Below are 62,437 nucleotides of genomic sequence, written 5' to 3' on the forward strand. Positions count from 1 at the left end.
ACTCTGCCACTGCCGTGTGTATAGATTAAAGTTATTGTTTATACTCACTAATGTATGTAGAAAAGTAAAGTTATTTTAACCATGCTATTCAAAATATTATTCAGAACTTAACTATTGCTTTCCGATCATTATTTTTATTTTATTTATTTTCCAAGGAAACTGTTTTCCTGAAAACTGGAAAGAATAAAACACTTGAACAAGGAGGATTAATGTCATTTTTTTTTGTAAAGGAGAAGATATATTTACAAATCATAAGGTGTTTTATAAAGAAGTTAGTTAAGTAATAATACAAATGGTGTCAAGTGCAAATAAAAACCCCTGTTATTAACCGTATGATGTAACGCTAATTTTATGATAACGTCAAAAATATGCATTTTTATTTCGATGTTCATTGACAGACTTTAATTTTCTTTATTATGCCACATTGCTAATTGTGTTAAATAGTGTATGTAATATAATATTTTTGTTCACACAATAATTGATTTAATTTGTAAAATAAAAAATAGCAATATACAAGAAAATGTACATGCGACATCAGAATAAACAAATCATATACGAAGGCTGCGGAGCCCAGTCCGACGAGGCTAGAATTAAAATGACGTCATAAATAAGGATATCCTCTTTTCATCAAATAACAGTAGTTTTCCACTTCTTGTAGTATCCCAAAATTGTAAACACCGTCGAAAAATCGTGTACACCAATTTAAAATCAACAAAATAAATATACCACATTATTTCAAGTTGCTTTACTAAATATTTTGTGTCTGACTTCGTTTAAACCATGTTAAACCATAATTATATGTTGGAAATTTTTCCTTCGGGGAGGCGACGTCGATTTTTCTGTCCATATTTGAAACATACTTCTGCGGTTTTCGGTTTATATTCTTACTTCCCATCTAGTAAGCGGTATTAAGGTGTCAGTGAATGATTTTAACCGCTTTGTTTGTGAAATATTTAATTTCTGTTACGCTTTGACTCGCTTTATTGAAAAAAAAATAATTACAAGACCTTATTTTTAAGTTCATGACCTTTGTTTATGCCCGCTATGTTTAATAACTGAGATTTTTACCAAGATATTAAGTTCATACAATAAAATCGAAGTTATATTATCAAGACTTACATATTGGTATTTGATATATATTTCTTAAACCATTGCTTTTGCAAAAAACGCCATTGTCGACTTTTGGACAAACCCTCATAATCTGTCTTCAGACGTAGTGTGTTGAAAAAGATGAAACCCTCCTACCCCAATCGTCCCCAAAGTGAGGGAAAATAAAGAAAATATCTTTTTTAGGGCTTCTAATTATGGGGTTGATTTGATCGTAAGATTTTCTGTACCCTTTCCTGAATGGAAATTTTTCAACACCATACCACATCAAAACTATTCCTTCCTCTTTCTTCAAACCTGATAAGAATAGTTTACATGAAAAATAAACATAAAAAAAAATTCTCCCAATGCAGAAAATAGTTGTCAAATAAAGAATTTTGAAATAAACTTGAGAAAATTACTCTCAAAAAAAGAAATCAAATCAGTGTTCATTTAATTTTGCCTAAAATATCTGGGTAAAATTTACATTTATGAAGGATTAATCAGCAGAAAGAAAAAGAGGTCAGTGACCTAAATATTCCTTAAAAATCTAAGCTCAATGTTAGTTTAAAGGAGTGTGGAATGATAGAGCGTAGTGTCCTTCTTTTTGGGGGAAATTCATTAAATGTTTTGACGTAATGATGATAATTAGCTTCATTTTATAATCAAGTTAAATATTCATACCAAATATGTGGAGATGACAAACAGTATTCAAGACCAAAAGTCCATTAAACAATTCAACACCTGAACAGAGCAATTTAAGAAGCTTCAGAAATCAGATTAGGAATCGGGGAGTTATCAGAGGTGGGGGGATTCAGTGTGTAAAAAATGACATAACAAGAAGTATAAAAAAATCAGTCAGCATTTGACTCAATGATTAATTGTATTTGCTGACAAGGTCATTGTATCGACCATAGAACTTACGAAATGATGACTTTAAACAGAACTGCTGATATTCTTGTTTCATCAACTTCTTGTTTCATACACAATTAATGGCTTTTTCTAGAAAATATCCAAGTATGAAACTCACCGATAACAAGACGACAGTAATTATCAGTATTTATCTTTATCAGGCGACACTACCGATCAGTAATTATCAGACTCAACAGTAAAGACAACAAAAAGTTTCATTATTTATGAGACTCAACAGTAAATACTACAGTAATTATCATTATTTATCCATATTTTAAAATTCCTTGACGCTTAAGCTTCAATGTCAATGGTATATAGAGTTGTGACCCTTTTGCATTACAAACAAATATGAAATATACAGTAATGTACTAACTCCCCCCTAAATGTACACAAAGTTTTAAACCAACATTGCCGGTGTAACGTTGAATTTTGACCCGGGTTGAAAATTGACCCGGGGGTCATTTTTCAACGTTGAATACTGAGACCAAAGGTGTTGAATTTAGACCCTAACCCGTTGAAAACTGAGCCGGGTCGTGGAATTTTGATCATGAAACCGGTTCAAAATTCAACAGCTTAAAAACACATATTTATGATTGGGTTTTCACTACTGTGACTTAATTCATAGGTATGAGGCCCCGTTTTGGTATTTACTGGAAAAAGTAATATCCCCTATATGAATAAGTGATATCACCTGTTCCAATAGATGATATCACCTATTTGATTTGAATTTGTGATATCACTAATTCGAAAAGTGATATCACTTATTCGAATTGGTGATATCGCCTATTCGATTGGGTGATATCACCTTTTCCCGTCGAACAGCTGTAGTTTTTTTTGCCTACTAATTAATTTATTTCACTTATATATCATGCAAACAACAAGAAAATCGTAGAAAACGCATGAAAACTGGGTAGTCCTAATTTTCTTGGTTCAAGTGGTAATCTATATATTATAGGGATCATTCATTAATGACTGTTGTAAGAAACTCAAATAGGTAATATCACCTTTTCGAATAGGTGATACTACCTATTTGAAATAGGTGATAGCACCTATTTAGCACGAAAAGGTGATATCACCTTTTATTCTAAGCTCTCTGACTTAATCACATGATTAAGTATATAACAGCATAAAGACTTGAGTTACTATTTATAGAATCTGAAATGCATATTGACTTCATGTGTTTTTTTTTTCAAGTGATCATATGCTATATTGCAGGAGTCCATTTAGAAAATTTCATTAAAGTGAGTGACATCTCCTCCCCCCTCCCCCCCCCCCCCAACTGCGTGGTTTTCTCATAGAACAAGTGTTAAAATGGAGATAATTTTTTGTAAAAACAGAAATAGTATTGATTTCTCAATTAAAGATAATATAGAATATGACTTGATGTTTCTGAAAAAAAAATTGCTACAACTTGTATTAATACTTTTTAATGTTCCGTAATTGATGAGACATAACAATGCCTTGAAGTCTTTAATTAGGATCTACACGTACTTTATATTAAAACATATTGGATATCTTTGTCAAAAATTGATACGAGACATAATCAAATAATTAAACTAGCATTCTGAATAACTAAATCCTCTATAATTACACCACCAATGTATAAAACGAAACACGTTTATGTAACAGCAACAGCTTAATTGATGCTGACCCCTAGTCTCTAAGTCTTGAAGAGAGAAAACTAGTGCCTTTTTCCCAAAATTTTCAATATTTTTTTTGTCAATCTATGTGATATAATGATTTATATTCGATAACAATGTGAAACTTTACATTCCTATTTAATTGAGTTTACAACCAATTCTAGTTTAATTTGTCATATTTCCCAGAATGCAATCATGGCAATTATTGAAAAAGAAAAAAATAACACCGCATAGGAGATCATAGAGATAAAACAAGATGTGTTTGTGAAACACTGATGCCCCCGTATGGCAACATAGCAAAGATTAAGATTTTCTTAAATGCAAATTTAACTAAATAGTACCAAAAGTAGGGTATTCTCACTGGAAAACAATTGTGAAATTTAAAAGTAACCAAATGTTAAAGTTTTTTTAAATAAGTACAAAAATCTCCAAGGTCAAGGTCAAATGGTCGATGTAATTAGTATCAAATGAAATGTCTTGCCACATAGAATACTTATGTTGAGCATGAAAGCCCTAGTCCTAACCATTCAGAAGTTATGGCCAACGTTCATTTTTTTTTAAAAGTAGGTCAAACTCCAAGGTCAAGGTCAACGTTCTTGTTATCAAATGAAAGGTCTTGTCATAAGAATCAAATGTGTTAAGTATGAAAGCACTAGCCCTAACTCTTTAAAAGTTATGGTCAAGGTTTGCTTTTTTAAAGTAGGTCAATCTCAAACAAAAGATATGGCCAAAGTAAAAGTTTAAAATTTTCATGTAAAAGTGGGTCAAACTCCAAGGTCAAGGTCAAAAGGTCAAATTTGGTGGTACACCAACGAAGGGTCTTCTCACAAGGATAATATATATGAAGTATTAAAGTCCTATTACTTATAGTTCAAAAGTTATGGCCAAGGTTAAAGTTTTTTCACAAGTACGGAAATCTACAAGGTCAAGGTCAAAGGGTCAAGGTTGTTGGTATCCAATGAAAGGTCTTTCAACAAACATTAGATATGTGAAGTATAAATGTCCTGGTATCTACTTTTCAAAAGATATGACCAAAGAAAAAGTTAAAAATTTTCATGTAAAAGTGGGTCAAACTCCAAGGTCAAGGTCAAAAGGTCAAATTTGGTGGTACACCAACGAAGGGTCTTCTCACAAGGATAATATATATGAAGTATTAAAGTCCTATTACTTATAGTTCAAAAGTTATGGCCAAGGTTAAAGTTTTTTCACAAGTACGGAAATCTACAAGGTCAAGGTCAAAGGGTCAAGGTTGTTGGTATCCAATGAAAGGTCTTTCAACAAACATTAGATATGTGAAGTATAAATGTCCTGGTATCTACTTTTCAAAAGATATGACCAAAGAAAAAGTTTAAAATTTTCATGTAAAAGTGGGTCAAACTCCAAGGTCAAGGTCAAAAGGTCAAATTTGGTGGTACCCTAAGAAAGGTCTTGTCACAAGGAATATACATATGAAATATGAAAGTCATAGCTCCGCCAAATCAAAAGTAATGGACAAGGTTAAAGTTTTTGCGGACAAACAGACAGACAAGGAGACAGACAGAGAGACAGACAGACAGACAGACAGACGGACACGACAAAAACTATATACCCCCGAAACTTCGTTACGGGGGCATAATTATGTAATAAGAGGAGAAGTTTATTGAATAGGAATCGTATTTTTTCGAATAGAAATGGATGCTAGTATGTTTTCGAACAACAACTTTATTGCATTTAAACCAAATAATTATCGAATAAAAAAAAATTATCGAATAGGAATTACAAAATTAGCGACTAGCAGCCGATTGTTTTAAATATTAATGGCATCGAATAGGAAAAGCGTGTTTTCGAGAAAAAAAAAATATGTAAATTTTATGATATATGAATCATATTGTCACATTTCCTGTAATTGGAATAGCAATTTATCGAATACAAATTACAAATAATGGAATAGAAATAACAAGTAATCAAATAGGAATCACATTCTATAGAATAAGAATGTTTAAGAATAAGAATAATCTCATTCTCAAAGTTATGGTCCGAAAGCAATCAAACCGAGACAGTCTACTGACAAATAAGTTAATTGTTGCAGGGATTTCAACAATTTATTTAAAGTCAGCATTACTTACATGCTATGGGCGCTATATTGCTCTTTTCACAAATATAACCTATCCTTGGAATCATTTTGGTCGATGTGTTTCATTCTAAGTTTTAGGCTATAAATTTTGTTATTTTTATACTGAATTTGACTAGATGGGATGTTCCACCCATCTGATCAATATATGTAGGGCTACTTTCTAAATTGCAGATTTTTAAGATTTTTGTTTTATGCCCTATTCGTCGTTTTGTAGTTATTTATGGATGCCATGGATTTTGGAAAGTATTGTCAAAAATAAAGGTGTCATGCTTGAAGATAACTAAAACCGTGCACTGTTCAAAATGTACATGTATACACGGGGTGATACTGTATGTTTATTTCTATTATTCTTGTAAAGGGAAAAAAATTGAAACCGAAATATAAATAAAGTGATACTGATAAATCCCGTAAAACAACTTCCCAGCTAAAAAAAATGTTCAAACTTTGAGGTGGGGTCAATATTCAACAGGGTCAATTTTCAACTTGTTGACGTCATCAGGTGTCAGAAAAAAAAATATCAAGCTGTTGAAAAATGACCCCGGGTATAAATTCAACGACTTTTGGTCTCAATATTCAACGTTGAAAAATGACCCCGGTTCAATATTCAACGTTGAAAAATGACCCCCGGGTCAATTTTCAACTCGGGTCAATATTCAACGTTACACCGGTTGGTGTGTGGGGTGGTATTTCTGATGAGATAAAGAAACTAACATACACGAATTATAAAACTGATGTATTTCATCAACAACAATAAGTCATGTTAATATGTCGTTCAAATAAAATGTTTTATACAGTTGAGTATTTTAATCAAAATTTAGTGTTTTTAATCCATGACAATATGTATTTGGTGGCCACGGTAACTATTTACTCAAGCAAATAATTTACGAGGATTTTTTATTTCCACGTGCCAAGATTCATAAAAACACTAGCCTAGGGCTTTTCGCTCTTTATATCAGAATTTAAATGCTTTAAGACAATGGCTATCATTTACTTTATTTATTTAGTTAAAATAATCAATGGCTTAAAAGCACAGTTTTCATTCTTAAAGAAAAACATATTACCAATAATAGGAAATAAGTTGATTTTGATGCTGTTCATGTAAAAGTAAATGACCTTGTCTTCATACCCATGAATAGATACAAAAGAATAAATCAACCAAATGTTCATTTAATGTTTATTCTAATAATGCAGCTAGGAACAAGTGTTTTTAAATCAGATATTTAAGTCAGTGTATTTGTGGTTAACAAAAGATAATTATTGATACTGCGTATTAAAGCAATGCATCAGAAACGGAATTTTATACGTTTGACACTTTTCTATATTAATTTGAGGCCATAATTAGCAGGTGCCTGCACTTTGAATGAGAATATAATGCCCCTATTAAGTTTAGTGTTAGTTCACAGGAGCAGTAGTCTTTATTTGAACCACGAGGAAAGATTTGTTGGTCCGGTAATTCTAGTGATGAAGACAAATGGTCAGAAGCAATGCGTTACAGAATGTCAAGCCCGATCCTTTCTGTGTAAAGGAATCAGTTACAAGAGGGAAAAACAAATGTGTAAAATGGTCTCTTCTACTAAGAGAAAGGAACCTATTTCAATGTATATCATACCATACTCGTTGAAGTAAGTAAAAGAAATTATGAAACATAAAAATAAGGATTTCATTCCCTATGACTCTAAAAGTAACATTGCACATGCCAGGTTTCTACGATTAGATTTCTTAAAATCACAAGTGTTCGTCGTTGACATTTAACTTTGAAAACTAGAATGTATTCGATGACTCATTTTAGACAAATTACCCTTAAACTTACACCCTTCTACACTTAATTCTAGAGCTTTGAAATTTATCAATATTCCGTTTCTCTGGGTTTTTTTTTATTTGCGTGAAATTGAGAGGTCTACAAAGTACTTGTTGATTTTAAAGAGTGTAATATTCAACGAAAAAATATCTTTTTACCTGCTTGCTTGTTGGCAGAAAAAAAAAACTATTACGAAATCACATTTTCTGGAGTCAAAGTTTCATATTGCTGATGAAGAATTGCTGCGTAGTAATAAAGTAAAGTTTTAGTTTTTCGTATATAACATGAATTCCCTTCTCTATAACCTAGAACAAATCAAAAAGAAAACCCTTACAATTGTGTTTCATTCATAGTTATAAAGTGTAGAGCCACACTTAATAAGACTGTTCTGGTTACTTTTTAAACAGGAAATCTTAAACCTGAACACTATGGAATGGCTAAAAGTCTGTTCGATATCCTTTTATGTATGTCCACAAAACAAAAAGGTGAATTCATATTAAAGATAAATAGAATAAACTTAATCAATCCAAGATATACAATTGCTTAAAGCCAACATTACAATTCAGAATTATTGCATTAACTACCAAAACAGTAGTTAATAAAACCCTGATATAATTAAATCAATCAAGTTTAAAAAAGCTTACAAGCACTATTGATAGAATAATATTTTGGTTTGTATTTGTACTTACGTTTTCAATTTTTTTTTTTTTGCTTTCTTATTTACAATGATGCTTGCTTATTTCCCTCGACAAAGATAAAATGTCCATTTTATTATGAGAAAGTGGATTAACTAAAAACTTTAATATAATGAGCTTGATAAGATGAAATGGACAGGGATATTGCATTTTTAAAAAATAACACAGATTTATGGAGTGAGAGATGTGGAAAAGATATAATATGCTATTTCCTGTAGATCTAGATCCTGTGGATCTATAATTTCATTGTATACTTTAGGTACAGAGAGACTTTTGTCACCTTATCTGACAGTTACTGGATCTTTGATGATGTACATACAGGTATTTAGGTGACTTACAAATTTCAACAGTGCATTCTATCATGGGAACATTTTAATTTACTTATCTTTATTTTTTCGTGAGTTTTTTTTTTTGACATCAACCATGACAGGGACATCTGCTCCCACCTCTAAAGTTTTGTAGGTCAATGTTTGCTCTGCTTCTACTTCGTAATGTTTAATTGACTTTTAATCTTGAATACTGTTCGTTATCTTCAGGAATTTTATTCAACGTGATAGTTGAATATTTATAGGACATATTGTCAATAGACATTTATTACTTCTATTTATATGGGGACTCGATTAAAATCAATGAGTTTAAAATAAAATTACCCACATAGTACTCCTCCTAAGCATATACTTCCATGATCATCTTTATATATATACATTTGTGGTATCTCTCCATTATATAAACATACAGAGAGAAAATATCTTCAATTCTGAAAGAAGTTTGTCAGAGGTCAGAGGTCAATACTTGGCCTAATCACACGGCGCAATAATATCTACCGGTACATGAATTATAAAATAACCTACTCTACTTGCTTTTCATGTATAAAAATGAACGAAATAAGCAAGTAAAATGATAATTATTTTATTTAAAATGTAAACAACTTTTTTATGCAGTTTTTAGGCTATCGATTCAACCTGTGTACATAGAGAAAACTAGTACCCTAGCGTTTGTTTACACTTTTCTTCACTTTTGTCAGCTGCACAGTCTCTAACGTTCATCCTTATTTTTTGGGTAGACCTTTTGTTAAATTTTCATTATAAACTTTTATTTTATCTTTAAATTTTACTCACGATAAATGTGTAAATCTGTTGGAAAATATCTTTGCAATCATGCCAGAAACAGCTGCCAAACAACTTGGCGTTTTCGTAGGTCAATGTAAAGCTGTCGCTAGTGTCTCAGTGTTTATCAATGTTTTACGATAAGTATGCCTTTAGTTACTGAAACCGTAGAATGTTTTAGATCAAATTGCAAATTCAGGATGTATTCTTATGATACACGGAAAAAAACGTGCATTAAACTTTCCAAATGTTAATATTTTTCTGAAAGTGTAATATCCAAGGAATAATTTAAAGGCAAGAAAAGTGTACGTTAGTGATCATCTAAGAGAGGTTCAACCCTTTGAACATAGGCCAAAATAGAGCATGGGAAATTTCCTTAAAAATGCTATTAGACCAAAAAATACCTCATAAAACTTATAAATACAGTGAATTAAAACTTAATTTGGCTTAAATGTACTTGAAAGTATTGCAAAGTTATTTTTTAAAGCAAAATATGAGCAAATAAATACTAATTAGATAACTTGTACCCAAAAATGTTGTTCACCCATGTCAAAATTAGGCACATTTTTCCCTATAAAATTGCTCGAAAAACCAAAGAAAAACATATTTCTACAATTAAACTTTTTAAAAAAATTATTGTACAGTTTCTTTAGGTATTATGGCTTCTTTTCATAGAATGAAAAGTAGGGGTTAGTGCACATATAAGAAAGTTTGATTTTTTTTTTATATACCCACCCTCTGTTTTTTTTTTAGTATTTAGTGAAAATAAATTAAGCATTTAGGCGTCAAAGTATGTGTTTTATTCACCAAATATTCAAAATTAGTGTGATAATTTCAGGTAATAATTGCAATTTTGTTAAGAAAAGATTTCAAAGAACAAAAAGTAATCAATCAACACATAAAACTTCATTATAGTCTGTTGGATGTCCTAGCTCTCTTTCTCTTGCTCTGGGGGTTCCAGATTGGGTCCTGGTTTGTGGTGTAGGATGGTGGCTTCAGAGGGATTAGTCAAATCCAGTCCCACTTTTTCAATCTGATATTCATGATTTGCTCCGTCTAATTTAAGTGGTTCTTAAACCCTGCTCTCTTCTAAAGGCCTCCATTAGTGATTCTTGTGAAAACAAGACATACCTGTAAAAATTAATTTTAGAAAAAAATTAGATTATAATTTACTGGTAATATCATTGTTCAAAAAATGTAAAATCATTATTTTGTCTATCTGACTTTGTTTTTATGAACCCAGGCCTGTAGTTTAAACTAAAATAATTTCTACATGGTCCATGATATTTCAGAAATATTCCATTTTTTTAACCCGCAAAGGCCGCCATAGAATGAAGCGACCGAGTTTCTTACCGAATGTAAACAGCTAAAAATTATAGAAGTTGTCTCATTATTTTCTTACGGTATGTCTATAAATTTGAGATAGAAGAGATTCTACATTTACAATATCCAAGGTAATTTATCATATACTAAAAGCTTAAGTTGCAATAAAAATGATAATACGAATGTTGTCGTCTGCACGCCTCTGGAGACCTTAGGCCTAACGTTTATGCTATGTTTGAGTTTGCAATGTGACAGTATAATATGTACTTTGAAATCTTTGTATCTATAACGCATAAACATTGCTATTTTCAATAAGTTTGAAATCATTGTAAACCTACACATTCGCTTTTCCACTGCCACTGGAACGTAGTCAAGACACACCGGCGTTCTTGGCTGGCATGTTTGGGTACCGCTTTCGAGAATGTTCCTGTACGCTTAATTGCGATCTCGACAATTTTTTTAATGTTTTAAAATTTCTGCCGGTTGGCTCTTTGAATGGAGAGCCATTCGACATTCCTTTCGCTTTGAAACGGGCGATCCCGTTTTCTTGAGTCTTCCCCTATCGATCATGTCGATTTCACTTGTCGACTTTTTTGGGCCTATGTCGTAAATTTATATCGTAATTTTGCACACGTGTTGGTCATTAATACACCATAGAAAAATTTTTTTATTTAAAAATAAATATAGTTAAATATATAAATCATAAAAACTTTAAAAACTTGTTTGTAAATTGTTATCGGTTTGTATTTTACGATATGTCAAAGTACGAAGACCCACTTGGGGTAAATTAATCAGAAGAATTCATCCTGAACTGGCTCGGCCAAGTGTCTCAATCCATCGGATCCATCCATCCCTTTCCGGTGACCGAAATTCCTCCAACTTTTAGCATTAAACTTCGGACGTGTTTCTTGTGTCTTTTCAGCATCGATTAACACTTTTCACGAATAAAAATATTCCCAAACAACAATCTGTTCACTATTACTGATCACAAGTAACCTTTCATAAAACATTCCCTTCGAAATAGATTCCTTAGCCTAATGAATTCGAAGCGTAACCGCCATGCAAGCCGATTTACACTTTGCGTGATTTTTCAAAATCAACGACGGACGGTTAGCGCAATAATTTAAATTCGAAAATTTTCAATTCTCTGTCTCAAATGTATATATAAGTAATAAATAACAAGTTTATAAACTTCAATGGGAATTGAAGTGGGTCGGTACGTGACCAAATCTTCTAAGAAGGCCTTCGGCCTTCACAGGATTTGATCACGTGACCGACCCACTTCAATTCCCAATGAAGTTTATAAACTTGTTATTTATTTCTAAAATAAGATAATATTTTATTGCTGTCCGCTTCACTGGGTATGCCATTATACGTTTGCAAAACAATTTCTCAATGAAAACTGCACAGTAATTTAAAGTGATTTTATTCAAAAATAAATTTTATTTTTTAAGTGTTTTACAAAAAAATAATAATAATAATAATACAATTATTACCAGATTGATTAATTCTTAATGAATATGAGTAAGGATTTAGTGTTTAACATTAAAGTTACGATTAAACTGCAAAAGATAAAGTTAAATGTATCTTTCACAAGTAAAATGAGTACTTAGTTCTTATTTTTTAAGTAAGGCTATATGAGTAGATTTTTTTCATTTCTCAAAAACAGCATAGCTATAAACCGTGTCAGGAATGGCATACTTTGAAGGTGGTTACAGTAATATCTTTTTTAGAGTGCAAAAATTTGTCACAATATTTTATTTTGCCAAAGAAAACAACGTTTGACAGTCTCTGAGATAAGAGATAAACGTTTTACTATCTGATTGATAGAAATAGTTTTGCAATGACTTTAGAATCATCATACTTGATTTTTGTGACGCAATTCTGTTTCAGGATCAGATCATATTTAAAAATTCATTTTAATTCTCATGCACGTGCCCTTTTATCTTTTATCTCAAGCTCAACAGGATATATCGTATCGTATTGTATCGACGTAGTAATGGAAATTACCGTTATTAATTGACAATACGTCGCTCATATATCTTAATATTTTGTTGAAGGCCACATCATTTTTTATTATAAGATTTCATATGAGTACAGGAAATAAGCCTGCATTTAACGGAAAACAATTGGTATCAATTGGAATTCTAATAGATTGCTGTAAGATGGACTTTGCGATTGAATACTGTTCGTTATCTCCATATCCATCTGTCTAAAAAATAACTACATAGATATTTTCAATCAGACACTCATTCAATTTCAGAGTACTTTTGTCTTCAATCAGAATGTTTTTTTAAAAAATAAATTTGGAAATGTCCAATGGCAATTTAAGTAATTTTCCATTTTTATTAAAAATTTTCACTTTCACTTCACGGCATCTGATTCATTTAAATAATCTGTACTACATACATGCATATTTTCCTTGATATTATAGGAAATAATACACAAAGACGCAATATCATTTTCCTACATTTTTTTTTTATCACAGACAGATTATATTCTATTCTTTTGTACGCGGAAAAGATATTAGATGTCAGGCGCGGGACAAGGTAATTTTTTTACAGGTAGGAGGGGGTCCAACCCAGTGAAAAAAAAATCCACCCCAGAAATTTGTTGACAAGCTATAAAAATCAACTCGTTTAAACGTGAAAATTCAATTTTGTGTGTAAGGTTGTGTGTGTAGCCCCATTGACTTCCAAATCTTTATATCTATGATTTTTTTTATACCCCTAACGTAACAGGCTATCCAAGGATGGTCCGTGCTTTTTAAAGGGAACCAAGTTCAAGACCCTCTACCCCCTCTCCCCGATCTGCGCATGAATATGTAAAAGAATAAATTCCCTTCTTCTGTTTTTTAAATTATTATGATTCTTTTAAGGAGGAAACCTTTTATGTCTTCTTCCCGGTTATATATGTATTTTCCTTGGTGTCTTTGAGTCAATTTAAAAAAATATATGCACCCTTTTGCGTCTGTGTCAGTTTGAAGGGAAACATGTTTGGGGAAAATCAAGCAGTATCATAGGGTTGTAGAAAACGAAAACCCTGTCTCAGAACAGATACATTTTATTGCTTAAAGTAATAAAAACAAATAATATTTTGTAACAAGATACCAGTGACTCCATGCTGTCAACGGATTTCGTCAATTGTGTTTAGCTTACAACAACTTAAAAATAACATGTTCAAATTCCTTCATCAGACCAGAAAAATGTAATTAAAATATGTCTTTCCACAATTGTTTCAGCAGTATTTTTTTTTTCATTTCTCTCTGCAACCCTTTTTCACGCTGATTCACAGAAGGCCCAACTTTATTACTAGGAGTTATGTGACTTTTCTCAATCAGAATAGAAATAAAATAAATTTTAATGTAAAGTTTGTAAATATTCAGGCTCTTTATTTGTTTTTTTCTTGGGAGGAAGGGCATTACATATTTTTAAGATGATTATCCCTTATCGACACGATATATCCTGCTGAGCTTGAGATTAAAGATACCACGGAGTCCGACACTTCTGCTTCATACTTGGATATTTTACTTGAAAAAGACACTAATGGTAATCTAACAACCAAGCTATATGATAAACGTGATGACTTTAACTTTTCTATCGTCAACTTCCCTTACTTATGCAGCAATATACCTTCATCACCTGCATACGGAGTATTTATATCTCAGTTGATTCGATACGCAAGAGCATGCTCTACGTTTGAACAATTTCTAAAGCGAGGTAAATTATTGACAAGCAAGTTGATGAAACAAGAATATCAACAGTCTCGTTTAAAGTCATCATTTCGTAAATTTTATGGTCGATACAATGACCTTGTCAGCTAATACAATTTATCATAGAATGAAATGCTGACTGACGTTTTTCATACCAATTGTTAGTCCATTATTTATACACTGAATTGACCACGGATTTTTTTCCGTTATTTCCTGATTATGACAACGAGCACACGGCGGGTGTGACCGGTCGAAAATGAAAAACTTTTTTTTATAATTTGATATATCCTATCCCCGGAGGTCATGATTTGAACAATATTGAATTTACACTATCTGAGGATGATTTCACATGAGTTTCATCTTTCTTGCCTCAATGGTTCTTGAGAAGAATATTTTTAAAGACTTTTCCTATATATTCCTATGTAAAAATTTGATATGCCATTTTTGCCTCCCCCTAACCCTGGTGGTTATGATTTGAAGAAATTTGAATCTACACTACCTGAGGATAATTTCACATGCATTTTATCATTCCTGTCTCAATGATTCTTGAGAAGAAGATTTAAACGCGCTAACACTCAAAAATTGTATTTTCTATTTGAATAAAGCTTATTTTTCATTCATTTCCTGGTTTATACAGATTTTTGTTAAGTTTGTTAAAGAAGTTACCCGAATGCAAAGCAAAAATTTTATTTGTACTCGCTGCTCCGTTTCGTCCTCCTCCGCCATGATTGTTTGCCCTTTAAATCAAGTCCATATGTATTAAAGCTGACATGAATTCTTAAAAACGCAACATTTTCATCAATGTACGACTTGTTTCATACCAACGATAGCCGTATTCCGCCATATTTCTCTCAGATACCTTGTCTCATTGTAACGATGTATACCCAATGCGCTCGCTACACTTAAATGATTTTTTGGTTTGGGTATCGACTTGTGCACATCTCCGATGGTAAAGCATACATGAGAACACATAAGGAAATCAAGACAGTTCAAAACCACAATAAACAAAATAATAATAATATTTCTGAATAATTATTGATTTGAATCAAAAGAAAAAATGCAAGTTTGGTGAGAAATTTAGATGCACGAGTACGTATTTTTACAGTGCGCCAATTTATGCAGAATAAACTTGAAATAAAAATCAGTAAAATATGCAACACATTTTGAAATTATTATCATTTGAATGGCGCAAAACAACCAACGTCTTTGATTTGCAGACCCTATGCAATTGGTGCATATCGAGAAAACGCCTCGAACGCTGTTAACATACCCATACCTGGTAATAAGGTTACTGCATCGGTTCGAAGATGTGCACAAGTCAAGTGATATACACCCTGAATTCCATTTATTGAAATATGCATCACAAAAAAGAGATAAACTCCGTAAAAGCTCAATAGTAAACACACTGTCATTACTCCGTACAGACAAGCACGTCAATACACCTAGTCCGTGCTAATCAGATTTTGGTCAGGGAAAATATCACAAGTGGAAAGAGAAGTTATTTGGTATTTGCGCGGCTGAAGGGGGGGGTTATAACTGCTGTTCAAAAGCTATAATTGTGAATTGTCTATCTACACGTAGTTCTAATATACATTATAGACAAATTCATATATATAGTCTGCAGTTGGTTTGCGTCGCAAAATTCATTTGTCAATTATAACTGATAATTGTAGTACTAATCTCAAATCTAGTAATTTGATGTACGGCAATTATTTACTTCAAATCTTAAAAGCAATTAACCAGAATAAAAATGTTTTTATGTGTACATAGATCTATACGTTCTTTAACACACAAACACACGAAGAAATGCCATCCCTCTGTTCAGATGACATTTAGGCATTTGATTTTTTTAGGCAGTGGGGGGGGGGGGTGAAAAATAATTGACATGACCGTTATCTAAATATTCTTGGAAGACGGACATCTCTGCCGAATTCAATTTTGAAAATTTTATTTTAAATGTGTCACTCCGACCACAATGTATGTGCATTTTGAAGTATGTATAAATGTTTTATAATTATGGTGTTATAGAAAGGCTTTCGAGATTTCAATATCCCTATCTGATAGTCTAGCCTAGCTACTTTTTTTTTATATTTAAAAATAATTTCTGTAGGAGTATTTGGGAGATATTTCTAAAAGCTATAAGGTAGGGAGTCTTGACACTGGTTGAATACGGATAATTTTTATTTACTAATTGTATATTGAACTAACGCTCTCTCTTTCTCTTTCTCTCTCTCTCTCACTTTGTAACCATCTGTAACCATCTCTTAGGGCAATAATAGGTATAAGATCCTACGCACTTTGTGCTGTCCATTTATTAAGCCTTAGGACAGATCAAGGTTTTTTTTTCAGTTGGGATGTCGAAACTTCATAAATTGAAAAATAATTTTAATTTGGAAGAGAAGTTAATCCGAACGGACAAATTGAAAGAGAAACTAGAGGTATTGTGAGCAATGAGCTCACTAAATGATACCCTCGCCGCCCATATGGTTATATATAATGGCAAAGTACATACGTGGGTATGTTAAGGAAGCATATAAGTTATTTCTTGGGAAATTTAGACTTTTTAAAGAAAATTAGTATGATTAATTACCGAAACCGCTGATAAACGTCAACTGTTATTAACTTTTGCAAACAGATAAAAGATTGTATAACGCAAAGACGTACATCACCGCCACGGCATCACGTGACTTCTATTAATAGAGAAATTTTCCTTAATAAAAAAGCCGACAGAACAACAATACCCCGGATTTTAATACTTTCTTTGAGTAAATAATATAGTTGAAAAACATTTAATTTGCCTAAAAAGTGCTGCTAGAATCCCACTGTCCTGTCAATAAAATAATTATTCCATATATTCACAGGAAACCTTACCCCATGTTTTGAATTTTATACATATGAACCGAGATTTTCATAAAATCATGTTTAACTCGGGATTCTAGCAGCACTTTCCAAGTTTGTCAGAGGACAAACTTTCCATTTGTACAAATTTTTTGTTTTGAAATATCCAGCTTATTGTTGTTCTATCGCATTTTTTTGTCACGAATAACAGAGTGAAATGGTTGGAGGAGTTACCTCCCGGTAGTTGTTTGTATAATAGTAGATAATTAATGTAAATATTATAATTAATTGGTCAATTGACATAAGGAAATTACAAGAAATATTAATAAATGATGTTGTGTTAGAAAATAGTAGTTATGATGCCAAAAGAAAGGCAGTTTGTTGTATTTTGTTAATACAGTATCTGAAAACTTGTGAATATTGATCAAGTTGGAGTACAAAGGGTCGTAAGACCGACTGGTCCGTGTCTGCATTCTGGAACATATACCATTTGGCATTAGCAACTTGGAAGAAAAATCTTACAGTGTGCTGTCGACTTTGCTGTTTGCTAATCAGTGTTAGCAACTTGTACCATTTACTTAATAAGTAAGTTAATAGTCGTTGACTGTGTAATAGAGGGTAAAAGTGAACCCTGTAGCAAGTTGCATTGTATGAGAGTCATTTGGCTGTATAAGTGTACTTACCAACTGGCTTGCAGAAGACACCAGGCAGGTGTCAACATTGAAGACCAGTTGTCAGCAGACGCCAGGCAGGTGCCTGTTGGTTTGTTTAATTAGTGGTTCATTCAGGCAACTGTCACAAGGCACCAGGTAGGTGCCAGTATCATTGTTTATATTACAAAAAGGCAGTTAGGTCATTTGATTTAAGGACACTAGGCAAGTGTCATATTATCTGTATATATTGCATTAATCATACCCCCAGTAAAACTCGGTAATCCGAACACGGACCTACTGACCGCTCAGGTCCGACACGTTACAAAAGTGGTGGCAGCGTCGGGATTTTACTGGAGGTATGGCTGAACGTAATAAGTCAGTTGAAGATAGTCTAAGGGAATCCTTAGATAGGATGGAAGAAAAGCTAAAGAGGTATCGCCTTGACCAGTCTACACCCATTACTAAGGAACATGACCAAGTGTCAAGCCGTGACAGTGGGCTTGCAAATCATCGGTCAAAGGACTCATTTGATTATGACAGAACATTGAGAGACATTCCTGAAAATAGATCACAAGGAAAGAAAAGTACAATGAGTCACTGGGATGAACAAACAGACATGATAAGGGACACACCATCCAGGCGTCCATATGACGGAACAAAACCAAAAATCCGATTTGCCAATGACCGCCATGTTGCAGAGAAACAGTATGATAGCTGGTCATCAAACAACTTGGCGAAAGGGACACACATGCGACAGTCATCCCCTGATCCATATGTCCCTGACACATATCGTCAAACGGAAAGAGACAATAGAGAGAGAAAGCTCACAGTCAAGCCAGCTACATACGATGGTTCAAGCTCTTGGCTGGACTACAAGTGTCACTTTGAGGCTTGTGCCAATGTGAATGGTTGGAATGAAGAAAAGAAGGGATTGTTTCTAGCCCTGTCACTACGTGGCCAAGCTCAGGCTGTCCTTGGCGATTTACCAACTGACAGAGGCCAACATTATGAGACACTTGTAAGGTCTCTGCGAGAAAGGTTTTCTCCTCCAAACCAAACAGACCTATACCGGGTACAACTTAAAGAGAGGAGACAAAAATCAACAGAGACACTCTCTGAATTAGGCCAGAGCATCAGACGATTGACCAATTTGGCTTATCCAACTGCGCCAGGTGAAGTTCGTGAGACACTGACAAAGGATCAATTCATCGATGCGTTGATTGATTCTGATATCCGCATAAGAATCAAGCAGTCACGCCCTGCCAATTTGAATGAAGCAATTAGCCTTGCTGTGGAACTGGAGGCATACAACAGAGTAGAAAAGAGGGACAGAGAACTCAAAGGTCATTTGAGAACAGCCTTTGTTGAAGAACAACCTGGTACTGACAAATGTAATAGTGGCCAACTTGCTAGTTGGATGAAATCTGTTGAAGAGAACATGAAAAACATACTGTAAATGTATTATATTTGGCGTGTACGATATTTGGCGGAAATCGAATTTTCAACAAGTTGGCGTAGATTTGATTTAGCGCTTTTTGAATGTGCATTGCATAAACCTTTATACACAAAGCATTTAGCGATGTACCTGATTTAGCGGAGGCTGCTTTCCGCGAAAGGCGCTAAAAAGAATACACAGCCAAATGTAATACGTTTACAGTAACTGAAAAGCTCAGGGAGCTTAAGGTCTCTAACCAGAGAGCACCTTACGACAACAGGTACAAAGACACAGGGGCAAGTGGCAGAAAGCAGGAGATAAGATGCTATGAATGCAAAAAGCCAGGACACATCCGGTGTAACGACGAAAAGTGACCCCCGTAGAATATTGACCGGGGGTCATTTTTCTACGTAGAAATTTGACCCCCTGGTCAATATTCTACGTAGAAAAATGACCCCTTTTTCTGTAGAAATCATGGCCTTGGGGTCATATTTCTCCGTGTGCATTGTAGAAAATTGACCCCGTAGAATAATGACCCCCTGTCATTTTTGATGCCAAAACAATTCATTTTAGAAGGAATATTCTTATTAGGCATATGCAAGCGGGTAATATCAAGCTGACTTATGCTTTAAAGTGTTAATTTCTGAAAGCTTTTAAGCTAAGATAACGAAATCAAAGCAATAAAATACATTGCATTAATGATACAAACTGTTTATCTCCAATAGAGGAAAACGGTATCAAAATGTTCTAACCTAAAGGCTATAAGAGCAAAGATACGAGAATTCATAGAAACTTTTATTAAATTTTATACCAGTTATTTTATACCAGTAAATAAGTTTCCACAGTTGCCATTTTAATTCTAAAAAAGGGTTATTTCCAAACTACAGCCAGAGTTCATTTGTACCAAACCAAATCTCAAATCTCTGTGTGCGGAGAAGCAGAAGACTATGGGTAGTATGGGTCATTTCTAGCTGACAGTATGGTGTCAGAAAGAAAAGTTACTGTTATTAATCAATAATGAGTCTTTTTGATTTTACCCTGGATACATAATTTTTCAAAAGTTTAAAGTTTTTAATCCATATTTTTTAAAAAGGGCACGAAAAAGTGTTCCAACATAGAAAAATCGTATAAAAATATTTGATTTTCTATGAATGAAGTTTCAAACTTGTTTAAAAAAAATAGGGATAATTAAATTTGTAAAAATAAGTACTAAATTAAATTGTCTCTGACCTTTATGTATGATACAAGGAAAACAAAAAGTGGTTAGCTCAAAACCTATAAAATGTCTTTTGTCGTTTGCTAGTGTTAACAAAATAGGGATTGTAGCATAAAACATGATTAACTAAAAAAAAATTAATAATAAGTTTCCATCTTTCCAAAAAAAAAGCACATGTAGTATCGTTTTCCCCGTTCTATCATTTACATAAAAATACATATGGTGATTTAAGGAGTTTTTTACCAATAGAAAAAAAAAATTAGATGATGAAAAAGTTGTTACTTTACATGATATACTTATGCCTCCGTAAACGAAATTTCCGGGGTTTTGCCCCTGTAAACGAAGTTTCTGGGGTATATAGCATTTTACCTGTCCGCTTGTCTGTTTGTATCTTTTTCCGCAAAACATGAACCTTGCCCATCCCCATGACTGGGTAAGACTACGGCTTTCATATTTCACAAGTGTATTTTTGTGACAAGACCTTTTTGTGTACAATCAATTTTGACCTTTTAATATTGACCTTGGTGTTTGACACACTTTTACACAAGGAGAATATGGAGATATTAACTTACAGTATTCAATATAAAAGTCCATAAAACAATACAAAATATAAAGGGGCAGAGCAAACACGAACCTCCGAAACATCAGAGATGGAATCAGGTGCCATAGAGGAATGAGCATCCCCTGCTGACCGGTAACATTTGCCATGTTCTCCTTGTCACGACAGGGAAATAACAGGAAAATCCTCCGCAAACTCGACGCACAAATAACGGACCAACAAAAAGCACGAAAAACATTAGTAAGCATTTGTTTCAATTTGATAAATTGCATTTGCTGACCATAGAATTAACGAAATGTTGACTTCAAATGAGACTGCCGATATTCTTGTTATTTATTTCATTTACTTGTTTGTCAATAATTTACTTCGTTTTAGAAATTGTTCATATGTAGAGCATGCTCTTGCGTATAGAATCAACCGAGATATATACACTCCGTTTGCAGGTGGTGAAGGTAAATTGCTGCAAAACCAAGGAAATTTGACGATAGAAAAGTTTGTCATCACATTTATCATTAAGCCTAGTTGTTAGATTACCATTAACGTCTTTTTTCAAGTAAATTTTTTTCAAGTAAAATATCCATGGGTGAGACAGATGTGTCAGACTCTGTGGTTTCTTTCATCTCAAGCTAGCTCACAAGGACATGTCTTATCGACGTAGGAATGAAAATTACCATTGTTAATTGACAATACGTCGTCGATATATATATCTAAATGTTGAGTTGAAGGCCACAGAAAGTATTTTCTTCTTTTCACGCATTAGACTTCGCACAAATTCTGTTTCAAGGGAATATAAAAATAGATTTACATATAACGGAGCGCAATTGGTACCCATGGGAATTCCAATTTATTGTCGGAATATCCTGGTCTTCAAAAAAAAAAAACCAGATATTGTCGATCAGTAACTCAAGCATCTCTTTCACGTCAACTTCAGAGTACGTGTGTGTGCAATGTGTTTTAACAAAATAATTTTGCAAATGACCAATGACCATTGTAAATTTACAAGTTCCGTCTTATTAAAAAAGCAGCTGTCATTGAAATAAAAAAAATCCTGGTTCACACCACTTTTTGAATATATTGTTGCGCAATACACTAAGAGTTTTTCCTTCTCTACTGTCAATACTTTAGTGCGGAGTACAAAAGAGATTTGAATGAACATTTACTGGAACCCGCAGTGTGTCTTTATATGGAATCCAATATATATCGGGTATTTCAAATTTATTTTTGTTCTGTGTAATATTAAAAATATTTAAAACTGACCTAAAATTTTGAAGAATTTCTTCCTTAGAAAGGGAAGTATGAGTATAAGTAGGATTACCACTTGTAGAATTAAATCTTAAAAGTTCTTCTAAAATACAATTAATGAGCCTTACAAACGAAGACAATGTTGTTACCTGCTTTGTCGACAAGGACCAGTACGTACTGATCATATAATCTATCTATTTTTTTAACTTCTGGATTATTGAACACAATATGAATGAGGGTTTTCATATTACCCCTCAATCTTTGAATACGCGGCGTTTACATGGATCTGATACATTTAATCCATTGTGGAAAAAATCAACAATTCCACACTTTTACTTTAACATTAACTTTTGGACGGTATGGGCTAGAAATTTATTTTGAAGTAAGGGCATGACAACTAAGAGTTCATTAATTTGCAAAGGTTACCAGTGTCTATAAAATTCCAGAAGAAAGTGGATGTAACAGCAACCATTGGTCACGTATCTGTGGGATAGAAAGTGTTGAATAGAGATTTTTAAGTTTTTATTTTAATTTATAGATATCTCTGAAGGTTGAACTATTTTTCACTCAGGTGTAAATTTTTGCCAGTTTTGGAGAAATTTGTAATATCATCATAAGAACTTCTTGATGTGTATTGTATTTCCTGTATATAAAGTAAAAAGTATAGTAATATATAAGGTAGTTAAAAAGTATGTATTTTAAAGCAGAATAAATGCATACAGATGTATATGTAAGTTTAAAGGTAAGAGCCAATGGAATTGAATTTATATAGTTAAACAATGTTGCTATCGATGTTCGGAGGTCCGTGTTTGCTCTGCTCCTATTTTGTATTGTTTTATGGACTTTGATATTGAATACTGTTCGGTATCTCCATATCCCTTTTTCTTGCTTCTGTGCTATTTTTTTCTTGCAAGAATTTTCAAAGATTATAGTAATTAGAAACGTATCATGCCATTTTCGGAATAAAACCTTTGAATGAAAAAAAAAAAACCAAAATATATAATCATAAATTATGTTCTCGATGAATAAATATTCATTGGGATTCTGCAAGCAAAAAATATACCCATACCAGATACATGCATTGGTTGTGATGCTACGTTTAAGATATGCAATTGAATATAAGTTGGAAAGGATAAGATTGCATAAAAAAATCCCCCCTACTTGGATTTGAAAGTATGAAAAAATCAGGAGACACATATACAAGGTTTTATTGTATAAAATACAGGGGGGTCAAATTTCTATGAGGGTCATTTTTCAACGTGTGTGAAGTCATAGAATTAATGGTTTGGAATGTTTTTCTACAGTCGAAAAATGACCCTACTTGTCGTAGAATATTGACCGGGGGGTCATTTTTCTACGTAGAAAAATGACCCCCCGGTCAATATTCTACGGGGGTCACTTTTCGTCGTTACACCGGCGTAACTGCCCTCAGTTGAAGAGAAGGCAAAAGCAGTCAAATGACAGGTCTGGTAAAGAACCTATGAAACGGGACAACGGAGATGAGAAAAGAGCATCAGGACCACAGGTGTCCGTAGGCCTCGGTTCATCTATAGAGGAGTGTGGGTTGTACATTGATGTAAATGTTCAAGGGGTAAAAGCTAAGTTTCTAGTAGACACTGGTGCTACTGTTACCCTTGTGTCTGAGACACTGTACAGAAAGTTACCTGCATCAGTGAGACCGAAGCTTTATGAGGTACAGCAGACCATCATGTCGGCCAATGGCACTGCTCTGTCTGTTCATGGGAAGTCGGAATTCAATATTGGCATTGACCAGTTGACATACCACAATGAGGCAGTAGTTGCTAACTTAAAGGCAGATGGCATATTGGGCCTAGACTTTATGAAAAGAAACCACTGCAAAGTCGATATTAGCAACGAAGTTCTGAATGTCAATGGTCGTGATAAGAGAATGACAATTGAAGGTTCACTTGGATGTTTTAGAATTACAGCAGCTAAGACAGTTAGCATTCCGCCAAGGAGTGAGATAATTGTTGCCGGTAAAGTGTGCGTTCCAGAGGGTTTAAGTCTGCCATACTGTGAGAGTATCATTGAACCAGTTGACAATTACAACAATCAGCAGAGCACACTAACTGCGAGAACAGTGGTAAATCCTCAAGAAACTGTGCCAGTTAGACTAATGAATGTTGAACAAGAGTCAAAGGTAGTGTACTCTGGGACCGTAATTGGACAACTTGCTGAGATAGACACAGTGAAAGACACAGTGGTAAATACGACATCAACAGCTACCAGACTGCTGCGCAAGGATCAAGCTGATCTACTTCATAAGAGTAAGGACAACATGACTCCTACACAGTTCAAGCAGGCAGAAGACTTTCTGTTAAAATATACCAGCTTGTTTGCAGAAAATAGCTTAGACTTTGGCAGGACTGGAATAGTCAAGCACCATATCGACACAGGTGACAATAGACCTATTAAACAAAGACCACGAAGGGTACCAGCTCACCTGTCAGATGAAGTGGACAAAAACATAGACGACATGCTTGAAAAAGGTGTCATTCAGCCTTCCAACAGTCCATGGTCCTCACCAATAGTCTTGGTCAGGAAGAAAGACGGGACATTCAGGTTCTGTGTTGACTATCGTCGCCTTAACAGTTGCACTATGCAAGATGCATATCCTCTCCCGAGGATTGACGAGTCACTTGACCAGTTGTCTGGGTCGACCTGGTTTTCCACACTCGACCTTTGCTCAGGCTACTGGCAAGTTGAAATGGCCTCTGCAGACAAACCAAAGACCGCCTTTACCTCAAGACGAGGCTTGTTCGAATTCAATGTTATGCCGTTTGGCTTGAGTTGTGCCCCGGCAACTTTCGAACGCCTCATGGAGAGTGTCCTTGCCGGATTGCAATGGGACATTTGTATGATATACCTAGACGACATAATTATCACTGGCAAAACATTCGAACAAATGCTTGACAATTTGGAAAAAGTCTTTGAAAGACTGAAAACTGCAAATCTAAAGCTTAAGGCCAAGAAATGCTGTCTCTTTGCACGAAGAGTGACATATCTTGGACATGTTGTTTCGGAGCAAGGGGTATCCACAGACCCAAACAAGATAGCAGTTGTCAAAGATTGGCCAATACCTGCAAATGTCACAGAGCTTAGGTCATTTTTAGGCTTGTGTGGATACTATCGGAGATTTATTCAAAACTTCTCTGCCATTGCCAAGTGTCTACATGCTCTAACAGAGAAGGGGAAACCCTTTGTATGGACATCTGAGTGCCAAGAGGCATTTGATTGCCTGAAAAACCATTTGGTTCGGTCCCCAGTCCTAGCCCATCCGGATTTTACTGTTCCATTCATATTAGACACAGATGCTAGTGACCAAGCGATTGGGGCAGTGCTCTCACAGTATGTGGATGGAAAGGAGCATGTCATAGCCTATGCCAGTAGGACATTAACGAAATGTGAACGCAGATACTGTGTGACGAGAAAAGAACTTTTAGCTGTCGTACATTTCGTTAAGCATTTTAAACACTACCTTTATGGCAAAGAGTTCTTGATTCGCAGTGATCATGGTTCGTTAAGGTGGCTGTTCAAGTTCAAAAATCCTGAGGGTCAGCTAGCCAGATGGTTAGAAACCCTGAGCACCTACAAGTTTCAAATCCAACATCGACCTGGCATACAGCATAGAAATGCTAACGCATTGAGCAGAGTACCTTGTCGACAATGTGGTTATGACCCTGAGTGGGAGAAATCGGCATTAGATGAAATAAGTGGCCAATATGCGAATACAGTGACACATGTCAATGCAGCTCTTCCTGTCAACCCTGGCAAAGAGCCTTGTCACAAGATGCAAGAACTTCAAGACAAAGACAGGGACCTGAAACTAGTGAAAGGCTGGCTGCAAACAAAGAGTCGACCTGTGTATCATGAAATAAGTGGACTTGGGTATGTCATAAGATCCCTTTGGTCGCAATGGGAAAGCCTTTCCATTGAGAATGACACCTTGTACAGGAGATACCACGAGGACAATGGCAAATCATCTTGCTTACAGGCAATAGTACCCAGCAGTGAGCGTAGGACAGTATTACAATACTGTCATGATATTGAAACAGCTGCTCACTTAGGTGTGACTAAGACACTGGCACGAATCCGTCAAAAGTACTATTGGCCAGGTCTTCAGGCAGACACAAGGGCCTACATTGCAGGCTGTGAGAAGTGCTCAAAGAGAAAGAGTCCTCAGAAGAAAAAGAGAGCACCCATGGCAATTGTCGAGAGTGGAATGCCTATGGACAGAATCGCTACCGATATCCTCGGTGAACTGCCCATGACTGATAATGGCAACAAGTACATCCTTGTTATATCCGACTATTTCACCAAATGGACGGAGAGCTTCCCAATGCCATACATGGAGGCTGCAACAGTTACCAAGTCGAGGAGGTAGTATCGCGATTCGGTGTTCCTTCCAGTATACATTCAGACCAAGGACGCCAGTACGAGAGTGAGCTCTTCTCAGAGGTATGCCATGTCCTGCACATAAAGAAGACTCGCACCTCGCCGTACCATCCCCAGAGCGATGGCATGGTCGAGCGATTCAATAAGACTCTTGTCACGATGCTAAGCACTTTCGTCAATGAACACCACTCAGACTGGGATAGATATTTGCCTTACGCTATGATGGCGTATCGAGCATCAGTGCACGAAACGACTGGGTTCACTCCCAACTTCATGATACTTGGTCGAGAGGTATCAACCCCACTTGACATTATGTACGATATGCCCAATTCGGTCAAATACATCCCTACTAATCAATGGGCTTGGCATCTCAAGGAGACAATGGAAGATGCCCATAGACATGTAAGGGAAAACATTAAAGCGTCTATGATCAGGCAAAAGCGATATCATGACCAGAAGTTATCCTGGCAGCAGTTTAAAAAGGGTGACGAAGTGTATGTCTTTTTCCCGGTACGGAAAGCGGGATTGTCGCCGAAGTTTACAAGCTACTGGCGTGGTCCGTACGAGGTCATTGACAAAATGACAGACATTACCTACAAGGTAAACTGTGGACCACGAGGCAAACCACAGATTGTGCATGTGGACAGATTGCGTCTCAAACGTAGCCAGACGTTGAGAGATGAGGTTGTAGAGGACAATAGTTCTCAGGAAGACACTGGTCAAGACACAGAGAGGAGTGTCACTGACAATGAAAGAAATGACATAGAAGCACCCCCAAGTGGTGACGACTTGGTTGTTAATGAAGGTGGGGGTAGAATCAGAAGACCGCCTACCTGGTTGCAAGACTATGTGTTTGATTAAATGAACACGGAGTGACCAATGTAAATACTTAACCATTTTGTTACTTGTTTTGCCATATTGTTAAGGTCATGCGGGACGCATGTTCTTAAGGGGAGGGAAGTGAAATGGTTGAGAGAGTTATCTCCCGTTACTTATGTATATAATAATAGATAATCAATGTAAATATTGTGATTAATTGGTCAATTGACATAAGGAATATACAAGAAATATTTATAAATGATGTTCTGTAGGAAAATGGTAATTGTGTTGCCGAAGGAAAGGCCGTTTGTTGTATTTTGTTAATGTTATATCTGAAAACTTGTGAACATTGATCAAGTTGGCGTACAAAGTGTAGTACGACCAACTGGCCTGTGTCTGCATTCTGGTATATTACCACTTGGCGTCTGCAATTTGGTGTATGCAACCTGGAATGTGCTTCTTGCTGTATTATACTTACATTGGTGAATTAGCTGATGACCATAGTGTGGGCAACTTGAATTAGTTGCTGACTTAGTTAATTGATGTGTGGTAGAGGGTAGAAGAAAGTGTACCCTGTGGCAAGGATAGCAAGTTGCATTGTATTTGGAGCCATTTGGCTGTATAAGTGTACTGACCAATTGGTTAGCAGAAGACACCAGGCAGGTGTCAACATAGAAGACCAGTATTCAGGAGACACCAGGCAGGTGTCTGTTGGCTTGTTTAATTAGTAACTTATTCAGGCAATTGTCATAAGGCACCAGGCAGGTGCCAGTATCATTGTATATATTACAAAAAGGCAGTTAAGTCATTTGATTTAAGGACACTAGGCAAGTGTCATATTATCTGTATATATTGCATTAATCATACCCCCAGTAAAACTCGGTAATCCGAGCACGGACCTACTGACCGCTCAGGTCCGACACGTTACATTAATAAGACCAGAGAAATGTAATTGAAATATGTCTTTCCACATTTGTTTCGGCAGTATTTTTTTTCATTTCTCTCTGCAACCTTTTTTCACGCTGATTCACAGAAGGCCCAACTTTATTAATAGGAGTTATGTGTCTTTTCTCAGTCAGAATAGAAATAAAATAAATTTTAATGTAAAGTTTGTAAATATTCAGGCTCTTTATTTGTTTTTTCTTGGGAGGAAGGGCATTACATATTTTTAAGATGATTATTAAGATGATTATTCCTTATGCAAATTTTTAAAAACTTCGTTTTCTAACTGCAAAATTGTATTGCTTAGTTTCCTTGCCGAAGGTAAGGAACAGTTTTGAGTTGATAGTTTTCATAAAAATATAAACTTAATGCGAACATTATCATTTTTATACCCACTATTTTATAATGTAATTTTTTTCTTTTAAACACCTTCTTTTTATTTTTTATCTACAAAATATTTATAATTGAGAAGCCTTTGCAACATGCATTACATCTAGCTGCAGAAAATTTAGAGTTATGGATTTATATTTTAGTTAACTTTGAAAACTTAATTGATTCCGTCAAGTAAATGTTGAGCCCTTTACATCTTTCTTTGACAACGTTGGGGTATATTTCTCTTCATTTCAGCATTTCACTATCCCTTTTATTTAAGTAATGACTCTAATTCTTGGCCATATTATCGAGTATAATCTGGTTTGGGCCAGTTTACGCTTTATAATTCATTATAATTTAATTTTAAAATAATTAAACAACTTTTGATGTAAAATTGTGTTGCTTTTTATAAGTTCAAATTTACTGCGCAATAATACAACCGTAGTAACGGAAGTGATTTGAAACAAGGGGAGGTAATAACTGATACATAGATCTGGCAGCCATGATGCTTGTTTACATGACGTAAGATCGAGTAATTGTTTAAAGTTGAAGGTACATTTATTAAATCTGGAATTTTCCATGGAATCTGAGGACTGGAAATGAGGGGATTGCATGGGTATTATGATTAAGCTGGTTGTCAAGGGGGGGTGTCCCCATACCAAACCAGATTATACAAAATGTTATAAGTTCCTTTTTGGAAATCAACCAATGAGAGGTGTGAATACAAGCAAATAAAATTATTTCTTAATGTTAGATATTTTATATCTTCATCTTGTATATTTTATCCGCCACCCAAAACCTTTAAAGGCTTCTTTTGAGACCCCCCCCCCAAAAAAAAAAAATTAAAATAAAAATTATAAAAGGTAATATGGGTAAAATAATATGCAATTTAGTATAAGAGTATTCCTCAAATAAGAAAAGGAAAGTTTGGTGATTAATTGATGCAGGAAAGAAGGTGAATAGGGCAGGCAGAATGCCTATAGTGCGACAGATAAGATGTGAAAATTTAAATCTCAATTGAATCCAAATTCTACTTGATATTTCATCTAATATTAATGTATACTTTATGTAAAATTTCTACAATTTACAAATACCCACAAAGACAAAATATTTGCTGATGAAAATGCTTATACACACTTAAAAGAACAAAAACGATCATTTTCTTGTACTTCAACAATTTTTTTCAATATGAGTGGGTCTTCCCTCCATTTTTTTTTTGAAAGATGATCCTAAAAGTGTGCTATAAAATACACATTTTGTGGTATTCAAAAACATGGAGCGAAGACCCACTATACCTTAAAAGTACAATTTTATTACACAACATTAGCATCTTTCCGAGAAATACTTCGTCCATTAAGTCGCAGGTCATATCACAAACATGTTTTAAATGCCTAAAATCACCATGAGCGTTGTAGCATAATAGTTAATGCTTTAGTCTCAAAGCAGTATGCTATTGATACGTCGGATTTTTATTGCTTAGGCCATCCTTAAAAAAATGCTTGTTTGGAATTGCCGCCTGAAGGGTTTCAGACACAGGAGGAAGGGAGGGAAATTATTTTTATTTAATTGAATATAAATTTAAAATGTTTTATAAAAATCTCAATAAACAGTAAATACGTATACATTTTCTTACTTTAAAAAAAAGTATCTACCATCAACAATAAAACCTAATTTTACATAGGTCTGACATGTGATAAATGTAATGGGCAAAAAAATTGATTAAATAAAAAAAAATCTTCCTACTTTTGGTCAATAAAATTTTTTCAGGAGGGGGCATTTCAATGAGGCGGGAGGCAATTCCACACAAACTATAATTTTATTTTGGCCTTAGGGTTCGAATCCCACGAATACCATCTAATAATTTTATGAAAGAATTTTTTTACGATATTTTTTTCTCTCTCAGAAAAGTTTTTTTTCTCATAATTTCAAAACTTTCAATTATCAAAAGTTAATTTAAATAATCAATTCACATATTTAATATGATTTCTTAATATCTGACGCTATAGGCATTCTGCCCGTCTTGTTCTCCCATCTTCTTAGAGAAATATATCCTTAAACGTGTACAGAAAACTGCACAACATTTGCATGACGGGATCTGTAGCATTTTTGTCTAAAGGACTAAATATATATCAATATAAACCCTATTGTTTTATTTGAAGCTAGTTTATGAAACTTAAAGAGCGCAAACTTTGATTTCGTCTTGTCAAGTTTCACTACATTCAATGTTAGCGATATCAAAATAAATCATTTAATCCTCTGTTCTTCCATTCATTGATTTGGCTTGTAAATGCAGTATTTTCCGCACACAAATAAGAAACATGGTCAAGGGAGAAGAAATATTTGTATATGAAAAAAAATCTACGTAATCAAACCACGCAGATGTATGGATATGATTGGTTAATGGAGTTATACATTATGATAGGCTGATAAAATTCTATACTACTTCTCCCAGTTCTCTGAACTTTCACGGGGATCAATTAAAATACCAGCGTGTATAAAAACACATTTTCTTTGTTATCTATATACTTTATAATACCATATGATTAAGAACAAAAAGACAATGAATAATATGAAAACAAAAAATTTATTATTTAATAATGATTGAATGCGATTTTCGTATTTCTAGGAAGTAAGGTTACATTTTACATAATACATTATATATAATACATGTATAACACTATTTTTAGAACATTATAAATATTAAGATTTTTTATTAAATTCATTACACATCATATTACATCTATAAAAGTTTTACTTTGTAATATATCATCCATGCCATCATTATCTCAAGAATAAAGTCATAATCATTTATAATAAAAGTTTTTAACTTTAACTAAGATATGTGAACAACTATAAAAAACAACTATGGATAAAAGATATAAAAAGTCAGTGAGGTTTGATCATCATGAGGGTCTCTTTTATCTGTTTATTATCATACACTGTAGGATACCATGGTCTGAACCAGGACCCCGGGGACCAGGGACCGTTAAGGAAGGCGTGGTGACACCAGTTAAACCACCAGCCTCCTCTACTGTAAGCAGCACAGTTACCACCACTAACTCCGTCGTTATCCCTGTCTGGGGTACTGAAGGACATCCCAGACAGATATAAATCACCAGTGTGTAACATAGAGTCGCCTGTAAAATTATCAAAGAAAAATGTCACATAAACACCTATTTCAGATTAGATCATTATTATTTACTAAACATTTAAAGCTTAAAGCATCTATAGTATTCAACAATAAAAACGTTTTTTTAATTACTTTAAATTGCATTGCTTTCAATTACAATAGATGAACTCTGTTTTCATTTAATATTTAACGTTGTTTTTCTGTTATCATTTGATTTCTTTTTTGACTGTATACGAACATGTTGATGAGTATCAACAGAAATAAAATAATGATTGACTGATTGAATGTATGTAGTTTAGCGTCTCTCTCGAGCATTTTTTACTCATATGGTAACGCCATCACTTGCCGGATGAGAACTAGAAATTTTGTTTTAAGTCATCATTTCGTAAATTCTATGGTCAATACAATGACCTTGTCAGCAAATACAATTTATCATTGAATGAAATGCTGACTGACGTTTTTCATACCAATTGTTAGTCCATTATTTATACACTGAATTCACTACGGATTTTTTTCCGTTATTTCCTGATTATGACAATGAGCACACGGCGGGTGTGACCGGTCAGCAGGGGATGCTCACTCCTCCATGGCACCTGATCCCACCTCTGATGTTTCGGAGATCCGTGTTTGCTCTGCTCTTATTTTGTATATTTGTTTAATGGACGTTGAGATTGTATACTGTTCGTTATTTCCATATCCTTATTTTATAATACATGTTATACACTACAATTGAGCAGTTTGCTATGTTTTTCGTGCCAGCATCTACTACGACATTGGACCTTGATTTATACAACTTATCCAAAGGACCAGTCTGCACGTCCTACAGTTCGATTGGAACCTGCGATGTAAAGATTCCTTACTTTGCGGCTCTAACCACCGCGCCACGCGGGAGAAGTCAATAAATTTAATTATTATTTCATTCATGTGAAGCCTTTTTTAACATTGAAATGGGTAAGCCTATATACGTACATATAAAGAAGGGATATTCAAAACAATAATTTCATGAACCAGTAAATTGATATAACATTAGAAAATAACGGTTTGATTTTTTCTTTTTTTTGGGGGGGGGGTGGGGGTTGATGGGGGGTACCTCTTTAAGTTAACAGTACAGGAAACAATAGCTTTTCTTCCATTTTATCAACACATTAATCATTAGAATTCTTCAAATTTGTGCGACTACACGTAAATACAATTTGTGACATTAACTTCGTTCATTATTGTTATATTGCTTTTGTTAAGTCTAGTGTGTATATCTTCAACACAAAAGCGGGATAACTACACAAAGTCATTGTTATCGACTGTAAGTAATTACATTGCCAATACAAGTTGTTTTTTTTTTAATTCAATAATCGTTTAACACCTTAATTGATTTCTCTGTATGAGTTATGTATCTGACAACATTACGTACAAGTACGCATGTAATGATTATGACATGGAAATGTTCAATCTTTTAGCAATTTATTACTGATTGGCTCATATAGTATGGACTCTTAATTTTCAATATACAAGGAAAATTTTACTTTCAAAATATTGATATCCACGCATCCCCCTCCATTTATTACGTAATTCTAGGTTTGATTCTCACAAAAAGAATTGGCATTTGTCTATCTGTCACAAGAAATTAAACTTTATCTCCCTCTCTCTCCTTAATATAGGTCGTCATTCGTACATTCTTTTTTTCCGTTTACCTACCCAGGGTCCCGGTAGCTGGTCCGCCAAGAAAAAGTCGGTAGTTATTGGTTTCGTCAGCAACAGAGAACTGGTCGTATAACTCATAGAGCCTTGTCCCATTAGTCAGTGTGATGGATACGTAGAGGGAGGTGTTACTTCTCTTAGTAAGTTGATGTATAACGTCATTTCCTTTAATATTTTATCGTCGTATAATATATAAAGAATTAATAAAGCAAAAAATATTTATTTCAAGTTGTCATATAATTCAACATATGATTATGAAGGTATGCAGAAATTTCTAATTTTGTAGTGCATGCAGCAATGAACTTAATGTTTTAAAATCAAAGTAGGGAAATTGTTATATATTGTATTTTACATAAATTGTTATTAACTTCATTTTAACTGCTAAAGAATTAAATGCTAATTTAAACTGTTAACAATCAGAGAATTATCATCCCCTAAAACAACATAAAATATTACACAGTTATAGAATGGGTACAATGTAAATAGCAAATTAATGGTTCCCCGAGGGAGGGGAATATTTCTGCATCTGGAACCCTAACCCTTTGGGGAGCTGTAAATTTGCTATGTCCTCTGTAGTCATTCCATAACTGTATATAATCTACCTATCCAGTAGGAGTCATTTGGATTGCCAAACCCTGTCTTGTAGTCAGTCCAGGTTCTGTCGAATGCCACCACACCACTCACACGTTTCTGGATAGCCTAAAAATTTATGAATCATGTCGGGTTAGTAAAGAAAGTAGTTTTGTTGTTTTTTTTTAATACATTTTTACTGTGAACAATGTTTCAAATACGTTATTTATTAAAAAGTCATTCAATTTAGGCATATTCTTTCATTTAAATGACAAATTAATTTTAAACTGAGCTAAAATTAAAAAAAAAACGGTTACCCCCCTCCTGACTTGGTCTGAATTTACAAATAAAAAAATAAATTCTTCTACAATGTTTATTTCCAAAATGATATTTCCATAGTACATGAAGAAATAATTGCTTATTTGGGGCAAAATAACAGCTTTTTGTAGGGACCGTATGGCCAGTCTGCCCACAGAGGACAACGAAACAATTCTTTAAACATTATCCGATTGTTTAATTTTATAAACTATTCTTAAAATTAAAATCTACTTAAATCTTTTAACTCTCAACAAACATTTAAATTTTGCCTCTTCATTCATGATATAGTACACATGTTTTTCTACTTTGTGATGAAAAAAAATATTTACTGTCACAATGTTATAAGCTTCTTGTAAGTAAGGTTATAAAAAATATTATTTCAGAATATTGTTCAAGTTTTACAATTTAAGGCTATAAAGTGCTTGCAGGGAAATATATAAAATTTTCCAAGGATTGATGCTGCATAGCAATTCTGTAAGTTGTAAAGAGTTAAAGTATTCACTTCTCAACAATTATTTAAGTTTTGCCTCTACATCCATGATATAGTACACATGTTTTTCTACTTTGTGATGGAAAATATTTACTGTCACAATGTTATTAGCTTTTTGTAAGTAGGGATAAAAAAATTATTAAATTTCACTGTTTGTCAGTTTGTTTTTATAAATATTTAATATCAGCTTTAAAAAATCATTTATAAAAGATATATTATAGTACCTGAAATTGATTTGAGAGAGAGGAAGGGAGAGACAGTGGGGAGAAAAAAAGTTTAACAGTTTAAAAGTTCATATAGGTTTAGTAAATAGAATTCATGGGATAGAGAGAGAGAGAAGAGAGGAAGAAAAGTGAAAGAGAGAGAGAAGAGGGAGAGAAAATACAAAAAATAGATCTTACTGTCCACCCTCCTCCTTCAGTCACCATGTCACAATACACGCTGACACTGGTCTCGTTACCAAAAGGAAATATGTTATATACTCCAGACTGTCTGTGTCCAAGTAGATAGTGGTCTCTACAATCCCTTGTTAGTTTTGAACCTGAATGAGAATATCAATACAAAAGTCCAGAACATCATTATTATAAACACAGAGAGAGTAAGAAAGGATGAAAGACAGTGAGAGAAAAGGATCAATTACCTTTTTCTATGGTTTTCCCCTCCGTCCTTGTAAAATACTGTTCGATAGCCGTTATATTTTCACTAAGAATTTTGAACTTTTTATCAAATTCCTGCAACCTTTTCTGTAAACAATTTTGCTTTAATATTTTCCCTGCCCTCCTGCTTTTGTTGTTTTGAGTATAATTTCTCTTTTTCAGATTCCAGTTTACTGTAAAGTGTTGTTTTGCTGTAAAGTTCTGTCACGTCTGTAAAGTGTTGTTTTGAAACCAGATCTCCATGTTCTGCTGTAAAGTGTTGTTTTGCTTTATAGTATTGATCTCCCTTTTTAGAGATTCCATGGTCTGCTGTAAAGAGTTGTTTTGCTTTAAAGTATCGATCTGTCTTTTTAATTTTTCGATCTTTTGCGATAAAGTGTCGTCTTGCCTAAGGGCTGCAACCTCTCTTTTTAATGTTGCTATCGTTTGCAGCAGAGTGGTGACCGTTGTCTCAGTGACTTCCAAGTTTCTCTTAACAGAGCTGACATCATTCACTGCTGTCCTGACATCATTGACCACGGATACCCGGATGAGGGTCTCCTGGTTGACGAGCTGACGGAGGACGTCGATTTCCCTTACATCACGTAGAGTAGAGTTCGGATTATAAGTACCAGTTAACAAGGAATCTGACTTGGCTTCGGAAATTGTTATCAGAATCTTAAATAGAATGGCAAACTTCATGGTTTGAACGTAGAGATTAAATGCTAGTGCTAGCGTTAGATATCACTTTGTCACGAGAAGACAACACACGGTGGTATATATAGAGACGGTTGGGGATTTCCCTAAATTTACCACGAGACATCACAATCAATTTTAAAGTAGATATTACTAACCTATAAGTAATGACGCATATTTGAAGGCGTTTTTGATGTTTTCTTCTTAAACCGGAGATAGTACTTAACAAATCAGGCCAAAAGTGATTGAATCTAATTTGAATTTTTCCATGCGTATTTGAAATGTCACTTAAAAGAGTAAAGTGAATGTTATCTATGGTTTATCTGGTTGTGTGATTTATTTATATATATAAAAAAAGACATGTATGGTCTATATTATTGTATGGGTATTTATTTTATTTGAGTATATTTTTTGTGGAAAATTTTATTTGTTATTTTTTTTAAGAGAGCATTTTTCTATAAACATGTAAAACTATATCTCATTTTGTCGTTTGAAATGTCTCTTTCTGAAACAACATTTGAAATATTCCCCCCACAAATATTGCAGACGGGCATTTATCAAAGATTGCACAATTATGGACTCTTTTGGTGTTGAATATGGTTTGTTATTCATCAGAAAAATTTTCTTATTGACAGAGGAGAAGCCTCATAAGAAAATACACTCACACGCACACACACCCTTATAGATTCACATAAGGAACTATTTGAATATATTTGCAATTTTGTTATAAATTAGACGATCTGTGAGCATTGCTTAACATTTACATGTAGAAGTGTCAATTAAGAAATTACGAGACTGATGAGAAAAAGACACCAAATTGATAATCCACTACTTCCATGTGTTATAAATTGAGGGGAAATGCAGAGGCCGGGTACAAAGTTCAGAAACATTCTGTACGAGAACCCAAAACAGTTACTTAAAGTTAAAAGTAAAGGTAAAAAGTTCTGGAACATTTTGTATAAAAAGCCGAATCAATGATTATGAGAATTTAAATTTTCTGTATGTGTTTGAGATAAAATTGGGTATTGTCCAACGCCTTTAATTTAGGATCGTATCCCTGATTCCCAGTTGCTTTAAAAAACATATTATTATGTAATTAAAGCATCAGTTTTTGAAAAATAACATATAATGAAAACAGGACAATCATAAAATATCTACCATCACGAGACTCTACTTTTCTCGATAACACTAGTGATTTATTAAGTACATCAATTAAAACACCTAACACGGTTTGATACTAATAATTTGGTTTTTATATTCGTAACTTCACCGACTGCACTATACCGGGGACACTTCATAAACCTCCCTCGACACAGATCTTATCATTTTGAGCGTCTTCTTTATCTAACAATCATTCAAAATTCTTGTGTGAAACATAAACATAACAACCATAATAATAACACGCAGATTCCAACACTTCTTGAACAATTTCTGTCATCAGGTTAATTGTTGATAAGCAAGTTGAGAAACGCCAAAAATATTATGTACCATATAAAGTGAGGTTATATCCAGATATAAATGCATAGCTTCCAGAATCATCTGCATTTGCAAAAGGACTAAATCAGAACTCTGAAAACAAAGATTATTGTGATAGGTAACGACACAGGCTTTCCACAACTTCCCACCTTAAAGACACTTCATTAGAATGAATCTCAAAAGCTGATGCATACCATGTTCAAATAGTTTCTCTCTCCCTCTTTCCTTTTGAAAGTAAGTAAATTTTCCTGTCTCGTATTATATCTTCTATATACAGCGCTCAAGGACATATTGCGGTGATGTTTGCTTCATTAGAAACTGGAAACTTGAAGTGCAATGTCCGATCTTTCTATTATTTTTTGAATGGTGTACACGATTTTAATCCTTTGAAATTAGTTAACTTATTTTATCCGACATTAATTCTGGAAGTACATTACTACGAAACTTTTTGGTATAAAAGTAAATTTTATCTTACAAATAAAAAAAAATTCAAAGAATTATTTCACTAAAGTTATTATATTAAATTAAATTTCTTATACATTTCATCAGAGTTTGGCGAGATGATCAAAATATTGCGTCACTACTGGACTTTGGAGTCATACAAATATACTTTGCTACAAAAAAAAAAAAAAAAAAAAAAAAAAAAAAAACTTTAAATATATAAATGTTATGTTTTATTTTTTATAGCACAGGACACGATTTTTCCCGTCGGCATATGCATGATTGATTTGCCTTTTTATAAAATTAAAACCAAAACGTCACATTATTTTACTAGTTTTTGACATTCTTATATAAATCAAAAGAATTGAAAATCAGACGTTGATATATAGTTATTAAGCTACACATGTTTTATAAGTTGTTTATCAAAAAAAAAAAAAATAAAGGACATAAAACACTCGTAAGAAGACGTGCCAATCACGAGGATTCTCCTCTTTGAGATGAGTAATTATAACAGATCACGAGCACCCTTAAGCATACACTTTATTTTTATAAGTGTTTTCTGTCTCCGCTTAACGTTACTTATGAGAAAAAAGGATTCACTTCAAAACATCTTAAATCACTATGAGTGAAGTTTTGTCATGATGGAATTCTACTATATGGAAAAAGCGTGGAATACCAAGAACAAAGCATAATAATAGATATAAAATACGTTGTAAAATACAATAAACATAAATGCATATCATTAGATTTGATATTAAAGTCCATTACTTACATATCCCAATATTTCTGTCAATAAAAAGTTGAATTTTAAAAATTGTAATCCATGAATCAATCTTACTTCCATTTCACAACTTTAATTCAAATCCCATGTATATGATTTTTTTTCGTAGAAAATTAAATTTGCTAATTTCATTCTCAATTAGAAGTGATATATTTTTAAAAGATAACAAATATTATCTCTTGAATGGTTTTTTATTCATTATTTTTACTCTTGGAAATATTTGATGAATTTATTTTTTTTTTATTTAACACCTGAAATGCCGCATTATATTTTACAGTATTTTTGCGAACTCTTTCATAAATCAGAGAATCAAAAATCAAACCCTGAGATGTCCCCAATTTAAAAAAATAAAACACAACACATAGAGATTGTTTAAAACTCTGAGTTTACTACAATATTGCCACACATGTATCTTACTCCTGACCTCATGGAAAAGTTGTATAAATCCGGACCCATAAAATATCCAGGAAAGGTAGAATATCACCCTTAAACCCACATAAACAGAGATTTAAATTACTACTCAAAAGCAGGTCTCCTATTAGGATCTTCGATGCCACATTTAGGTCTAATATCGACGTTCAATGTATATTCACTACATTGATAGGTTTGTTACACATTTCACCTTAACACATTCCAACTTTTTTTTTATCAAAATAAGAAGCAATCCTGTTCCAATGTTAAACAACCTTAGTTATTGCCTCTCATCAGACATGTTTACTATGGACCGATTATGATTGATTGATTGACTGTATATTGTTTAACGTCCCTCTCGAGAATTTTTCACTCATATGGAGACGCCACCACTTGCGGGTTGAGGGCTACAAATTCTGTCCTATGCTCGGCACACTGGGCCTTTGAGCAGTGAGGGATCTTTTCGTGCAAGGACCTACTGCGACAGGGAGCCTCGGTTTATATAAAAGCATCTCCACGTCCCGCAGTGGGCACCCCGCGACGTAAGGATTGACATGTAGAGCAGACGCTCTAACTACTGCGCCACGCGCTATTGACCGATTAAACAAACAGATAAGGACGGAGGTGTAGATGGCGATAAAAAATATCTCAATGAATTAAAATTCATATTATCTAAAACTTATTCCATGCTACAAAACTTATTTCTGCATAAAATTAACATCCAAAGATCTGCCATTCATAAAAAACATAATAACTTTCGTTGAAAACTTGGCGAAAAATTATACAAATTAACCCACATCCTTACAAAAAAATGATCAAATGTAATTCTATCCATGTGCTTGCAATAACTTAAAAATCAACAATAAAATATCTATCGTTCAGCAAGGTGTTTTTTTAAAATTCTACAAACATCATCTCTAGTTGTGATTTTTTCACAATTAGGAGGCTTTGTAATAATGACTTTCTAGCCGACATGAATATTCATAGAATTTGTTATATGGATCAATGTATATATATCTATAATTTTTCTTTTCAAAACTTATTTATATTTTTAATGTAGCAAACGAATCAGCATATCGACCTTAATTATATCATAAAATGTACAAATATTGATATGTGTTTCAGGGCAAAATTGGTTATATTATTCTCGAAGAGATGAACTATTGTCCGACGCATGGTTCATTTATAAAATCAAGTTCAGAGGATATGGGTATTCATAATTGAGTGTGTAAATAATAGCGTAACAATATGAAAAACGCCAGTCAGCATTTGATTCAATGACACATCGCATTTGCTAACAAGTCCATTTAATCTTCAATAATAATAAATTAAGAACTTTCATAAAGATGAATTTCAACGGGTTTTTGCAGCTAAAAAGTTACTTCTTAACAGATAAAAACACTTAACCAGATCATACTAGATTCATCAAGTAGGTTATATTAAAGTGGGACTTGTCTGCGAATATTCAGTTCAATATCTTAAATAAAAATCTGATTTTAAATAGAACCCATACGGAATGGTGAAGTTGACCGTCAAAAGTCGTTAACTAGCAGTCAACTAGTCGACCATGCAACTGATAACGTGAAAACAATTGACCATTAGGAGTTGAATTCTTTTCTGAAAATGTTCAACTGATTTGAATAGAATGGCAGGTTGACCATTAGCTGAATGCTAATTTTTTGAAAATTTCATGCAGAAAACCAATTGACCACTAGTTGAACACTCCGAATTTTTGAGATTTAATGTAATTAAATAGCTAAAATATTTCCACATAGTTTATGTTTACTATTCCACTAGAAGGAAGTCAAATGAATGATTTTCTAGAATCGGTATTCAAATTAACGTCTGTCCTGTTTGCGTTCAATATCACATCATTCCGATCACCCTACCGATCGATATGATTTGCTTATTTAGGTTTTAATTGGTGTAATACATACTAAATTTTAAATAAATAATTTCCTTTTCTGTGAAAAATAAATGCATCTTACCTATATGCCACCTCATTTCGTTAATTTAGCTCTAAGAAAATTGACCAGACATTATTTTTGTTTACAACGAGGCGTTCGATATTGAACACTCGTATTCGGAATGTTTCGAGCATATATGTATACGTAATACAAACTCAGCTTTCAATAAAACGTCAAGATACTGAACATTAAAATTATTTGAGACTATTTATTAGTTATGTAATAAATTCTTTTATTAACATGTATATTTTATTCGCATCCCTAACACTATAATTATATGCTTCTCTTCTCACCCCCAAACAGTTTTATCAAATTTAAAAAATCTGATTTGATAAAGTTTAATGGACGATTATAAAAAATCAGGTGGCGGATGATATATACAGGTTGTTAAAGAGTATGTTCAAATCAGGAAAGAACAAGTGGTTTATTGACCAATGCAGGAAAGCAGAGTAATATATCTCTGATCGTGCCCTGAAAATCTTGCGCCGTAAATTCCACAACATTTGCAATGACATAATGGGATCTGTAGCATTTTGTCTAAAAGACAAACGTATATATCAATATAAAGTTAAGGTTTTGGAGCTAGCTTTTAAATTTCAAACTGCGCAAGAGAGGCACGAAATTTAATTTCCGCTTATTTCGCTGCTCTGTCAAGACTTTCAACCTAAATGTCATCAAATTAAATCATATAATCCTTTGTTCTCCCATTCATTGATTTGGCGTTTTATATGCAACATTTTCGAGAAATATTTGCATTTCTACGTATTTAAACTACACACAAGTATAGAGATGATAAACTGATAGAATTAATTACTACTTCTCCCCAGTATTTTCCGCACAATTGCAAGTAAAGAGAAGCAATTTTAAACTACACACGGCTACGGAGATGATAGAATGATAGAGTTATATACTTCTCCCCAGTCATATGGCCTTTCACGGGGATTAGTTATAATTCATGGAGTGTATTAATGCATTTCCTCTCGTATACTTGATAATATTATACGATTATTAACAAGAAAGCAATAATATAAAAACAAACATTTAATTACGTAAAAAGATTCAATGCAAATGTCTTATTTTAGGAAGCAAGTTTACATGTACAACACAATTTTTAGGATATAATACATATTTGGACTTAACAATGCATTCATTACACATAATAAATGTATTACTTTATGAATAAATATGAATACCAACATTATGTCAAGATTTAAATCATTATCATCCATTATTTAAGTAATTAACTTTGCATAACATGTGTGAACAACTATTGATATAAAGATATATAAAGTCAGTGAGGTTTGATCATCATGAGAGTTTCTTTTATCTGTGTACTATCAGTCACTGTGGGATACCATGGTCTGAACCAGGACCCCGGGGACCAGGGACCGTTAAGGAAGGCGTGGTTACAGCTGTTAAACCACCAGCCTCCTCTAATGTTACTGGAAGCAGCACAGTTACCAATAGATCTGTCGTTGTCTCTGTCTGGGGTACTGAAGGACATCCCAGACAGATCGTAGTAAGAAGAACCTGTATCTGACATAGAGTCACCTGTAGAATTATCAAAGAAAAATATTACACGAACAGACTATATCATTATTATTTACTTAAAATTCAAAGCTTAAAACATCTATAGTATTTAACAATAAAACTTTTTTGAATTGCTTTAAATTGCATTGCTTCCAATTACAAAAGATGAACACTGTTTTCATTTAATATTTGACGTTGTTTTTCTGTTGTCATTTTATTTCTTTTTTGACTGTATACGAACATATTGATGAGTCTCAACAGAAATAAAAGATTGAATGAATGATTGAATGTTTGTAGTACAGCGTCCCTCTCGAGCTTTTTTACTGATATGGTCACGCCACTACTTGCCGGAGGAGAGCTAGAAATTTTGCCCTATTATACATGTTATACAGGACCATTGAGCAGAGAACGATGTGTTTTTCATGCCAGCACTTACTGCGACACGGATCTCGGTTTATAAGATCTAATCAAAGGGACCAGTCTGCTCTTCCTACGGTGGAATTGAACCCGCGACGTAATAATCGATTCCGTACTTCGCGGCTCTAACCATCGCTCGACGCAGGCAACGTCAATTAATTGAATTATTATTTCATTCATGTGAAGCCTTTTTCTGAACATCGAAACTGATAACCCTATATATGTACATATAAATAATGGATATTCAAACAATAATTGCAAGAACAAATAAATTGATATAATATTAGAAAAAAGGCAGTTTAATTTTTTTTAGGGGGAATGGGGGCCACCTCTTCAAGTTAACAGTACAAGGAAGAATAGCTTTTCATCCGTTATATCAACCATTAGTCATTAGGAATTCTTTAAATTTGTGAATCTAAATGCAATTTATGTTATAAACAAATTTGTGTAACTAGAAACAATTGATGTGATTCACGTATTTTGTATTGCTTTTGTAAAATCTACTATGTTTATCTTCAACAAAAAAGCGAGATAATTACAATAAGTCGTTGTTATCGTCTGTAATTAATAACATTTCCATTACAATTTTTTTTCAATCATTCAACACCTTAATTGATTTCTCTGAATGACAACATTACGTACGAGTACACGTGCATTTATTACTGATTGGCATATATAGAATTGAATAGGATTTTTAAATTACAAGGAAACATTTACTTTCAAAATATTGATATCCACCCCCATCCCCCCCTCCAATTAAATGCGTAACAATAGTGCTGGTTTTCGAAGAAAGACTTGGCATTTGTCTATCTGTCACAAGAAATTAAACTCTTTCTCCCTCTCTCTCCTTAATATAGGTCGTCATTCGTACATTCTTTTTTCCGTTTACCTACCCAGGGTCCCGGTAGCTGGTCCTCCAAGAAGTAGTCTGTAGTTGTTCATTTCATCAGCAATAGAGAACTGGTTGTATAACTCATAGAGCTTTGTCCCATTAGTCAGTGTGATAGATACGTAGAGGGAGGAGTTCCTTCCCTTGGTAAGTTGATATATGACGTCATTTCCTTAAATATGTTATCAATGAGTTATTAATGTCGTATATAAAGCATTTATAAAACAAACTGCTTTTTTTAATAATTGTTGTGTTAAAAGGCAACATTCAATTGTTATTATAATCAGAAATGCCATAATTCCATTAAACATACATGTTTTTACATGAAATAAGATAAATTCTAGTCCCTTACAATAACACCTGTTACTAAGATGTATTCTCGTTCGTCAAAACAACATCAGATATTATACAGTTATTGCAGTTTTGAGGTCAATACAATGACTTAGCAATCTGAGGAGTACATTATTCACCGAGCCCTAAAAAACAGCAATAATTGTTTTATTATATGATTCACTGATAAAATGATACAGCTCATTACTTGCTCACTTGCATTCAATTAAGTCCTAGCCTAAGTAGAGAGAAACAGGATAAAATTGTGAATAAACCTTACCAGTCGTATCGATTTGATATGTTTTTTTTAATCAATTTTAGTTGCCATGAAAAAAATATAATTTCAGATATTTTATAGGATAGATTTTGAAAGGAAGGAGTATAACCTGGGAAAACTCACTGCCAAAAAGTAAAAAAAAAAACGTTGTTCAGTAAAAGTGTTGGAGGGGGTCCCTGCATCCCGTCTTACCTCACTCACCCTAAAATATATATTCGCTTATGTTTTTTTCACATGAAAAAAATACAGTCGTTTAAATAGCTTTCCAAAACAACTTGTATCAATTTAGAATTTCCCAATCTATTTTAAGATCAATGTAGAGGAAATAAATCCTTGTATTGACCTGGAACGCCATGTGCAGGTCAATACAACGTAGTATTTTTCTAACATAGTTTGATCACAGCCAATCAGAGAGATGGAAATCATCAATCAAATAATAATGATAATTATTTACCAATCCAGTAAGAATCATTAGGGAAACCAAATCCATCCTTGTATTCCGCCCACGTTCTGTTGAATCTCACTGATCCACTCACACGTCTCTGGATAGCCTAAGGATTTATTTATTTTATGGATCAATTATCAAAAGTAATGAAATGTTTGTGAGTTACGTTGTACTTGAAGAATATTTAAAAAACGATAGTCATTCAAAAGTCATTCAAAGTTAGCATATTCTTTTAACCCCCTTCCCCGCAGTCACGCATTTTAACGCATGTGCTTTTTCCTACTTCTGACGCAAAATCACGCATTTACCGTTTCCCCGCAAACACGCATTTCACGCACTTCAAAAAGTTCATTTTATCTTCAATTTATTGCAAAATTCCTTCTATTTTATAATTGCTTTCAATTCATAAAATAAGGAAAGTAATTTTTTCATTGAAATATTACATCATAATATATTTATGCTAAACTTTATAGAAACTTGTACCAGACTATAAAGAGCTTGCGGGGAAACGGTTAGGTCATATTTCTTTGATGTGACATTAAGGGTTATGTTGCATAACAATTCAGTTAGTTGTAAAGAGTTAAGTAAGTTACGCACAAATTTTTAGGTGAAGTAAAATTTAAAATAAAAGGTCAGTAGGTAGGTTATTTTTTTTCAAAAATCAAATTGATTTCAATGTTAATTTCTTTTTAATTATATTTTCCAGAGTACATCTAGAAATTTGGTGGCAAAAATGAAAGTTTTAATCAGAGCAACCAAATTTATCTTTAAACATCGCCTGATTGTTTTCTTTAATAAATCATTTTTCATATGAAAATCTTCTTTTTTTATTCTCATCATCCTTTTAATTTTTCTTTTGTACACTCATGAAACTGAACACATGCTATTCTACTTTGTAATGAAAAGTATTGACTGTCAGAATGCTATCAGCATCATATTAGTTAGGCTAAAAAAATATTAAATGTGAACTCTGTGTCAGTTTGTTTTATAGAATAACGGTTAAATATCAGGCCTGGGGCCATAAAACGTAGACGAGCTATGTATTCCTAGGAAAAAGTGTAACTGAGATCAAAAGTTAGCTCCTCTAAGTTTTATGGCCCCAGGCCAGTTTTACAAAGTTTAGGAATATATAAAAGATAAAGTATAGTACAGTACCTGAAATTGATGGGATGGACAGAGACAGAGATGGGGGAAATGAACGAGAGAAGAGAAGCTAAAGAGGAAAAAAGATGGAAAAAAGATCTTACTGTCCACCCTCCTCCTTCATTCACCATGTCACAATACACGCTGACACTGGTCTCGTTACCAAAAGGGTTTATCTCATATACGCCAGACTGTGTGTGCCCAAGAAGATGGTGATATCTACAATTCCTTGTTAGTTTTAAATCTGTAATATAATATAATATATAACAAGTTGCTGTCCTTTAAAAAAAGGACTGCAATACGTAGACCATATGCATGTGTTTCGAACCGAAATTCAACTAGAAAATAGTTTTAGGTTTAGGGAATTTACATACGTTCATTTACATTTCCACAATGACCTGCCTACTTTGACTGATTAGTACATTCATAGCTAAATTATTAAATTTTATATCCGATTAGCCTATATTTAGCCTATAGTTTTCTAATTTAAAAAAGGTCGGGCTATTTTGATACATGCCAACCATATAAACTGGGACATAATATCTGTTCTGGACTTATACGGAAGAAATCTATCGTTAGAAAATAGATCTGATGGTTGAATTGTAGCACAGCTCTACAGTACGCAGATTTTTAAATTTTCGAACCCCCTCCCCCATGGAACACCGTTTCTACAGGTATCTGTTAAGGTAGAACCTATGTCGGAGAAGTCTTTGTCACAAGATTTTCAAACTTTTCATAATGATAAATTAGCACTTGCTTATCAATCAGTAAAAAGCACATGACATGTTTCCTTGTTATTAAATGTGGTGCAGCCAGTTAAACATGGAATGATAAATACATACAGGGTGTTTCACAATATATGTCACATATCTAAAGACAGATTTGATAAATGACACCAAAAGCTACATATATATTTTAAATATCATTTTAATCAGCATATATTCAAAAATAATTTTTTGAGTCAGAAGTATTGAAAATTCTCTTCTTCAGTTACTATGGCAACAAATCCTAAAATGTTATTCTCCAAGTGTTTTCACAACATTGTCCTAAATAACTTAAGAGACTAATGCTTATAAATTTCAGATCACTGTTTTGTAAGATTCTCAAGATTTTTGAGACTTTTCTTCTTTTATATCTGGGTTTTTAGAACCCCAAAACTGCAAATCTATTTTTATTTAAAGTTGCATTTAAATAAATGTGTCGATTCAGAACTGCCGGTATGTGTTAATTTGTGTCCACTTCTTTTGCTCTTCCTTAATTTCAGTCAATCTTGCAAACCTGGCTCTGAATGTCATTTGACTTTAAACGTTGGAATCTTGTATGTAGACACACTTTACTCAAACTTAAGATTTCGAAATACTCCTAATACACTTACTGGCATTGTTACAACACATCTCCCTAAACTAGGATCTGACTTTCATGAGGTTTTCTCTTTGGTTGACTTCACTCTGATATTGTTTTTATCTCTTCTTGATTTTTGGGGGGTGGGGTTGGGTGGGGTGAAGAGGAGGCAGGGTTTAGCTGGCTTTTATCTTTACATTATTATTTAATTAAAACCCTCTAGCTATTATTAATATAAGAAAAATAAACAGTAATTGCTGGTCTAGGTATTTTTTTTATTATAACCCCTGTAAAATATTTAAGATATCTTAAACGGTTCTAATAATAAAAGTTTACAAAAATATTTTTGCTGCAAGTTTTACTCCATTATGAGAAAGCTGAAATTATGACATCCCTGATTATATCATCAGCTACTTCGTGGTTTACAATAATTTTCCCGATACTACGCAATATAATAATTTTAGATCAATATGCTTAACTATAGTGTTTTGGTATCTTTGGTATCAGTCTCGATATTCAGATCATGACCATTTAGATGTGTGACATATATTGTGAAACACCCTGTACTTCGACTTCACAATTTCAGTCATTTTAGGGGTACTTGTCATGCAAAGAAGACAACAAAATCCCAGTATTGCTTCTTTAAACATCGTTGTTTTTATTGTTTATTAACTGAACAGTATTAAACAATATTTCCCGAGAATAAAATTCTTTTTTATTCAATTGACATAAAAGAAAAGTCCACATTTTCAACACTATAGGCAAATGAACTCTATTTATTTTCAGTCAATTTTCCGACCTACATTTGTAAATATATATCAGAAGTCTTTGTCACAATGTTTTCAATCTTTAATATAATAAAGAACATACCCAAATGATTACAAAATGTGATTAAAATATATACCTTTCCCCTCTAACGAATGAGAGATAGGTTATTTACCGATACTAATATTCTTGACCTTTTTGCACTTACACGCATTTTGTTATTAAATGACTGTTCGGGGCTAATTTCAGCTTCAAAATGTTTATAAAAAATTGTACTTTTAATTTAAAAGCTCATATTTAATATAGAAATTGTAATAAAACCCCATGAATATGAATAAGTAACAAATAATTATGAAATGGAATGCACATCATTTCATGATAGATATAACAAAATGTACACACAATCTACAACACGTACATCTTTGACTTAGACACATTTCATCAAGATATTACATTCTTTACCGGTAGTTGGCAACTGACGATTTTTTAAAAAGATTTTTGCATTCCTTCAAAATAATTACATACCATTTTATATTATTGCAGTTTGTTGTATACATGGCAATTTCATCGCACAATGTAGTCTTGGATTTGTCAACTTAATTAAGGTCAAGATCTATTAAATGAAAGGTGCCTACAGGTTTCTCTAATTCAAGAGATATATTGTCATTTAGCATTATATTAAAAATATTTATATAAATCGAATATTAAGATTATTTTGGCATGATTTTAAATTGAATTCTGTGAATTTCAAAATGCAGTTTTTTCTACCATTTCTATACTGAAGCTGAAAAGTACAAAACTAATGCCGATTTTTTTAAAGCTAGAACTTGTTGAATGAAGTTTTAAAATCAAGGTATTGAGTTATCTAATATGGTATACGTGTATACTCTATACGGCAAGTTCTTCCTACTTTTAAAAATGCTTATTATTTATATATATATATATATATATATATATATATAGAGAGAGAGAGAGAGAGAGAGAGAGAGAGAGAGAGAGAGCACTCGCGCTCACCGACTTGTGGGGAACTCACACCTGACAAAGGACCTTTCTTATGGGGAAAGTTCAGAATTGTGGGGAACTCTCTCGTTCCCCACAAATATGGTCATGGGGTTTTTTGAATTCTACGTGTTCTACTGATAATATTTATTCGATTTGTGGTCATTTTTGAAAAATTCCCCATAAGTCCGTAAAATTGACTCGCAGTAATTTTCTCACTGCACCGTAAAACGAATGTTTGAGGATGCTGGGAAATGTTCATTCGGAACGCAGCGGAATTTAAACTGGTCCCCATATGATACCAATTTATTGCGGGCAATGGTTGCTCCTAGAATATGTGGTAAGTAGATTTTTTATCATATTTTAAAGATATTATAGGCTGAAAACTTAATTTAACTACGTAAATCATGCATGCAGTTATTTCTTACAGACGTTCGTAAAGTAACATTTAATACTGAATGCACGTAAAACTTTGGGAAACTTTGACCCGACCTAGACCTCGGTTATTTATTTTTTTTAATTGTATCATGTTGATAGGCCTAATGGCTATCCTGAAAGAACAAACTACGGATTTATATGAATTCAGCATCCCCGGGATATGGTAAGCGTTTAAGGCTTGTCCCCATTTTTTTGTGAAACACGACTATCCTCCTCATGCCCATACAAATTATGCTAGACGGTGCGACTGTCTGGTCTTTAGCTGTTTAGTGAGGCCTGTGTGGGCGAATTAATTGTAAAAGTTAATCTGACTTAAACTGTACGTGTATTTATAAACGATGTCAGTCACACACTGACTCAGTGTCAGAAATGTATCACAGAGAACTCCACCTTTTCAAAAGGTCCATTGAAATCAGTACATTTATAGATTTACGTAGCTAAAATTTCTTAGCTTGGTTAGATTATTTAACATGTTTAATTCTTCCAAAAAAAGCTTGATTTAGTTATCGTTTTTTTATCAAGTCATTCTTCCTACTTGTATATATTTCTTCGCATGCGTTGGTTTGCATAGTGTCCATTTGCCTTCATTATCTTTCACCTGCACCCTGTTCTACATTCATCCTGATTGCCCTACTGAAAATATTTTCATGATTTTAGACCATCATTATCGATGTATCATAAGTATTTTTTTTTTATTTTGCTAAGGCCAAGATAAATAGATAGTGTTTCTTATTTTAACCTTAGAAAAGATAGGGTAGGTAGGTAGGAAAAACATTTTTATTTTATTTTAACATTTTATTGGCAGGCACGCTGCCACTTTCCCCCAGGATTTCACTGTCAAAATATTTCTGATTAATATGTGTAAGATATGCATTTCTCAAACATGGAAGTGATCAAGATTGGGATTTCATTTCTAATTGTAAACTGGAATTCTGAATACTGTAATATGTGTATATAATTTGGTGCTTTCAAAATTTAGCATAATCATTGGGTTGGCATAATCATAAATTAGCGCTACACATGTATGTGCGGTGTATTGTATATATCAATATGTAAATGATTTCTTAGCAGTATTCGTGACTTAATGCATTGTTGTCTGCACCAAAGCCGCTAAAATATGAAGCCTGCATTTTAAAGTATACATACAGTAGTTTACTCATGGAAAGATATTAGCAGAAAAAATATTGAGGGTCGGCTCCTATACTTCTTAGAGTTAGGCGGGGAACTAAACATGCTGAAAACACACTACTTATTTATATAGGCCCAATTAAAATGTCTAATAAGTAATAAACACTGATAAATTCATTTTAATTAAATACTTATTGTTAATTAAAGATCACCTTTTATTTTTAAAATTTGTTACAATTCAAACCTTGGCCTTGGGGTTTAGATGCTGATGGAATAAATAAGAAACAAAATCATATGTAAAAAATAACTAAAAATCCTTTTCAAAACCTCAATTACTATTGAATTATGATTGGGCGTGGTATACAAAATAATGCGAATTGGAGGAAATGGAGAAACATAGGAATAACAATTAGATCAGCTTTTATGATAGCGAGCATATTAAAAATTTGAAATTGGTTATAAAATTGAAAGGTAATGTTGAGATTTTAAGATTCAATATCTATTATTCATAATTATTTATATTTGCTTAACTGAATTTATACCTTTTTAAATTTATTTACATATAACGATCGCACTCAAAGTTTTGGGTCTGATAATGCTTCCTGATTTTGGTCTTTTATTTTTTTTTAAGAAAACCATTTGATTTCTGCACCCACTCCTCCTTTCTAAAAATTTTCAATCTGCCTCTGGTAAGTTTACGCTGTAAATTTCTATTCTCATTTTAATTAAATTTAAATAAATACTAATAGCACTATCATGCAATTTCAATGACTATCATTTAAGGTATTGATTCAGTTTTCTGTCATTCCTAAAAATAAGTTGTACTGTATCGTTGATTTTTTGCATAATAAACAGTTTCTGCTCATCAAACATCCACGAGAAAGTGTTCTGTTTCGCAGTTATTGTACGGTTGATTTGAAAGGGAAAGCTTTCTGGGCCATGTCACAAGAAGGAAAAAAGTAAAATATTTTTCATACCTACCTACCCACTGTTAACAATATAGTTCAGGAAAGGCATACATTAAGTCTTAATTTTGGCATGCCGCATGGGGTCAAAAATTACTATTGAGTGATGTGGAGATATACCTGTCTTGTAATTATAGGTAAAGATATGAACACTTTAAAAACAAGAGGCCCACAGGCCTTATAGGTCACCTGAGCATTATGCAACAGCTTTCCAGTTACAGTGTATTGAATTTGATTCATGTTTTAAGCAAGATGCTATATGGCATTCACAATTTTGAAAGGGCACCATTGATCATCATAACAATAAACTTAGCAGTTGCTTAGCTTGGTTACTGAATACCCATACGCGGGGTAGGGGAACAAAAATGCACTCCAACTAATCAGTAATATTCATCATTAATCAGTAGTGTCCCTAACACTCTGACATAAACCCCTGACCCTAGATAAGATTGCACAAATCTTTAAAAGGCACCCTTAAAATTGCCTATCAAAAAGTAAATAAATGTTTTATAAATACAAAGGATCACATTTCAAATTTTCAGTATATAAGTAGAGTCCCCCCACACCCCTGGGGCCTTGAAATTCACAATTCTGCAAGATTAGGGCCCTTGTTCATCATAACTATATAGATAGTTCATCTGCTTCATACCAAGAGACAGAGAAGAAAATTTTAAAAGATTTAACATATTTTCACTATATAATCAATAGAGCCCCACCCTAACACCAGAACCCCAGACCCTGGGGCAATGAAATTCATAATTTTAGAAGAGGCATTCTTGCTCATCATAACTATGCACTTACATTGTTTATTTAATACCTAGGAGCGGAGCAGAGAAGAAGATTTTCAAAGAATTCATGTATTTTCACTATATAATCAATAAAGCCCCCCCCCCACCAGAACCATTGACGCTGGGGCCATAAAATTCACAATTTTTGTAGAGGCACTCTTGCTCATCATAACTATGCACTTAGTTAGTTTATTTAATACTTAGGAGTAGAGAAGATTTTCAAAGAATTCATGTATTTTCACCATATGATCAATAGAGCCCCTCCAACACCAAAACCCTTGACCCTGGGGCCATAAAATTCACAATTTTGGTTGAGGCACTCTTGCTCATCATCACTATGCACTTACTTAATTTATTTAATACCTAGGAGCAGAGAAGAAGATTTTCAAAGAATTCATGTAATTTCACTATATAATCAATAGAGCCCCCCCCCCACCCCAGAACCCCTGACCCAGGGGCCATAAAATACACAATTTTGGTTGAGGCACTCTTGCTCATCATAACTATGCACTTAGTTGGTTTATTTAATACCTAGGAGCAGAGAAGAAGATTTTCAAGGAATTCACATATTTTCACTATATAATCAATAGCCCCCCCCCCCCCCCCCACACACACACACCAGAACCCTTGACCCTGGGGCCATAAAATTCACAATTTTTGTAGAGGCACTCTTGCTCATCATAACTATGCACTTAGTTAGTTTATTTAATACCTAGGAGCAGAGAAGAAGATTTTCAAAGAATTCATGTATTTTCACCATATGATCAATAGAGCCCCCCCCCCCCCCCCCCAACACCAGAAACCTTGACCCTGGGGCCATAAAATTCACAATTTTGGTAGAGGCACTCTTGCTCATCATAACTATTTACTTACTTGGTTTATTTAATACCCAGGAGCAGAGAAGAAGATTTTTCAAAGAAATCATGTATTTTTACTATATAATCAATAGAGCCCCACCCTAACACCAGAGCCCCTGACCCTGGGGCCAGGGAATTCACAATACTGGAAGAGGCACTCTTGCTCATCATAACTATTTACTTACTTGGTTTATTTAATACCCAGGGGCAGAGAAGAAGATTTTTCAAAGAAATCATGTATTTTTACTATATAATCAATAGAGCCCCGACTTAACACCAGAACCCCTGACCCTGGGGCCATAAAATTCACAATTATGGTAGAGGCACTCCTGCTCATCATAACTATGTACTTACTTGGTTTATTTAATACTCAGGAGCAGAGAAGAAGATTTTCAAAGAAATAATGCATTTTCACTATATACTTATTTAGCCCCGCCCTAGCACTAGAACCCCTGACCCCAGGGCCATGAATTTCACAATTTTGGTACAGGACTCAATGCTGATTACAATCATGCAAATAGTTTGACTGCTTGATGTCCAGGAGTTAAGAAGAAGATTTTTAAAGATTGCATTAATTTTAGTGGTTTTGGCCCCACCCCTCAGGCCCCAGGGGGGCAGGGATCATGAAATTCACAATTTTTGTTCCCCTTCACCCATAGATGCTTTGTGCCAAATTTGGTTGAAATTGGTTCAGTGGTTGCAGAGAAGAAGCTGAAAATGTTCAAATGTTAACACACGACACACGACGAACGACGGACGACGGACGACGACGGACGAAAACGGATAGCAATAGGTCACCTGAGTTTACTCAGGTGACCTAAAATTATACAATGAAATCTTTGAACTGAAAGCAAAATTATCATTGCAGGTTTTCGGGTTTTCACCACAAGAGCAAATTATACAACTTTATTCTTGAAAATGTTAGAGACTGAGACTTGGAGTCAAAGTCAACAGACACGCTTGCATGGACATGAAGGATGTAAAGAACTAGAGTATTATAACTGAAAGCATTTTGTCTGGATTTGTATATGGAAACAGAAGGATTTAGTATTGCCTATTGGTAAGTCAAGATAGCTGTAAAATCTCATTTTGAACTCTATATGTGAGCAGTACTGTAAACCAACTACCAGGTAGTACACATGTACCCTATTTGTGTCATCTTTTATTTGCATATCTAATCTGTGTTGATTAATTTCCGTGACTAATGAAAGGAAACATTCTCTACAAATATAAAGCAAAATTAATAGTTCAGGGCAATTAATAATTTACTATTCACTAGTAAATGTAGGTCATGAAACTGGCAAATATTTCTTGCACTCAAATAAAAGTTGGTTTACAGTACTTCCGTTGCTCTAAAAACAGAAATAATAAAAAAAAAGCATGCTGATATCATGTATGTTATGAAGCCTAACACATGTACATAGAAGTATATAAACCGGTATATCTAAAATAAAAAAAAAAATTGGTCCTTGTTCATGATTTCAAAGTAGGTTAAAAGCCTCATGAACATGCTGAGAAGTTGTCAGAAAATATACATGTGTGCTAACCATGCTAACTGTGTAACAATAATCAGAAAATTTTACAAAATATAATCAAAATTTGGTTAATAATAATTAGTCATTGGCCAATTAAATCCATCAATGATTAAATTAGTACTTATATATACTGTCTCCTGATTTTATGACTTTTTATCCTTTTCAACATACTTATTATTTTTGAATTGAAAACATTTTTTTTCCTGAGAAAATTAAAATTTGCAATTTGTTTTAAATCTAGTGAAGGAAAACAAATGTTTTTAAAATTAATGTGCTTTGATTTAAAAGACTTGTAAACATTAAGGCCGGTATACACGGTAAGATTTGTATCATAAGATATGTATTAAATACAAAATCTTACTGTGTATACACTCTTAATACAGTGTATCATAAGATTTTTCGAATCTTATAAAACTGTATTTAGAATAGAGCAATGCTCTATTTCCTAATACAAGTCTTAACTCACCTTTTACTTTCAACCAATCAAATGTACTCACATTGGGGGTCATCCTATTTATATCATTACTAAATAAAGCACATGGTTAATGATAATGGCCGAATTTTCGAGTAAAGCTATCGAAAAACTCGTGGTTTTATGGGAAGGGGAAGAGGACTTGTGGAATATATCAAGCTGTAGCTACCACAAAAAAGATGCTAGAAGCAGAGCTTATTAATATCGTTTTTATTATTTTGCCAGAGAGAAAAATATGGCAGGAGAAAACACGTGGGAATAATAGTTTATTTACAATCTTATAAGATTTGTATTAGCGTGTGTACAAGAAAGTATTATAATACAAAAGTATTATAATACTTGTATTATACTACAAATCTCATCGTGTATACCGGCCTTAAGATTAGTAATACATGTAGTTTCAGTACAATTATTAATATTGATGATTGATTTTTTTTAAGATTTGATAATTATTTTATTTGTTGAAAAATAATTTTTATCTGTAATGTTCATGTACAATAAAATAATGCATTTCTCAATAAGTGATAAATGTTTCCCACAAGTCAGCAATATACACTGAAGTGTACATTTATTGGTTGGGTTCAAAGGCAACATTTATATGGAAACAAAGTTTTAAGGGTAAAGCAATGGTCAATACATGTGTATTCCTCACAAGTGAACAGTGAGAAATATTCCCCACAAGTCAGCAGTGATAAATATTACCTAAAATTGTTAACTGTGAGAAATATTCCCCACAAGTCAGCAATGATAAATATAACCTACGTGAGAAATATTCCCCACAAGTCAGCAGTGATAAATATTCCCCACAAGTCACCAATGAAAAGAAATACAAGTTAACAGTGATAAATATTCCCCACAAGTCAGCAGTGAGAAATATTCCCCACAAGTCAGCAATGATAAGTATTACCTACAAGTCAACTGTGAGGAATATTCAATAACAACATACAATTATTTTAACCCATTCTCAATCAAATTTGGGGACTAAATTGGAATTAGCATGTCTGTCTATCTTTCTATAGGCATTACATATTGAGGGATAATGGTGGCATTATTTTTTTAGGAAATCTCACATCAACTTCCTGTTTATCTGTGCGTGTAAATTTTTATGTTTTTTTTTCAGCAACTACTATGGTAGCAAGAAGTTTGAAATTTTTTAACACTCTTTGTCGAGGCATATTATATACTGGTAGTGAGATTCATTTTTATGCAAATTCGATGTCAACTTCCTATATATCCACGTGTCTCGAGATCTGTACGCAATTTTTGTTGCAGTTTTTTCACCAATTGACTATCACAGATATAAAAATGTGGTACATGTATCCATTAGATTGAACCCTAGCAATTAAAATCCTGAGTAGCATTCTCTACTGAGACTAGCAAGCTAACCACTATGCTACACAAGTCCTGATGAGGATTGGCATTTAAATCATGTTTGTGATATGACCATTGACTCAGTGGACTTCAAGTTTTTCTCGAAAAGATACAAAAGTTATATCATAAAATTATAATTTTTTAAAAGGTTTATTGGGTTTTTACTCCATAATTTTGGAAATCAAAATAGTATATTTCATTTTGTATGCAAACTTTGAGGATAAAGTTGAAAAAAGAAGTGGAGTGAAGACCCACTCATACATTTCAAAACATTGTTTTAAAAAGTATGTAGTGTTGTTATGATAGTCGCTGACTATCGAAAAATCGTCGTTTAAAGGCCCAGATCGGCGACAATCGATTGTAAATATTATCATCGATAAATCGCTATATTTTCAAGCCGTATTTTTCAAGCCGAGCAGGTTTAACTTTTAAATTCACCAAAGGGACATCACTCTAATCAGCAGTAAACAAAATGAGAACGTGCATGGTGAAGAGGTTACAATTATTATATCCATATCCTGGTGCATTGTCTTTTTAAAATACTTCTAAGGATGAATAAATCTAACCTTTTATAACATTTAAAATTATCAATTATATAATTATATAAGTGATTGTGTTCTTCCGATTCAATTTGATAATAGTAAATTTGTCCAATTTTACAACACTAAAAGTGTGAAAAAATGACTCAATTTGCCCTTTTTCGCATGTGTATTATATTTTACAGGCCAAAAACTTTAATCTTCATGAGATATGTATAAGTTGTAGAGATCTGACAGATTTACATAAAGTATACTTTAATTTTAGATGAAATATTTCGGAAAATTTTGATACAATACTTGATATCGCGATTACTTAACTTAGCTGAACTCTTTCATGAAGGAGGTAAGAATCATCTGTTGGGTGGGAGCAATGTGCTATTCAATACAATTAATGCAAGATCGATGATTGTAGCATTTATAAGGACAGATAAGTAAAAAATCCTGGTGGAATACCTCGCTAGACAATCGCTGAACCAGCCTTATATATTTTTGAGAGGAGCCAATCCTAAATTGTCACATTTTTAAAGATATGTTTAATTAAGCGGACTCTTATAGTTAAATTTTCATTGAAAATCGTCACATTTTTCAGTATATAAAATATTCTTAACTTTCCTTATTTGACAATCTACTATTTGGAATTCAATATCTGGCAAAACATCGTGATTTTGGCATTAAATTGTTCGAATCATTCTATTGTCACTAATGTAAACAATGTCATTTGCCCCCAGAAATTTAGACTTTTCTTGACTCCCTCGCAAAAGAGCGGAGGTAAGTTAGATAACTGCGAGGTACTCATTGGTAGTCGCGACATAACATATTGAGATTTAATTTTTTCACCTTCATGTTTGTTGCGCTATAGGCTTATCCCTTGTTATGTTCTCGGACTCCCATCTCATTTATCATCCAATAATAAAATACATTTCCAAAGCATGTGAATTATATTTAGATGATAATTAAATACATATGATAAACAATAGATAAAAATTGATATTTTTGTCCTTTCTACTCTTCATGCATATAACATGTATAAAGTCCACAACAATAAAATAATTCATTTGATTTTTGTTAGGATTTGTTCATCGACATCCAACATATTGTTTACATGTTTATGTTACGTTTGTCCCAGAAATCCTGAAAGATTTGTACACTCTGCAACTTTTTTACAGAGGAGCGCACTAAAATCTTAAACTCTTCCATAGTTGAAATAAGACGTATTGGTAAATAGATTTTGCCCTGTAGTCCATCTGGCTGTTTGTCCTCAAAAACTTTAACCTTGCTCATAACTTTGGAGTGAGTGGGGCTATGGCTTTCATATTTCACTGCTGTACACTTGTATTTCTTGTGACAAGACCTTTCTTTGGGTACCACCACCACCAAATTTGACCTCTTGACCTTGAAGTTTGACCACTTTTACAAAAATATATCACTCTTCAACCTTAGTTATAACTTATAACTTTTGCACAGTTGGTGTTAGGGCTTTCATACTTCTCATTGGTATGTTCAATAATTTTTAGCTCACCTGAGCCGAAGGCTCAAGTGAGCTTTTCTGATCACATTTTGTCCGTCGTCCGTCCGTCTGTCCGTCCGTCCTTCTGAAAACTTTTCACATTTTCGACTTCTTCTCAAGAACCACTGGGCCAATTTGAACCAAACTTGGTACAAAGCATCCATGGGTGAATGGGAATTCAAATTGTTAAAATGAAGGGACATATCCCCTCGCAAGGGGAGATAATCAAGAAAAGACAAAAATAGGGTTGGTTCATTAAAAAATCTTCTCAAGAACCACTGGGCCAGTAAAGCTGAAACTTATGTGGAAGCATCCTGGGATAGTGTAGATTTTAAATTGTTCAAATCATGACCCTCGGGGGAAGGGCGGGGCCACAATGGGGTATCAAAGTTTTATATAGAAATATATAGGAAAAATCTTAAAAAAATTCTCTTCTCAAGAACCACTGAGCCAGAAAAGCTGAAACGTATGTGGAAGCATCCTGGTAAAATGTAGATGATTCTAAATTATTCAAATAATGACCCCCGGGGAATTAAGCTAGGGCAGGGCCACAATGGGGTATCAAAGTTTTACATAGAAATATATAGGAAACACAATCTTCTTCTCAAGAACCACTGGGCCAGAAAAGCTGAAACTTATGTGGAAGCATCCTGGTATAATGTACGCAGCTAGGATAAGGCTGCCCGTAAAATATCAAACAGTTCAAACTGTAGTTACTTCTCTGAACTACCTAGATATGACGTCATAATAGAATATGACGTCAAGTCACTGCATACTTGAGCTGACATGACGGGGAAAGTGTCATAATTATTACACGGTATGTAGATTTATTATGGGGACTTGTGTATAATTCAAGAGTACGGGTTGTTTTTTAAGCTCGTGTGTGCTGTAATAATGTTCAACAATTGATATTTAAATATCTCTATTCCTTTTGCTTGTCCGATATAAACAAATTCAAGCAATAGCAAAAAATTATCTTTGAAACACTCCCCTTGCACTTCCGTAGACAGAGTTAGAATTTATTAATCGTGTTTATATTGGACTGGCACAAGTGAAAGACAAGAATAAATTGAAGATATTCTGCTTGAATTTTAATGGGAAGTATGTCTTCTAACTGAATTTTGCTGGGGGATCGTGTGTAGTTTATCCGTTTTTGTATAAATCGCGATAAAGAGTGGAAAATACCCCTTCTTACGTTGGTAAATTTCATTCATCGTAAAATATTTTCTTAAGAAGTAAAAATCAAACTTGCCCCCAGCACTTTTTATGTACCAGGGATCACGATGAATTGATCTATGTAACAAACTTTGCACAATAATATTGTTTTGCACTTGTGCCGAAGCGATTTTTGTGCAACATATAAGAATATCAAAAATGTCCGTCACGTGATCAACACAGTCATCTGTAATCACAGAAATGCGGTAATATAATACCTTATTAAACTGTTATCTCAAGTTGACTGCAATTTCAAACAAGGATCACATATTGAAATTAAAATCTAGCTCAAAATAAAATGTATAATTTTAAGACATTTTAAATCTTCGGACAGCCTTATCATAACTGCGTAGATTCTAAATTGTTCAAATGACCCCCGGGGGAAGGGCGGGGCCACAATGGGGAATCAAAGTTTTATATAGAAATATATAGGAAAAATCTTTGAAAATCTTCTTCTCAAGAACCACTGGGCCAGAAAAAGTGAAGCTTATGTGGAAGCATTCTGGGGTAGTGTAAATTCTACATTGTAGGAATCATGACCCCCGGGGGAAGGGTGGGGCCATTATAGGGAATCAAAGTTTTACATAGAAATATATAGGAAAAATCTTTGAAAATCTTCTTCTCAGGAACCACTGGGCCAAAAAAGATGAAACATATTTGCCCATGGAAGGATCATGGGGTAGTGTAGATTTCAAAATATCTAAATTATGATCAGTGGGGTAGGGTGGGGATGCATTATGTATAACAAGGGGGAAATCTGGTAAAGAACAGAATGGTCAAAGCTTCTCAGGTGAGCGATGTGGCCCATGGGCCTCTTGTTTTGACAGGTCTTCCCAAGTTTTGTATTAAAACGCTTCTGAAACTCATCTGTAAAAAACATTTAATATTGTTTGCCGATTTAAACATTTCGGGAAAATAGCAAAAAAAATGAAAACGTGAAAAAAAAAAAACTATGAGGTTCGGAGAGTAAAATGGAGGATAGGTCAGGTGACAGGAAACATGAGTACAGTCATGTATATATTTTTTGCCCCGGTATAGTGTCATATTTGATATTATATGGAATATGTGATTTGCAGCACATTCTTACTGATATTTCTTTAAATCACAGGTATCCTGAATTTTTGTCAACTTCTAGCCAAGATCCTGTACTTAAGCTGAATGTGGAGGACAGATGTACACACAGTACTAGTATAGAGGGTAAGTAGACCATAAAAAAAAACAAGATGTGTTTGTGAAACACTATGCGCCCGGCGGCAACAAAGTTTGGAAAAAGCTATTTTTAGCATTAAGGTCACAGTCAAGGTCATTGACCTTGGTGTCATTTGAAAGAGGTTGATTAGTGGAGTATGGAGTGGACTCCATGCCACTTAACTGGAAGTGAACACCGCAGTGAATATTTTATGTAATTGAAGAAAAGAAAAAAAATGTATGTAAGTCTTCATGTACAATATTATGTTTCCATATGTAATCAATTAAAAAAAAATATATCTTTAAAACAAAATAATGCCTCATCAGGTCGGTAAGACAAGCTGTTTGGCTCTTTGTTGACTTGGCTTTTCAATGATTTAAATTTGGCACCGTGTAAAAATAGAATTCTCTGTCCCTGGTACATATCGTCTTACAAATAAGAAAAAGAATGATAACTTTTAAAGTTTTCTTAAATATGTTTAAAATAACTGAATCAAAATATGTTGAATAATTATTTATTTTATTTCATTTGAACAAGCTTTCATCATCATGATCATGTTCATAGACGTCAAATATACACTGCGAGATTTACTTCCAGTTTAGTGGCATGGAGTCCAGGATGAGCTGTTAAAGTGGAAAAAGGGCCAGAAACGGCCTGTAGTCGTCAAGCAGATTGGATTTCTTAACTTGAATAAGTAGTAAGACGCTCCGAATACTCAATTTGTTGCGAGATTTTTTAGGCCAAGCCCAGATCTATTAGTTTAAGTGTGTCCCCCCAAAACATATTGCCATCATGGTGTATTTTAGTTGA

The 62,437-nt window shown here is 33.6% G+C and overlaps 4 protein-coding genes across 4 annotated transcripts; 1 reads left to right on the forward strand and 3 right to left on the reverse strand.

The window, feature by feature from the left end:
- Nucleotides 1–26,903: 26,903 nt before the first annotated feature.
- LOC134241607 (uncharacterized) lies at nucleotides 26,904–27,605 on the forward strand. Its single transcript, XM_062723635.1, has one exon. It carries the CDS (start codon nucleotides 26,904–26,906, stop codon nucleotides 27,603–27,605), a length of 702 nt encoding a protein of 233 aa, XP_062579619.1.
- Nucleotides 27,606–31,490: 3,885 nt separating this feature from the next.
- Nucleotides 31,491–35,820, reverse strand: LOC134241606 (fibroleukin-like). Its single transcript, XM_062723634.1, has 5 exons — nucleotides 35,721–35,820; nucleotides 35,482–35,621; nucleotides 34,305–34,401; nucleotides 33,700–33,867; nucleotides 31,491–32,014 (listed from the first exon to the last, which is right to left on the reverse strand). Exons 2-5 carry the CDS (start codon nucleotides 35,506–35,508, stop codon nucleotides 31,764–31,766), a joined length of 543 nt encoding a protein of 180 aa, XP_062579618.1. The 5' UTR covers nucleotides 35,509–35,621; nucleotides 35,721–35,820; the 3' UTR covers nucleotides 31,491–31,763.
- A 120-nt stretch (nucleotides 35,821–35,940) lies between these two features.
- LOC134241609 (uncharacterized) lies at nucleotides 35,941–36,417 on the reverse strand. Its single transcript, XM_062723636.1, has one exon. It carries the CDS (start codon nucleotides 36,415–36,417, stop codon nucleotides 35,941–35,943), a length of 477 nt encoding a protein of 158 aa, XP_062579620.1.
- Nucleotides 36,418–42,611: 6,194 nt separating this feature from the next.
- Nucleotides 42,612–46,804, reverse strand: LOC134241605 (ficolin-2-like). The gene is made up of 4 exons (XM_062723633.1): nucleotides 46,623–46,804; nucleotides 45,385–45,481; nucleotides 44,328–44,495; nucleotides 42,612–43,038 (listed from the first exon to the last, which is right to left on the reverse strand). The coding sequence occupies exons 1-4, from the start codon at nucleotides 46,647–46,649 to the stop codon at nucleotides 42,779–42,781; spliced, it is 552 nt and encodes a 183-aa protein (XP_062579617.1). The 5' UTR covers nucleotides 46,650–46,804; the 3' UTR covers nucleotides 42,612–42,778.
- Nucleotides 46,805–62,437: the final 15,633 nt, after the last annotated feature.

Source organism: Saccostrea cucullata, unplaced genomic scaffold (genome assembly GCF_032062105.1).
Source record: "Saccostrea cucullata isolate Sc308-1 unplaced genomic scaffold, CSIRO_AGI_Scuc_v1 ctg2896, whole genome shotgun sequence".
In the NCBI taxonomy this organism is placed as follows: Eukaryota; Metazoa; Mollusca; class Bivalvia; order Ostreida; family Ostreidae; genus Saccostrea; species Saccostrea cuccullata.

What these genes read in the sequence shown, in the direction of transcription:
- LOC134241607 (XM_062723635.1), top strand. Translation starts at nt 26,904, where the DNA reads ATGCTAAGCACTTTCGTCAATGAACACCACTCAGACTGGGATAGATAT.
- LOC134241606 (XM_062723634.1), bottom strand. Translation starts at nt 35,508, where the DNA reads ATGGTGACTGAAGGAGGAGGGTGGACA. An exon ending in CTGAAGGAGGAGGGTGGACA is followed by an intron (nt 34,402 to 35,481) that starts GTAAGATCTATT and finishes ATAAATTTTTAG; the next exon opens with GCTATCCAGAAACGTGTGAG. An exon ending in ACCAGCTACCGGGACCCTGG is followed by an intron (nt 32,015 to 33,699) that starts GTAGGTAAACGG and finishes ATAATTTTACAG; the next exon opens with GCGACTCTATGTTACACACT.
- LOC134241609 (XM_062723636.1), bottom strand. Translation starts at nt 36,417, where the DNA reads ATGAAGTTTGCCATTCTATTTAAGATTCTGATAACAATTTCCGAAGCC.
- LOC134241605 (XM_062723633.1), bottom strand. Translation starts at nt 46,649, where the DNA reads ATGGTGAATGAAGGAGGAGGGTGGACA. An exon ending in ATGAAGGAGGAGGGTGGACA is followed by an intron (nt 45,482 to 46,622) that starts GTAAGATCTTTT and finishes ATAAATCCTTAG; the next exon opens with GCTATCCAGAGACGTGTGAG. An exon ending in ACCAGCTACCGGGACCCTGG is followed by an intron (nt 43,039 to 44,327) that starts GTAGGTAAACGG and finishes ATAATTCTACAG; the next exon opens with GTGACTCTATGTCAGATACA.